Source organism: Oncorhynchus mykiss, chromosome 6 (assembly GCF_013265735.2).
Source record: "Oncorhynchus mykiss isolate Arlee chromosome 6, USDA_OmykA_1.1, whole genome shotgun sequence".
Taxonomy (NCBI): Eukaryota; Metazoa; Chordata; class Actinopteri; order Salmoniformes; family Salmonidae; genus Oncorhynchus; species Oncorhynchus mykiss.
The window spans coordinates 52,330,142-52,402,165 of record NC_048570.1 but is presented as its reverse complement, the minus strand read 5'-3'; the positions used below and the strand labels follow the sequence as shown (position 1 = coordinate 52,402,165).

Genomic DNA, 72,024 nt, shown 5'->3' with positions numbered 1-72,024 from the left:
GACAACAGCCCAGCCTACGTTTCCGTGGAGTGTGCCTGCCCTTAGCCTACAGAGTTGTCACACACTGACACACACTATTGCTGACACACACTGACACACAACTATTGTGACACATTAAATCCCAATAGGAAGAATTTCCCGGAGATCATTATGGAGGGCAAGTGCCACAGAGGTCAGAGTCTAAAATGGTCTGCGGATAATGTTATGGCGTGCCACTTGAGGGACAAACGAGATGCGTACATTCTATGTTCTAACAGATCAGGGAATGACACCCTAAAACCAGTATCAAAATACAGGCAGAACGAACTCATATATGTTCCAGAGCTGGTCCTGGATTACAACAAGAAAATGGCCATCTTGGCCAATTTAGGGGCTACTGTAATGTTGGATGCACAGGAAGGAAATATTGGAAGTATGTGTTTTGGGGGATAATCAACATTGCATTTATCAATGCTTACATTGTGTGGGGGACCCTGCAAAGGCCCCTTCCCAGAAACCGCAAGTGTGTCCCTGAAGGCATTCAAAATGCAACTTGTGCATTCGCTTTGTGATGGATACAGTGGCAGGAAGTGGGAGCCAAGAGTGTGACACCAGGGGGTGTGGATCGAGTTGTAACTCATGATGAAAGCAGGCCACTCCCTGGTGAAGTTTGAAGGTGTGCCTCCGGAGTGAACGCAGAGCAAAGAGTGGGAGATGTGTAGAATCCTTTGGGTTCTCTGTGTTCTATCCCACTTTGCAAGATGGGGCCATGCTTCCAGAAGCTCCAAAACATGTTGTAGGCTAAATTCAAACACTAAAGTGACAATGTGAAATATGAACAATGAAAATCTGAACTAAAAAAAAAAAAACATTTTGTGTTTTTTACCTTCTCTCTTTATCTGTCTCTAATACTTGTTGCATTTACTGAATTGTTGTTGGTATTACTTAAAAATGTTGTGCCACTTTGTAGAATGGGGCCATGCTTCAACAAGTTCCATGACATGTTGTAGGCTAATTGCAAACACTCGTGTGACTGTGTGACATTCCTTTTTACTACAAATCTTTTAGGGAAATTGTGTGCTTTTTATCTGAATCTTTCTCTATGTAATACTAGTTGCATTCACAAAATTGTTGTCTAAGTACTATTTCTACATTTTGTGTCAGGCCTGGTTTCTAATAAATGGTATTGGGAGAGGTTGCCTACATTTTGAAATGTTGTTTCCATTTTAACATTGTAACAATAATCTCTGACAATTCAATAGAGTACTTTGTGTGGGTTTTGAAAACATTTCTAAATATTGTCCCCTGGTCAACTTTTTGATATATATTATTTGAATATGTACAGTATATGTAAATAATATTTATAAGTATAATATATTGTAGTTGGTACATTTTGATTGAGTAATTTGGTGAAATGTACTACAATTTAAATACTTAAATACTAAAGTTGTTTGTTGTGTATGGAAATTCTTACATAGGACACTCAAAGTCAATATTAAATGAATCACTCTTTATTGTCAGCAAGCTGGAGAGGTCACAGTCAAACTTATATGCATAAGTACCGGTCTGAAGTGCGCTCTAAAAGGGTGTTCCTTACATAGAGCTTTATATACTGCTATCTAAACCTACATCAACATGATTCATTGGACCGGTTCACACATGTGACTGGCTCCGTCTATCTTGACTTAAAGAACATATTCTGGGCATTCTGCCAGATGTTCCTCCGGAGGGGGCCCTCCCTCTCCTCTCTCGATCAGATAGACAGGAACCAAAGATTGTTTATGACACCAAAGAGAAGATGCACAAAGTAAATGTAATCCATTACAGATTGTTAATCTTTTTTTTTATATTGAGTGTCTTTACCCAATGGGAAACAAATAGGGTTATTCCTATTGAAATGAATGTGGTATCATATTAAAGAAGAGTTTGTGCTTTTTAAAACTGAGTTAACTTGTAATTGTAATTTGTTCTTTGTTTTGAGTCTGTTTGTTTGAAATGTGTGAGGAAATCACTGAGAATTTGTCAAGATAAAACTAATCTACAGCAGCATTCTAGAATTCTACTGGGGTCTAAAAGGTTAAAACAATTCATTTACATTTGAATTTGAACTAGTTTAGACTAAATCAAATTTAGCACACTGGATTTAAGAGCAGTAAAACAAATCATTGAATGACACAAGTGACGTCAGAGTGTAACTGAACACTGTATGCTGGAAACACTTGGTTTATTATTTTTTACTAAAACATAACCAGTATTTGTAAAATATAAATACCAAACTTGTTTTTGCATGGATTCCACGACGCAGTTAGCTTTTAACAGCTAGGACCGCTATTTCTTGTCCCGGAATCCCGCTTAACAGACAGGTTGAAGCCTGCTTGACTGAGCCGCTAAGCTGCTAGCCATCAAGCTAGTGAAGTTAGTCCCAGATGAGGTTTGCAATGGAGCCCTCATTGTCTGGAGAAATAAATCAATGGTTCCAGCGCTGTAGGAGCTGTATCTACTATGCTTTGTTTTGGGACAAACCGGATCACTCAGAGTTCCAATGTGGCAATTGTTTGCTTGCCGAGGATTAAAGCCTTCAGTTGGCTTCCTTGATCACGCAGGTCGCCAGCCTACATAAGAAACTGGGGAAAACACAGAGTGGAATGTTTACCTTTTCTACACCAGTGGCTGGATGGCGTTCACGCTTGTTGGATGCATCTCCGCCATGTGGTTTGTCGTTATCCAACTGGCCAGTGTTACATGGAGCTCCCCCATCTGATAGAGTAGTTGATGGAGCACAGCAAGAGGAGCATGGCAGTCATCGATGGCCGCATATCACGAGCCTTGGAAGCCGAAGACAGTGGTCGCCCACAAAGCTGTCTACACTCCCAAAAAGAGGCCCAGAGTGGATAGAAACAACTAATAGTTTTGCCATCCTTGAGAGTGATCTTCCTGCACCTTTGTCACTGGGGGTACCTGTGTCTGCGGCCGCAGTGCCTACTCCTACAATTACAAAGTCGACATCGGCAACCTTCCATCCCTGCTCTGGCTTGAGGGGGGTTTCTCCATCTGTCGGAGGCCTGCACCAGGCATTGGGAGCAACGGGCTCGCGCCCATCCATAAAGGGTTCTCTGAATCTTGTGAAGCGTGTGAGTGGGCGGATTTCCTCATCCTTCTCACCAGCTGTGATTTTAGGAAGCTCCATGGTAAGAAATGTGACCGTTCTTGGTGCAAAAACAATGTCCTATCCCAGAGCTCGAGTAAATGACATTACTAAGCTGCACCCGGATGTACTATGTCAGGACATTGAAATCGATTCTATCGTAGTCCATGTGGGTTTTAATGACATTATGAAGGGCAGCTCTGAACAGTTGAAACTGGGTTTTAAAGAGCTGATTGACTCTCTGCTAGACACTAACAAAAGACGCATCATATCTGGCCCTGTGCCCTCTCTGAATCATGGCATTGAACACTTTAGAATGATTCTTTCTCTTCACAACTTGCTACGCGATTATTGCAGCTCAATGTATTAACTTTTGTTGACAATTTTGATACCTTTGAGAACAAAACACGTTTTATAAGGAGGATGGGATCCACCCAAATCATTTGGGTTCCTGGATCCTTTCACAGCATTATAAGGCAGCGTTGAGACAATGACTTATCAATGACCCAAGCCCAGCTCAGTTAATCCCTACCATTGTGACGCTGTTTTCAAAATGCTTCAGCAAATGTACATTATCCCAGGGGTGTTGGTAGACACAATGTAAGTAACCTAATTTATGTCACTCTCACTGACCTGAATGTCTCTGCTGATCCTACTACTATTGTATGCAGTAATCATGTGCCTATGAACCGGATTTATATTGTTAGCACTGAGGTGGTGTACCCTAGTAGGAAGTCTACTGTGTGCAGCTCACCCTGCACTAACAAAAATGACATGAAAACATCTACTTCTGCTAGCTTCCCAGTAAAGCAATGAAAACAAATACTCATATCAGAAAAGTGCTACAAGTAGACCACATTAACATTTGTAGTTTAAGAAACAAGGTTCATGAAATCAATAATTTGCTAGTAACAGATGACATTCATATTCTGACTATCTCTGAAACTCACTTAGATAAAATCTTTGATACAGTGGTAGCAATACAAGGTTATAACCTTTACAGAAAATACCATTAGGTGTTGCTGTTCATATTCAGAACCACATTCCTGTAAAGATTAGAGAGGATCTCATCTTAATTGAAATAGTGTTTAAGTAATATGGCTACAGGCTCATCTGCCTCACCTAAAGCCCATTCTTGTGGAAAGCTGCTATAGACCACCCAAGTGCTAACAGTCAGTATCTGGGTAACATTTGTGAAATGCTTGATAATGTATGTGATATTAACAGAGAGGTATATTTTCTGGGTGATTTATATATTGAATGGCTTTCATCAAGCTGTCTACTCAAGAAAAAGTGTCAAAGTGTGACCTGTGCCTGCTACCTTGTTTAAGTTCTCAGTCAACCTACCAGGGTAGTTACAAACAGCACAGGAATGAAATCATCAACATGTATTGATTACATCTTTACAAATGCTCCAGAAATTTGCTTGAAAGCAGTGTCCAGATCCATCGGATGTAGTGATCACAATATAGGAGCCATGCCTAGGAAAACCCGTTCCAAAGGCTGGGCCTAATATATTGTACGATAAGTTTTGTAGTGATTCCTATGTTGTTGATGTAAATAATATTTGTTGGTCCGTGGTGTGTAATGAGAAGTAAACAGACGCTGCACTTGACACATTTATGAAATTGATAATTCCAGTTACTAATAAGCATGAACCTATTAAGAAAATGACTGTAAAAACGGTTAAATCCCCATAGACTGATGAGGAATTGAAACATGTAATAGTTGAGAGGGATGAGGAAAAAGGAATTGCAAATAAGTCTGGCCGATTGACAAACGTATTGCAAATTGAGAAATAATGTGACTAAACTGAATACAAAGAAGAAGAATCTACACTATGAAACAAAGATAAATGACATAAAGAATAACAGTAAAAAGCTTTGGAGCACATAAAATGAAATTTTGAGAAAAAAGGCAAACTCATCTCCATTATTCATTGAATCAGATTGCTCATTCATCACAAAACCAACTGACCTTGCCAACTACTTTAATGATTTTTTCATTGGCAAGATTAGCAAATTTAGGCATGACATGCCAGCAACAAACGCTGACACTACACATCCAAGTATATCTGACCAAATAATGAAAGACAAGTATTTTGATTTTGGAAGAGGTGAAAAAAGTATTGTTGTTTATCAACAATAACAAGCGACCCCGTTCTGACAACTTGAATGGAAAATTACTGAGGATAATAGCGGACGATATTGCCACTCCAATTTGCCATATTATTTCATTTAAGCCTACTAGGAAGTGTGTGCCCCCAGGCCTGGAGGGAAGCAAAAGTAATTTTGGCTATCTAAGAATAGTAAAGCTCCCCTATACTGGCTCAAATAGCCGACCAATCAGCCTGTTACCAACCCTTAGTAAGCTTCTGGAAAAAATTGTGTTTGACCAGGTACAATGCCATTTTACAGTAAACAAATTGACAACAGAATTTCAGCACGCTTATAAGGAAGGACATTCAACAAGCACAGCACTTACACAAATTACTGATGATTGGCTGAGAGAAACTGCTAATAAAAAGATTGTGTGCTGTTTTGTTCAAATTCAGTGCGGCTTTTGACACTATCAATCATAGTCTGCTGTAGTTTAAGAAACAAGGTTCATGAAATCAATAATTTGCTAGTAACAGATGACATTCATGTGTTATGGTTTACACCCCCTGCTATATTGTGGATAAAGAGTTACCTGTCTAACAGAACCCAGAGGGGGTTCTTTAACCTCGCAAGCATCCCACCTGGCCAACATCCAGTGAGATTGCAGAGCACCAAATTCAAATACAGAAATACTCATTATAAAAATTCAGAAAAGTTACAACTATTTTACATAGGTTTAAAGATTAACTTCTTGTAAATCCAACCACGGTATCATATTTTAAAAATGCTTTACGGCGAAAGTATACCTTATGATTATTTGAGAACATCCCCCAGCAGACAAATCATTACAAGCCGAGTAGAAGAGTTACAAAAGTCAGAAATAGATATAAAATTAATCACTTACCTTTGATGATCTTCATATGGTTGCACTCAGAATACATTCATTTATTCAATACATGTTTGTTTTGTTCGATAAAGTCTCTCTTTATATCCAGAAACCTCCGTTTTGTTCCTGCGTTTTCTTCAGTAATCCACAGGCTCAAACGCAGTCACGACAGGCAGACAAATAAAATCCAAATTGTATCCGTAAAGTTCATAGAAACGTCAAACTATGTTTATTTTCAATCCTTAGGTTGTTTTTAGCCTAACTAATAGATCATATTTCAACCGGACAACAACGTGGTCAATATAAAAGGTAAAGGAGAAAGGCAGTCTCTCGGTCGCGTGCATGAAAAAGCTCTGTGACACGGCAGGGTCCACTCATTCCGACTGCTCTTACTCCCTAATATTTCAGAATACAAGCCTGAAACAATTTCTAAAGACGGTTGACATCTAGTGGAAGGCATAGGAACTGTAAATTGAGTCCTAAGTCAATGGATACTATAATGGCATTGAATAGAAAACTACAAAAACGAAACAAATCCTACTTCCTGAATGGATTTTTCTCAGGTTTCCGCCTGCCAAATCAGTTGTGTTATACTCACAGACACTATTCTAACAGTTTTGGAAACTTTAGAGTGTTTTCTATTCAAATCGACCAATTATATGCATATCATATCTTCTGGGCCCGAGAAGCAGACAGTTTAATTTGGGCACGCTTTTCATCCAAAATTCCGAATGCTGCCACCTACCCTAGAGAAGTTAAATGCCTGCAATATCAGTTCTGTTATACTCACAGACAATATTTTTACAGTTTTGGAAACTTTAGAGTGTTGTCTATCCTAAGCTGTCAATTATATACATATTCTAGCATCTTGTCCTGACAAAATATCCCTTTTTCTTACGGGAACGTTATTTTTCCAAAAATGAAAATACTGCCCCCTAGTCACAAAAGGTTAATGGAAGCCTATCCAACATAATCCAGGTAGAATCAGGAATTCCAAAGGGCAGCTGTCTAGACCCTTTACTTGTTTCAATCTTTACTAACGACATGCCACTGGCTTTGAGTAAAGTATGCGGATGACTCAACACGATACACCTCAGCTACTACAGCGACTGAAATTACTGCAACACTTAAGAGCCGCAGTTAGTTTCAGAGTGGATGGTAATAAGTAATTTAGTTCTATATATTTAAACAACTAAAAGCATTGTATGTGGGACAAATCATTCACTAAACCTCATATAAATCTTGTAATAAATCGTGTGGAAATTGAGCAAGTTTTGGTGACTAAACTGCTTGGAGTAACCCTGGATTGTAAACTGTCATGGTCAAAACATATTGAAGTCTGTCCATAATAAAGCGCTGCTCTACCTTCTTAACAGCACTATCAACAAAGCAGGTCCTACAGGCCTTCATTTTGCCGCACCTGGACTACTGTTCAGTCGTGTGGTCAGGTGCCACAAACAGAGAAAATTGGAATTGGCTCAGAACAGGGCAGCACGGCTGGCCCTTGGTTGTACATAGAGAGCTAACATTAATAATATGCATGTCAATCTCTCTTGGCTCAAAGTGGATTGATAGATTGACTTCATCACTACTTGTATTTATTAGAGGTATTGACATGTTGAAACCTCGAGCTGTCTGTTTGATATACTGGCGGAGAGCTCGGACATCCATGCATACCCCACAAGACATGCCACAAGAGGCCTCTTCACAGTACACAAGTCCAGAACAGACTATGGGAGGTGCACAGTACTACATATCGCCTTGACTACATGGAACTCTGTTCCACATCAAGTCACTGATGCAAGAAGTAAAGTTTGAGTTAAAAAACAGATAAAAATACACCTTATGAAACAGCGGGGACTGTAAAGCAACACATACATAGGCACAGTGTCACGTCCTGACCTTAGTTCCTTTTATATGTCTCTGTTTTAGTTTGGTCAGGGCGTGAGTTGGTGTGGGCATTCTATGTTGTGTATTCTATGTTTTGTATTTCTGTGTTTGGCCTGGTATGGTTCCCAATCAGAGGCAGCTGTCGATCGTTGTCTCTGATTGAGAACCACTTAGGCAGCCTGTTTTCCCACTATGGGTTGTGGGTAGTTGTTTTCTGTGTCTGTGTTTTACCATACAGAACTGTTTCGGTTTTCATTTATTTCTCTTGTACTTTTATATTCTGTGTTCGGTTATATTTCATTAAAATATGGACACATACCACGCTGCGCATTGGTCCAATCCATCCTATTCCTCATCAGAAGAGGAAGACAATCGTTACACACAGACACATGCATACACACACATGATAACATACGTACTATACACACACTTACACACAGTGATGGAGTAGGGGCTGATGGCACACAGTGTGTTGTGAAATCTGTTACTGTATTGTAATGCTTAATTTTGCTGGACCCCAGGAAGAGTAGGGGATCCATAATAAATACAAATACAAATTATAAACAGAGTGACCGACTAACCGTCACAGCCAAAGCGACGATCGTCATGTGACCGTAGTGACAGCTTTACTACCGGTACCCGGTATGAGTGTGTGACCATCAACCGTTCACAGGTCGAGGTGGGCCTAATGACATTATGGTCACTGAATATGATTGCTGCTCCCACACCTTTTAATCTTAGTGGATGATATTTCAGTTTTCGGATGTACATAGAGACATGATTTTCTTGTTGAACCTCCTTCCAGATGCAATATATGATGTAAATATCCCAACCAGAAGCCATGGATTACAGGCAACATCTGCAGTGAGCTAGAACTACCACTTGCAAGGAGCAGGACACTAATACTTATAGGACATTTCGATATGCCCTCCGACAAACCATCAAACAGGCAAAGCGTAAATGCAGGACCAATATCGAATCCTACTACACAGGCTCTGACGCTCGTCGGATGGGTCAGTGCAACTGGATCCTGAGCTTCCTGATGGGCCGCCCCCAGGTGGTGAGGGTAGGCAACAACACATCCACCACACTGAACCTCAACACGGGTGCCCCTCAGTGGTGCGTGCTTAGTCCCCCTCCTGTGCTCCCTGTTGACCCACGGCTGAGTGGCTGCACATGACTCCAACACCATCATTAAGTTTGTTGACGACACAACGTTGGGTAGGCCTGATCACCAAAAACAATGAGACAGCCTAAAGGGAGGTCAGAGACCTGGTATTGTAGTGCCAGGACAGCAACCTCTCCCTCAATATCAGCAAAACAAAAGAGCTGATTGTGGAATACAGGAAATGGAGGGCCAGGAACGCCCCCATCCACATCAACAGGATTGTAGTGGAGCAGGTCGAGAGCTTCAAGTTCCTCTGTGTCTACATCACTAAGGAATTATCATGACCCAAACACACAAACACAGTCATGAAGAGGGCACGACAATGCCTCTACCCTCTCAGGATGCTGAAATTATTCGGCACGGGCCCTCAGATCCTAAAAACGCTCTGCAGCTGCTCCATTTAGAGCATCTTAACTGGCTGCATCTCCGCTTGGAATGGCAACTGCTTGGCATCCGACCTCAAGGTACTACAGAGGGCAATGTGTACGGCCCAGTACATCACTGGAGCGGAGCTCCCTGCCATTCAGGAGTTCTATACCAGGCGGTGTCAGAGGAAGGCCCCTAAAATCACCAAATATTCCAGCCACCCAAGTCATAGACTGTTCTCTCTGCTACAGCATGGCAAGCGGTACCAATGCACCAAATCTGGAACCAAAAGGACACTGAACAGTTTCTACCCCCAAACCATAAGACTGCTAAATAGTTAGTCTGAGTAGCTATTTGTTAACTATTTAACTACCTGCATTGATCCTTTTTGCACAGACTATTTTACTCATCACATATGCTGCTGTTCCTGTTGATTATCTATCCTGTTGCCTAGTCACTTCATCCTACCTATATGTACAGTTGAAGTCGGAAGTTAACATACAGTTTAGCCAGATATATTTAAACTCAGTTTTTCACAATTCCGGACATTTAATCCTAGCAAAAATTCCCTTTCTGAGGTCAGTTAAGATCACCACTTTATTTTAAGAATGTGAAATGTCAGAATAATAGTAGAGAGAATGATTTATTTCAGCTTTTATTTCTTTCATCACGTCTCAGAAGTTTTACATACACTCAATTAGAATTTGATAGCATTGCCTTTACATTTTTTACCATGGGTCAAACATTTCAGGTAGCCTTCCACAAGCTTCTGAAAATAAATTGGGTGAATTTTGGCACATTCCTCCTGACAGAGCTGGTGTAACTGAATCAGGCCTTCTTGCTCGCACATGCTTTTTCAGTTCTGACCACAAGTTTTCTATAGGGTTGAGGTCAGGGCTTTGTGATGGTCACTCCAATACCTTGACTTTGTTGTCCTTAAGCCATTTTGCCACAAATTTGGAAGTATTTTTGGGGTCATTGTCCATTTGGAAGACCCATTTGCGACCAAGCTTTAACTTCCTGACTGATGTCTTCAGATGTTGCTTCAAAATATCCACATCATTTTCCTGCCTGATGGTACCATCTATTTAGTGAAGTGCACCAGTCCCTCCTGCAGCAAAGCACCCCCACAACATGACGCTGCCACCCCTGTGCTTCATGGTTGGGATCGTGTTCTTCAGCATTTCTCCAAAAAGTACAATCTTTGTCCCCATGTGCAGTTGCAAACCATAGTCTGGCTTTTTTATGGGGCTTTTGGAGCAATGGCTTCTTCCTTGCTGAGCATCCTTTCAGGTTATGTCGATATAGGACTCGTTTTACTGATACTTTTGTACCTATTTCCTCCAGCATCTTCACAAGGTCCTTTGCTGCTGTTCTGGGATTGATTTGCACTTTTCGCACCAAGGTACCTTCAGACATTTGAAAATTGCTCCCAAGGATGAACCAGACTTCTTGAGGTCTACAATTTCTTTTCTGAGGTCTTGGCTGATTTCTTTTGATTTTCCCATGATGTCAAGCAAAGAGGCACTGAGTTTGAAGGTAGGCCTTGAAATACATCCACAGGTACACCTCCAATTGACTCAAATGGTGTCAATTAGTCTATCAGAAGCTTCAAAAGGGATGACATAATTTTCTGGATTTTTCCAAGCTGTTTAAAGGCACAGTCAACTTAGTGTATGTAAACTTCTGACCCACTGTAATAGTGATACAGTGATTAATAAGTGAAATAATCTGTCTGTAAACAATTGTTGGCAAAGTACTTGTGTCATGCACAAAGTATAGTATAGTACAAACTATAGTTTGTTAACAATAAATGTGTGGAGTGGTTGAAAAACAAGTTTTAAAGACTCCATCCTAAGTGCATGTAAACTTCCGACTTCAACTGTACATGTCTACCTCAATTACCTTGTACCCCTGCACATTGACTCTGTACTGGTGCCCAGTGTATGCAGCCAAGTTATCATTACTCCTTGTGTATATATTCCTTGTGTTGTTATTTTTCTATTATTTATATGTTATTCTTTCTGCATTGTTGGGAAGGGCCCATAAGTAAGCATTTCACTTTTAGTCTCCATCAGTTGTTTACGAAGCATGTGACAAAGGAGCCCACATTTTCTCTAACACTAGGCTAATGTTGAGACATAAACCAATCATAATTTGACTTATTGAAAATGATTTTATTTGTCCATTTACAATAAATTAATATAAGCCTTTCAAGGAAACATTGTGATGCAATTTGGTGTAAGATCAAACATTTAAGAAAAGCACAAACAATAAGTTAAAACATATCACAAACAGACCAGTGGGTACGAGAATGCTTTATCTACTCAAAACATCCTAGAACAGGTTACTTAAAGGTTCCTTTTCTTGTCTTATAAATGTTAATACCCCCATTTTTCACGTGGCCAACACATGCAGATGAGTCTGATTATGTAGAAATTGGTTTGTTTGTTTCTTTTTCACTCTTCTTTCTTAAAGTCCCAGTGCAGTCAAAAACGTGATCCTCTGTGTTTTAGATATATTCCCACACTATTAGGTTGCAATCATACTGCAAAATTATTAAAATAACCTATTATTGTTAGGGCTGTTTGAAAAGACTGCCTGAAGTTTCAGCCTGTTTTGTTAGAATGGAGTTTTTTTATCAGCAGGTGGTAAATTGAGTAATTGACAAATAAGAAAGAGAGTTCCAAGTCTCTCTGCCAATAACAGCAAACGTTCCGTTTTCTCCTCCCAATCATACCACTCCCTGACAATCTTATGCACTCTATGCACTTCCCAGCATAGATGTAAAACAAAAAAATTGCTAGGCCTATGTATACCACTTAGAATGCATGACCAGTACATTTCTTCATAGTAGCCTATGCTAGTGTGGATATTGGAAAAGAGTCAGAGTCTACATAACAGTCCTTACACCATTTCCATTCTCTTAAATCCATAAGAAGTGAACAAGTGGGCATTTCGGTAACGAGGCAGCAGAAGAAAAATAGGCTATTTCAGGGGTCAAATCCACTTCACTGCGCAAGCGTCAGACCCATTCAAACATGCAGTACATGTGGAATTTAGAAATTTGATTCCCAATTTAATTTAAAGCATTTAACAGCTTAGAAAACAAATAAATTCACTGACATGTTATCTTACTTTCCTATGGCGTGCAACAGCCACACCTAATGAAAAACAGAAAATGACAAGGATTTTGGGCCAAATAATTACAATATAATTATGAGTAGGTGATATAATCATTTTTGGGAAAATGGACATTAAGATAAACAGACATTCTGAAACGCAGGTAAATTAGCCTATTTCTCACGTCCACTTCACCAAATTTACAAGCCAACTTCATCTGGGTTTTTTATTATGACATCTGAACACAACTCAGACTCCAGTCTGGCCATTCTATTTCATTGTTATTCTCATGAAGTACTTTGAGTCCTGAGTAGTCTTCACACAGGTATTTCTTAAAATGGCGGGGTACAGCTAGAAGCTAAACAAAGGGGGTCATCTTCAAACGTCATTAAGTGAAACTCATGGACACTGTGTGCTCGAGCGCTTTGCGTCGCAGTGAGGCAATGCTTGTCCCTCTCCACATGTCACTGTCCGGAGAGCTACACAGCTGTGGCGAACCTGACACGTTCGTTGGACCGGAGAGGGAGGCGGGCATCCCGGGGAACGGGGGCTGGTAGAGGTGGGACTGCAGGCCTGGGCCATTGGAGGAGAGGCCGTTGGACAGGCCCATGGAGTTGTGCTGCGGGCCGGCCCCGAGGCTGCACTGGGAAAGGGACTGGGCCATCGCCTGCTGGCGGCCAAGGGCCGGGGGGAGCTGGAGCTGGGACACCCCGTGCATCCCTGTGGCCCAGTGGGAGTCGTTGGCGTGGAAGGAGCACAGGCTGTTCTCCATGGCAGCCGCAGCAGAGAACTGAGGCAGGCCGTGCGTTGGTAGCAGAGTGCCAGGGGCGCGGAACACGTTGGTGGTCTTCTTACGCTTCTTCCACTTGGCACGGCGGTTCTGGAACCACACCTGGAGAGAAAAAGAAAGAGGGCATGAGAAAGGTTAGGCTACATAACACATTTCAAACATATAGCATTTATTCTTATAGGCTAAACGTGGAAAGGGAATATAGAGGGATATCCAAATGTCTTACAAATTACCAGCTTTGTTTTTAACATTTTATTTAGTCAGAGACTAAACCTGGATAAATAAGGTACAATTTCAAAAATTAACATTAGAAATTGGTCCTCATATTCTTTAATAATAACTTGAATAATGTAATGAACCTTGCCTATGGGTTAACCCTTATTGGAGCAGTAGTTAGCAGTGGTTGTGGGTTCGAGACCTGCAAGGGGCGTTAAACTGAACCTTGTGTAGGTAGGCATCATATATCGGAGCAGTAATTGCACAGGATCTCTGTGGTTTATGGACCGTTCAGATTAAATCCATTTCTATAATACGGAATTCGAATCTAAAACAATGTTCTAAACCAACTTCGCACGGAAGCAGCGTCTGACGTTAAGAGTGGTTAAAACTGTATTTACGTAATAAAAATACTCAAATCAGTGGTTTAAATAATTGTTAAAACAATCATAAAACTCTGTATGAAAAACACACACACACGCAGTGCGTGGCAGGATACTTGTAGGGTCTTATGGATAGCGCTTTATGAAGATTTCATCGCTATTCCAGGCATGATTAATGTGTTCACGGGTCCGGGAGTCTGTGCCGCTGTATTAAATCTAAAATCTCGCTCTCATTCCCTTCAGCCAGCCGTGAAACGCCGAGCGAATCCATTACACTCGAGGGGAAAGAAAATGCAATTTCTCATTCCATTAACAAAGTACAATATAGTCTCGCACAGCGTCCTATTAAGACGTAGCTGATAGACCATTCCAGAGGACGGCAACAAATGGGCGAAGTTACACTGCAGATCTAATGCATTGTTTGCAGAAATATAGGTTTAGATATCAGATAGGCCTGGTTTCCTACTTCTTTAGTGTTTGTTTATAATATAAAAACGACTTAATTGTAGCCATGACTAATGATATACTTTATTACAATGAGGGTAATTTGCATGAATTTCACATCATTGGTTAATAATCCGTCAATTTATAAACAAGACAAATAGGTTGATAAAAATGTTTTTGGTTTTATTATAGTGTCTTAGAAATCCAGCATACATCCACGTAATTCAAATATTTTTATGTTATAGGTCTAGACTATGCCATTCTAAATAAAAAACAATATTAAAATAAATGTCAAAATATGTATGACGTTTTTGACGCACTAAAGGTATAGGTTAGAGACAAAAACCAATGAATATATTCAAATTGATAACATGCAGGCATCCTTGTAGGTTACCTGTATAAATGTTTCCTAAAGCATTATGGCACCGTGCATAAACTATGGAAAATATTATTATTTCTCTGTGACGTTCAATGTGCATTTCGAATTGTACTTTGCTAGGTCTTAATAGAAACAATGCTTTGCTGAATGAGAAGAAAGTTCCAAGGCATCGTTTTTATTTCAAGATGAACTTTCCTCCATTATTTGAGAAATGACCTACTATATATAGACTGCCACAAATTAGTTTTATTTTTACAACGACTACCCTAAAGAGAAATGGCTTTAGGGTAGCTTCTCCCGTGAGCGTCAACAACAAGTATTGTTTAGTAATGAATCAAGTAAATATTATAAATAATAAAATAGCATGTTTCTTATTCAATTAAACTCATTTAAACTGGATTATATACAAGGAATAGCGCTGCCATTGGTAGAACTGTGGTTTGGCATGATATTAGTCGTGCACACGTTGGGCAACAGCAAGCGTTGAGGAGGTGCACCAGCACCATGGACAACGCTTCTGACCCTGGTGTGTCTTTCTACTTTTCAATCACCTGCCCCTTAGCCTATAAAATAACGAAATCAATGTTATGCTATTGTGCATCAGTTCTTCTGTTCATATTGCTAAATATCAGAATACGTTTACTTGTTTTCTTATATGGGTGGAACATTTGCTTGGATACATGTTGATACATATTGGACACGTTGTTTTTATGCTCATTGGGTTATTGACACTTTGTATAGCCTAATTCTAACAATATAGATTAAATATACAGCAAGGCTAAATAATTGTTTAAAATGTTGATGGTCTATTATAATTTAATTTGAATGGCATTCTCTTGGCTACAGTATATCAAATAGTGAATTGCATAGTTAGGCTAATAAACACATTTTGTAAAACCAACACATTTGCATATCATTTAGGCTTATTCGTTTTAAGAAATATATAAAAAAAATATGTTTGTATGAGTAGCCTAATCATTATGTGTTTCCACATGTTTATGATATAAATGTAACAGGACATTTTGTGGGTAAATGTAATCTAAAGAAACATCAATACCCCAGGACACGGGATTACCTGCACACGGGATTCGGTGAGGCCGACCCTCAGCGCCAGCTCTTCACGCATAAAGATGTCTGGGTAGTGGGTCTTGGCGAAGCTCCGTTCCAGTTCGTTCAGCTGAGCTGGGGTGAAGCGCGTTCGATGCCGCTTCTGTTTCTGCTGGTTCGCAGTCTGACTAGAATTATGCTGCTGTTGCTGCTGCTGTTTCTCAGTGTCCTTACTGTTTACCGGCATGCCCGGCTGGTTGGCTCCACCTGTGGGGATTTCATCCCCGGGCAGCAAGGTGGCCCCCTCCACGGTGTCCGGGCCAGGGTCCATGTTTCCCTGGTCCGCCACCCCGCCGCTCATCCGGCACTTCATCGGGTCTCGGTTTCCCAGCAGCTCCGCAGCATCCTTCATCCCTGCCGGGGGGAGAGAGAGAGCGAGAGAGATGGCAACACAGTTAGCGCTGCAGAGAACAGCTCTGAGACCCTTGAGTGAGGGATAAAACACAATCAGCAATTGCTGAAGTTATGCATTTGAAGAACGAGCTATACATTTGTCTGTATAGGGTAAAATATTAATTCCCTGATGTGAAATGTAAAATGTTTGTCAAATTACAGGCAATTGTTATTCATCCGAGTCCTCTAAAAGTGTTACACATATAATCCATCCTCTGCTTGACTCACAAATTCAATTTAATCAACATCAACATTTCAGAATTTACACATAACATCATGGCAGGGTTGAAATTATTCGTTTTTGAAACAATTATTTTACTAAAATGCAACGGGCTGACATCAAAGACAAATGAGTCAATTTAATTTCATAATACTGTTAGATTAGAAATTGCTCCAGCTTACAGTATAGTTGAAGACCGGAGTTTTGCGATGATAACTCACCGAGCCGAGCATCCAGGAGATCGGTGTGAGAGAGCATGGCGCACCGCTCCAGTGCGAAATATGGTCCACCTTACAAATGTGGTCTACCTTACAACTTTAAATATATATTTTTTAAGTAAGCTATATATCCTCCAAATGAAAGAAAATTCTATTTGTGCTCAAAAAGGAGGACCCTTGCATTATAATGTCCTTTAGAGCGATGGGGAGGCACTTAATAGTTGAAAGAACCCATGAGCTTCTTCAAATAAGAGCCAATCAGAATAGAACTCTGGAAATGTCAACGCCACGACCCCCTATCGCCAGCCACTCACACACATCCACGCCCTAGCAGCAACTATTTCCCGTCATTCTCTGCACTGATTCATTAGCTTTTTATCCTTCTAGTTTACGTTTTAGAACGACTTTATCTATAAACTACCACAAAACACCCTTAATAGCTTTAACCCCAAATTACTGGGATATTTGTTTTGGAATTGCACATAATTGAAACGTGACCATAGGTCTATGATTGCAGTTCATCATAATAACAGAGTAACAACACAACATATAACACATAATTGTGTTGAAGAAAGGGGAATATGAACCCAATTGGATTGAAGTATTAACTATAGTAGCCTTTTATGTAAGATTTGATGTAAGATTTAGGTTATTCAAAAAGACACAACTACTCTTTAAATATTGCTATTATTAACCAATCAAGTCTCACATCCATGTAATTTCAAAGCTGTCACAATGTGGGTAATATGAGTAGATTCCTTCCCTGAATCAACCAACAACAATGTTTAGATTATAATACAATCGCAGTCATTAGGGATTAGGCATTTGTGTAATTAGGGATGAATCTACATGCTTTCATCACTGTTATTAGAGTAAAATCTGAATGAATTTGTACTAATTTATCTGTTTAGATGGCACTGTCAGAGAAAGGGGGGTTCATTGTAAATGATAGCTGAGGAGATCTGTTTCCGTCTGTGCTGGTTTAACATGAACTACAAAGCTCCTTCTCTTCCTCTATCCTAAATAAAAAAAAATGTATTTTCCCCCAAGGCATGTGGTTGGTGGAAACAAATCGTCGAAATAAATACATGTGAAGGGATGGATTTAAGTGCAGTTACTGATCGACTGCTTTATCTCGATCTACTTTTCATCAACACCGGAGCAATTTATGCTATTTATTTCGCTCAAACAAAACCTGACGCAAATCATTTAGCTCATTAAGCTTACCAAGAATTTGAAAGTAATTTACACGTAGCTCGGTGGCAAGTAAAATTATGTGTTTAATATTACAGTACTCCCACTGTAATATAAATGCGGTATCAAAGCAAATACTGTGTAATGACAGTAGGCTACAATACCGTAAAATGGATTATATTATACTGTAAAAAAATGTAATAAAAAAAAGAGTACATACTACCTTAATCGGAATTAATTAATAATGGATTAATTAATGAACATTTGGTGTTTTATATCACTTGCACTTCTAGAGGCCTTAACAAAGACTTCCAAACTGGGTGCAACTACTGGGCAAAACAGACCAAAAGAACAAGGCAACATGCTCAACCATTTAAGGTTAAGCCTTAAGTGGTTATATTACAGTAGGTGTACTGTAAAAAAAATACTTGCTGACACTCCAATGTGTACCTTATATATTTCAAATTGATAGAGCACTATAGCCAAATAGGAGTTAAATTGGTACAGAAACAAATATAGCCTCTTCCAAGGCACATCTCACAATATGTTAGTCAGAAACAACAATAACATGTGCCCACTAGTGGTCAGGTTTTTGGGCTCCAAAGATATGGTATGGTGCTGTATTCTGTTAAGTAGAATTACAGTACCATTCGAAATAAAGCAATTGTCCCACAATGCACCATCATTTACAGTATGCTGCAGTAAAACGTTTGAGTGTTTTATTGATGATAATACCTAAAATTACCGTATAAACAGTTTTCTGTTACAGTGTACAGCCTATACTGGAGAGAGGGGGCTTTAGCAGCTCAGCTGTCAGGGGTGGCTGTGTGAATAGACCACCGCCGCCAGGACTAAATGGTTCCTTTACAGACGCACAAAGGAGGCGTCCGAGCGAGAACCCTCACTGCTCGGCCCCTTTCTCCCCCTCTCCGGGATGACACCGGTTCAACTCATCTTTTATGCTGCTGCAATCTGTTAACAAGGCCGGCACTGGTGGCATCACCCAGATGTATACGGATGGGATCGGCAAAGCATGGAAACTCGGGGGAGAAGGTCAGGTGGTCCATTTAATGGTAAGATATAAAGATAGACTATAAGAAAAAAACTATCTGAGGATCAGAAACACAGAGAGGAGCTTCGATGCAACTGTCTGCAGGAGGATCCTCAGTGTGAGAGAGTGGAGGAGAGCTGGGAGGTCTGTAGCCTACAGTCAGAGTTTGCTCCTTATCATTATCAATTAATCTACAGTGAGTGAGGACTTTCTATAACACATGCCCTTGTTGGAAAACGGTGTTCATGGAATTAGTTGTAATTGTGTCTAGACCTAATGTAATTTGTAGTACTGTATTGAAAAATTAAGTAATATGATGCTGTTTACACCACAAATATATATATATATATATATATATATAAGGTGTTCTCTAACAACAAAATTTAGTCAGATGACAAAAACTGCTTTCCTCTCTGCAAAGGCATGCCTAGCTCTCTCCATGGCTGTAAACAAACCCGCCAAAAGGTTCAGTCTGCAAGTAAAATATGGGCCGATTTGCCTAATGGCTTGATAAATTATCCTTAATCCAATCCCTGCATACTATGCAATCCCTGTATACTTGCCTTTGTCTTTTAGCAATGAAATGCACAAATATTTAAGAAATGTTGATTTAATATATTGAACCGAACTTTTTTTCTATTGGCTAAACCCAATTTCACAAGCTTATTGAATTCTGCATTTGAAACTGATGACAAAGAAAAACGTGCATGCAATTGTTCATACCATGGTTGTTAAATGTATTTAAACAAAGTAGTAAACATCTAAGCCTTTGAAGACATGTCTATTGGGAGAATTGCTACAAGGAAATATTTGGCTACATCAGAAGAAATCATAAACCTTTCACACGCAAACATGTAGCAAACATTACAAATACAATTAAGAAACAATAATGTAATACTAATAATATGAAAATAATAATAATACGAAATAATAAACAAAAATATAGTTTAACTATGGAATTTGTGTTTATAAGCCTACAACACCATAACATTATTTTTATTATTATAAGTAGGTCTATTATTATTATTAGTCAACCCGGATTTAGTTTTTGTTAAATGATAAAAGCCAAAACATATGAATGGTTTAGTTTTATTCCAATATACCCTCTCCATAACTTGCCCAATGAGTTGTTATGGCTGTAATACATATAGGAACCTGATAAAAGGGGGTTTACATCTCACTCAGCCTTTGTAACTGGACCACATCAATCTTCCCCAGTGAAAACGCTCTCACACACACACAATCGTCCCTGTTTAATGCAGCGCATCTGAGGGTGGAATGGATGTTTACATGCGTCCTGCGGATGAGAAGACACTTTTTAATGGAAGCGCAACAAAAACAAATGCAATTCTGTTAAGCTATTTCAGATCAAGAATTCTGTGTCCTCCCTACTCAGAATTTTTTTTGTAATCGACTGTGTTAACGGGATACTGCGAGTTCTGCCATTTAAACCCTTGTTCTACTTACCCAGATTCAGATGAACTCATGGATACCATTTTTATGTCTCGGCTATGAAGGAAGGTAGTGGTAGTTTCGCAAGCCAATGCTAACTAATGTTAGAGCAATGACTGGAGGTCTACAGGTGTGGTAGCATGCAGTGAGATCCTAAAGTATTTGGACAGTGACACATGTGGATGTATCATTTCAAATCCAAAGTACTGGAGTACAGAGCCAAAACAACAAAACGTGTCACTGTCCCAATACTTTTGGAGCTCACTGTATGCTGACTAGCGTTAGCGAGATGACTGGAAGCATTGCTATCATACCTGTAGACATTAGTCACTGCGCTAATGCTAGTTATTGGCTCACGAAACTACCGCTAACGTTCTTCATGCTGCACTCAGAGACATAAAAATGATATTCAATTTGTCTGGGTTAGTAGAACAGGTGCCACACTATCGCAGAAAGCCTACCCATTTAAATCAGGGGATGGATATCCCTGGATAGAACTGCACACATGGAGTGGACTTTGAATACCACCTTTTATTATTAGGCCTATAATAGACGATATATTCTACAAGGATAGTTTTTGTTGACGTATTGTTAGTTTGTGAGTGAGTGAGTGTGTGTGTGTGTGTGTGTGTGTGTGTGTGTGTGTGTGTGTGTGTGTGTGTGAATCCGCCTGGCATCTGTATTCACTCAATTACAGACAACTAAAATAAAAATCGATCTTCCATCTGCAGAAATGGCAGCTTAACAAATTATATTATTGTTTTGAGCAGCTGACTTTGTAATACGTTTGTAGCGTTTGAGCCCTGGAGAGAGAGATAGACAGAGTGGGGAGCCGTGAAGAGGAAGGCCTGTCAGGAGTGCTCTACTCTGGGCCTCCTGCCCAGGCTGAATCGCCCGCTGCATCTGATGCCGCTATTAAGTTCACTGCCCTCCGCCTGGACTCCATTACAGCGTGATATAGCGCACAGAAATATAACCATGGTTTCAAATAAAATAATCAGAATTGAAGAGCGATTTCCGTAATGAGACAGATCTTGTGTGTGTCACGGAAAAACGGGACTGTATTAAAGCGGTAATGAGAGTTTGGAGGTGAGCGAAACAATTATCAAAATCTATAAGATCACTGTGTGAGTTGGATGTGGAATACTGACATGCACGATTTTTGATTGTGTGTTTTCCATTCAATAATTGATCTTCTGCCTTTGTATTTCCTATAGCTTACTTCATATTTATTTTCTTACTTTAAAAAAATTATCTATAAAAAATAAGAATAAAAGCAATTTTACCATAGAAGCTCTTATCTAACTGGTGTGGTAAACGTTTTAAATCCAGGAAGGAGAAAGTGTTAGTGTTAAGTGGACTTGACCATGGTTATTATGGTCTGACATATCAAGTCCAATACACCAATGCAAGGCCCGGTTAGTCAGTGCATTTGTGCAGTCCAATGTCTGACGTCGGCCTACTAGACTGTACACAACAAGGCATTCTAGTAAATTGAAATCGAATTCAATGAAAAGCAAGGGTTGGAAACGAAATGATATTCCAATTTGTTCGTTCTGAACAAAACCATACTTTTTCCGTTCCGTTCCATTGTTTCGACCAGCAACCAACAACCTGTTCGAAACAAAAAGGTACAGTTTATATCATTCATTTATGTTCCTTTTTAAACCTCTGAAATATTTTATATAAAAATATATTTACATTTATCTCGACATTAAATTACTTATCGAATCATGTATTGAGCATAGTGCAGCTTGATATGGAGCTGGCAAGCTATAGCTCAGCGTGTTGCTTACATGTGTCATGGAAAGACAAGTGTAAGGGCGCGAAATTCAAATGAAATGTTGCGGGTGATTAGGGAGCGAGAGAGGGTGGAGGAGGAGGCTGGCTTGAAGTGCTGGGCATCTTGTGATGACCTGCGTTATTTGAATTATGCCCACAGAATTATACCTATAGAGGAGCAACTTCTATGGAGGCACTGTGAATGTCTTTGGCTTAGAGTTGGCATGATGTTGGACCAGAGCTAGCTAGGCTAGCAAGCTTGAATTTTGATTGTGTGTTTTCTGTTTGTTTTTTAAATCGCCTACATTTCCATTAAATAACTTTTAACAAGGTTGTGTGTGCAGAGCAGCACCCGAATAAAAAAAATCCAATGTGAAATGTGATAACTATAGTATCCCTAACTGGCATTGAAAAAGTTAATCCATTCTTCTCTAATTAAAAATCTCTCCCACTATCTTCTGAATCACACTTGTAATGTCAGTAGTAGTGATGTGTGGGTTGAATAAAGAGAAAACAATACCTTAAAAAATCCATAAGTTCTTATGCAATTTACATCTAGGAAAAATAGGATATATTGAGGTTCTTTCATTATTTTAGGCTATACAGCATTAGTGCATAAGCCTAAACATTAGGGCCTAACTGTACTCGCGCCAAATAGCCTAGAAGCCAATCACCAAAATATTTTGGGAATGTGCAGAAAGTTCAATTGATCCAAGGAGCCAAAATGTTAATTTCGAAGTATAATTCAATACGAGAAAAGCTGTGAAATGGAGAGTTGAAAATAAAGAGAAGGAAGTGCCAGAAAAGTAATATTTGGGAAATATTTGGTGAAGTGGTAAAAGATGATGATAGTAATCCCAGCTATGTTATGTGTGATGATTGTGAGGGCTATACAAATTCGACAGTCACAAGACAGGGACTCCAAATAGCCCTATAGCACGTCAAGGGAACTGTAGCTTACACTGTAAAAACTTTTCCCTGTAAATTTACAGCATTATCCTGGCACCACAGTCGCCAGTTTAATACTGTAATTTTTCTCTACAGCAGTGATGTTTTAATATAGTTTACAGTACTATTTTCCTTACTGTAAAACATTACAGCATGACAGCTGTGAATTTACAGCAGGTATGCTGTAATATGTTTTACAGTAAGGAAAATAGTTGATGTACATTTACAGGTAAATAACTACAGTAATATACAATTATTTTACAGTACTAAGCAGCATTGCCAGTTGTCTTAAGAAAGCTCCCTGAAATGTAATACTGTAACAAAAACAGTATTAGCACTGTCACGGCCGTCCTCCTCTTCATCTGAAGAGGAGAGGCGAGATGGATCTGAGGACCAATACGCGGCGTGGTAAGTGTCCATGGTCAATCTTTAATAAAGCAAGTAGTGAACACTGAAAACTATACAAAACCAGTAAACAAAATAACAACCGTGAAGCTAATTATATGGACTGTGCTGAAACAAGCCATCAACATAGACAATCACACAGTGAAACCCAGGCTACCTAAGTATGACTCTCAGAGACAACTAATGACACCTGCCTCTGATTGAGAACCATACTAGGCCCAAAACATAGAAAAACAAACATAGACTGCCCACCCAACTCACGCCCTGACCATACTAAATAAATACAAAACAACGGAAATAAAGGTCAGAACGTGACAGTACCCCCCCCCCCCAAAGGTGCGGACTCCGGCCGCAAAACCTTGACCTATAGGGGAGGGTCTGGGTGGGCGTCTGTCCGCGGTGGCGGCTCTGGCGCGGGACGCGGACCCCACTTCACCATTGTCTTAGTCCGCCTTATTGTCTGCCTCCGTGGCTTTCTCACCATGGCTACCCTTCTCAATGACCTCACTGGACAGAGGGGCTGTTTGGGACAGAGGGGCAGCTGCTCGGGACAGAGGGGCAGCTGCTCGGGGCAGAGGGGCAGCTGCTCGGGGCAGAGGGGCAGCTGCTCGGGGCAGAGGGGCAGCTGCTCGGGGCAGAGGGGCCGGACAGGCGGGAGGCTCCGGGAGCGGCGCCGGACAGGCGGGAGGCTCCGGCAGCGGCGCCGGACAGGCGGGAGGCTCCGGCAGCGGCGCCGGACAGGCGGGTGGCTCCGGCAGCGGCGCCGGACAGGCGGGAGGCTCCGGCAGCGGCGCCGGACAGGCGGGAGGCTCCGGCAGCGGTGCCGGACAGGCGGGAGGCTCCGGCAGAGGCGCCGGACCACCTGCAGGGAGGAGACAGAGAGACAGCCTGGTGCGTGGGGCTGCCACAGGAACCACCAGGCTGGGGAGCCCTTCAGGAGGCTTGGGGTTAGGAGGAGGCACCTGAAGGACCGGGCTGTGGGGGAGCACTGGAGCTCTGGTGCGCAACCTTGGCACCACCTCCCCAGGCTGGATAACCACTCTAGCCCGGACCCTCCAGAGTGCAGGCACAGGTTGAACCGGGCTGTGGGTAAGCACGGGAGATCTAGTGCTTACTACACGCACCTCTCCCTTAGGCTCCACTCCCACATTCGCCGGCACGAGCGGAGCGCAGGCAGAGGACGCACTGCACCCTCCCAGCGCCCCGGAGACACAGCACGCAGAGCCGGCGCAGGATACCCTGGACCAAAACTGCGTACCGGCGACCAGACCCGCTGAGCAGGCACCATACGCCCTGGCTCGATGCCCGCACTCGCATGACACTCTCGGGGGGCTGTCCTATAGCGCACCGGGCTATGGCCACGTACTGGCGACACCGTGCGCTTAACCGCATAACACGGTGCCTGCCAAGTATCGCGCTGCTTATAATAAGCACGAGGAGTGAGCGCAGGTCTGCTACCTGGCTTAGCTCCACCCCTCGTGTGCCCCCCCCCAACATTTTTTGGGGGGCTGTCTCTCGTACCTGTCGCACTGCCGTGCTGCCTCCTCATATCGCCGCCGCTCAGCTTTCGCTGCCTCCAGCTCTGCTTTGGGGCGGCGATATTCCCCAGCCTGTGCCCAGGGTCCCTCTCCGTTCAGTATCTCCTCCCATATCCAGGAGTCCTGTGATACCGGCCGCTGTTGTTGCTGCTGCTGCTGCTGCTGCTGCCGTCGCGGTTTTCTACCACGCCGCTTGGTCCTTGGTTGGTGGGTGATTCTGTCACGGCCGTCCTCCTCTTCATCTGAAGAGGAGAGGCGAGATGGATCTGAGGACCAATACGCGGCGTGGTAAGTGTCCATGGTCAATCTTTAATAAAGAAAGTAGTGGACACTGAAAACTATACAAAACCAGTAAACAAAATAACCGTGAAGCTAATCATATGGACTGTGCTGAAACAAGCCATCAACATAGACAATCACCCACAAACACACAGTGAAACCCAGGCTACCTAAGTATGACTCTCAATCAGAGACAACTAATGACACCTGCCTCTGATTGAGAACCATACTAGGCCGAAAACATAGAAATGCCCCAAAACATAGAAAAACAAACATAGACTGCCCACCCAACTCACGCCCTGACCATATTAAATAAATACAAAACAACGGAAATAAAGGTCAGAACGTGACAAGCACAAATACACACTACCAGTTAAAAGTTTTAGAACACCTACTCAAAGGTTTTTTTTTATTTTTACTATTTTCTACATTGTAGAATAATAGTGAAGACGTCAAAACTATGAAATAACATATATGGAAGCAAAAAAGTGGTAAACAAATCAAAATACATTTTATATTTGATATTCTTAAATAGCCACTATTTGACTTGATGATAAGTCACCATTCAAGAATGAATGAGTTACCAACACATTATGTTTGTGCAAAGATGTTCCCCGCAGTGCACATGGCTACGCGATACCGCAGACACTATAGCCGCCTCTGTGATCATTGCGTCTCGAGCATCGAACACCCAAGGGGTGCCGTGAATTGCACCAAATTTCGCCATGCTGTCGGCATGGTTGTTGCCAAGTTTGTCATGAACAGGTGATTTGGTGTCCCTGTCGTGTTTGGTTATGAGTTCATATCAAGCTAGAATGAGCTCTTTGTTTTTCACTTCTTTGCCATTTGAAGTAGTCACGTGCTTTTGTTTCCAAATCGGCAAGTGGAAGAAGGTGAGTCTGGCGTAATTTGAGTCGGTGCAGATTGCCAGTTTTTATTTTTTTTTATTTTTTAACCTTTATTTAACTAGGCAAGTCAGTTAAGAACAAATTCTTATTTTCAATGACGGCCTAGGAACAGTGGGTTAACTGCCTGTTCAGGGGCAGAACGACAGATTTGTACCTTGTCAGCTCGGGGGTTAGAACTTGGGGGTTAGAACACTCTAACCACAAGGCTACGCTGCCGCCCCTCTGACAAGTCATGTTTCAATGCCGTTTGCAGTGTGATAAGCACTTCTGCGAACTGGCTGGTCTTGTTGCCTAGCTGAAATTGAAGCGATTTGCACAGAATGTCGTTGTGCCATACCAATCCCACACCAGCTTGCAAGTGGTCTAGATGACGGTAAGAACAGCCATCCACAAATGTCATCGGCATGCCATGACATACGTTGTCTTTGAAGTAGTGATGTTTTGAAGGCAATGGCGGAGCTATGTCACACGGTGCAAAGTCTGTTTCATTCTTGGCATTGACACAGCCAAAATCCCACAAAAAAGCATTTTTTTAAAGCTTTTGTAGATAACTACCACATCATGGCTCTGCGGCATCATTAGCCAAGCCACTATTCTGCTGTTGTGTACAGCACCCTCACGGATTCGTTTGCTTTTCAGAAAAGTCACAGGCTGGTGACGTGTTTCTATGATCACCTTTCATCTGCCGATATAACTGGTGAAGTGTTTGACTGCCCAGACTGTTGACAGCAGCACCTTTCGGAGTTTGAGTACTTGTGTTCAGCAGGATTGAGTGTTTTGCTCGCATCAACAACCACACTTTTGGCTTGGTTGTATTTTTGGTACAACCTAGCACTAAGGCAGTGCTCTGAAAAACGGACTTCCAAAAATAACGTCTTGTCTTTGTTTGGGTATACCAGGCAGGGTGCCTTGCAAAGCAAGTTTTTCAAGGAAGTCACAGCTTCATCGTGAGTGGCATCCCAAATGAACGGAGTGTCTTTCTGAAGTAGACAGGTCAAAGGCTTTGACAAGTTGGCATAGCTTTCGATCAATTGACGGGTGTAATTACATACTCCCAAGAAACTGCGCAACTCATGAAGGTTTGTAGGTGTTTTGATGTTGCGGACTGCTAGGATAATGTTAAGACTGTGGCAAGATGCCCTCAGCAATCACCAGAAGTCCAACATAGTTTACCTTGGTCCTGCGTCATTGTCCTTTCATGATGGCCAATTTCCCCCCGGCCACCCCAAGTTGGGTAAGAACGTGTTCCATCTCATTGAAGGTATGTGACCAAATCTCACTTCTCATGAGAACGTCGTCTACATAGATTATCGTCCCCCTGGAGGCTGCGTCTGGCATTGCCTTGTGCAGGAAGCTGTTGAACTCTGAGGGGGAGTTCACATACCCGAACAGACAACGATTGAACATGAAGAGCTTGTTTGAGAAAGAGAAAGCCAACTTGTGTTGGTCACGAGGGTCGACTGGCATAGTCCAGAAACCATTCGCCACGTCGACAGTGGAGAAGTATGGCGTTTGCCACCTTTGGCAACTCCTGGTTGAGCTGTGTCATTGGCCAATGAGACAACCAGCTTGTTGAGTTGTCTATAGTCCATGGTAAGATGCCATTTACCCATTGATTTCAAAACGGGCCACACGGGAGCGCTGTTGCATTCCCTGATTATCTGTTTAGCTAATAGGGAGTCGATAATGTCTTGTACCGTTGCGAATGCTGCAAGCAGAATTTTGTATTGTCTCACAAACGCAGGAGCTTCTCGGGGTGGCGTAGGAAAACGCACCACATGAATTATTTAAATTTTGTGGTATCCAATTGTCTCATCGCTGCAACTCCCATACGGACTCGGAGAGGCAAAGGTCAAGAGCTGTGCGTCCTCCGCCAACCAAGCCGCACTGCTTCTTGACACAATGCCTGCTTAACCCGGAAGCCAGCCACACCAATGTGTCTGAGGAATCACCATACACCTGGCGACCATGTCAGCATGCATGCGCCCACCCCGCCGCAGGAGTCCCTAGATCGCGATGGGACAAGGATATCCCTGCTGGCCAAACCGTCCCCTAACCCGGACAACGCTGGACCAATTGTGCGCCGCCCCGGGGTCACCTCTTCGCTGTTGATGTTGAGACGGGTGTTTTACGGGTACTATATAATGAAGCTGCCAGTTGAGGACTTATGAGGTCTCTGTTTCTCAAACCAGACACTCTGATGTACTTGTCCTCTTGCTCAGTTGTGCACCGGGGCCTCCCACGTCTCTTTCTATTCTGGTTGGAGCCAGTTTGCGCTTTTCTGTGAAGGGAGCAGTACACAGCGTTGTACGAGATCTTCAGTTTCTTGGCAATTTCTCGCATGGAATAGCCTTCATTTCTCAGAACAAGAATAGAGTGACACGTTTCAGAAGAAAGGTCTTTGTTTCTGGCCATTTTGAGCCTGTAATCGAACTCACAAATGCTGATGCTCCAGATACACAACTAGTCTAAAGAAGGCCAGTTTTATTGCTTCTTTAATCAGAACAATAGTTTTCAGCTGTGCTAACATAATTGCAAAAGGGTTTTCTAATGATCACATAGCCATTTAAAATTGTAAACTTGGATTAGGTAACACAACTTGCAATTGGAACACAGAAAACTGTATGTGGGAGGTTCGCGAAAACCAGTAGGTAGTGAGATACTTCCTTGGTTCCAATGCAGAGTGATAGCATACACACCCCTAAGGCAGTGATTGTCGTCTGGGGAGTCGTGCCCAGTCGGAATCTGAACATTTTCGTAACAAGGGGGTAGGAGTTAGCCCTTTTCTGAAATGTCATTGAACATTTCCAAACTGATTGCAGATTTTTCAAACCAAGTTGCCAGTATGGCATCCTCAACCATAGTGCTGTTTTAGGCACACTACTTAAAAGAGGAGGGCAGTATGTGTCGGCTGGTGAAACACCCAAGCCACACAGGAAAGAGTTTGGTTAATTTCCGAGTTGAACTTTTTACCCTGTCATTTGCCACCAATGGCGGACTCTTGACCAAGTTCACCAGGGGAACGTCAGTTGATGACGTCGAACCCTCATCGTTGCACAACGTATGGCATGTAGCCTTTCAAGAATGCGGTGAAGTCAACAGAGTTGGCATAGTTATTTGTGACCAGACTTGGTTGCTATTCCAAATAATTAAATCTGTCCCAATAAGCATCTGTTTGGTGTCAATGCTAGTCACGTACACAGGGTGGATAAGTGACCCACTTTTGAAATTCAATTTTAGTAGGATACACCTGGTTCGAGGCGAGGTAGCTTGAGTGAAACCTTGAAGTTTTGTGTCGCAATGTTCCGTTTTCAACCAACGTTTTGCTGGGTCCACTGCCCTTTTGAGTTCATTCAGCAAATTTTGAGATATGAGGGAGTCAAACCCGAATCTATCAGAGCATCATAGGTCAAACAGTCCTCTAAGACTGCTTTAAGGTATGGCATGTTTGAGTTGGTTTTTCCCATCATATGCCCAACAAAGAGGAGTGGGTTGGAAGAACAGAGTAGTTGGTTATCTGTGTCGATTTTCAAGACAGATAACCCACCTTCGTGGCCCAGTGGGTCCTCTATCGGAATGGGAGAGAAATCATCTGTGGCAACGCTGCATACCTTGTGTGTCTCGATATCTGTATCAGAGTCTCTAAACAAAACCTGTAGGCTTGTGTTTAGATTGAGCGGTCCCTGGACAGGGATTTGAGTGAGGGTCGGGGGTAATGGGAATGTTGACATCCTCGCAAATGGTGTGAATTTTGGCGGACTCGTTCTCCGGAATTTTACACCTAGTTATGGTGACTTATCCTTGTCCTCTTTCTCAAATTTCTCACGCTGCATTACATCTCTTATCCTCTTGGAACTCTAGGGGGAGTATTGTCATTTTTGGAAAAAAAAACGTTCCCGTTTCAAACGGGATATTTTGTCAGGAAAATATGCTATAATATGCATATAATTGACAGCTTTCGATAGAAAACACTCTAACGTTTCCAAAACTGTAAAGATATTGTCTGTGAGTATAACAGAACTGATGTTGCAAGCGAAAGCCTGAGAAAAAACCCAATCCGGAAGTGCCCCAGGTTTTGAAAGCGCTGCGTTCCAATGACTCCCTATATGGCTGTGAATGTACCATCAACGAGCTTACGCTTTCTACGTATTCCCCAAGGTGTCTACGGCATTGTGACGTAGTTTTACGCATTTCAGTTGAAGAATAGCCGTATGGGGGCACATTGCGTAAGTGGTCACATGGTGGCTCCGAGAGAGATTCTCGCATAAAATACAGAGGTAGCCATTACTCCAATCGGTCCTAAAGAAAAAGGAATTGTCCTGACGGATATATTATTAATTATTAGACATGTGTAAGCAGAATGAAAGCTGAGCCCATGTGATTGTGCAAAGCTGGATCTACACAGGCCTGGTCATTCTGGATATTGTGAAGGCCTTATAGTCACCATTAGACATGCACTTGCATTAGGAGTGTGCATGTCTGTTTATTTTTGTGTCATTGCTATCACGCCACCAATAGAATCTATGCCCTAATGTCTGAGCCAATTAGAGAATAGAAACTAAGCAAGGCAAAAAGATAAGGGTTGCCAAGGCTAAAGGGTATTAATAATTTACATAAAGTGGAGTGACTATGTTAAGTAAGTGTAACGGCCGTCGTCGGTGGAAGAAGGTGAGGACCAAGGTGCAGCGTGGTATGTGTCCATATTTATTAAATGTTCACGGAAATAACAAAATAACAAAGAGAAATGACCGAAAACAGTTATGGCTGGTGCAGACACACAACAGAAGATAGGAAACAATCACCCACAAAACACAATAGAAAACAGGCTACCTAAATATGGTTCTCAATCAGGGACAACGATTGACAGCTGCCTCTGATTGAGAACCATAGCAGGCCAAACACAGAAATAGAAAATCATAGAAAAACTAACATAGACATCCCACCCAACTCACGCCCTGACCATACTAAAACAAAGACATAATGAAAGAACTAAGGTCAGAACGTGACAGTAAGGGTAAAACTGTATAATAGGAGTGTTGAGTGTTGAGACTGGAAAGTTCAGTTGGTCAATGGGCATGCTCAGCTTTGTTGCTTTTTGGGATTGTGACTAATTGCAGAATGGCCCAAGCCCTTACCCTCCGATCCAACAGGTCCCAGACGTGCTCAACGGGATTGAGATCCGGGCTCTTCGTTGGCAATGGCAGAACACTGACATTCCTGTCTTACAGGAAATCACGCACAGAAAGAGCAGTATTGCTGGTGGCATTGTCATGCTGTGACACACCACCCCAGACCATGACAGACCCTCCACCTCTAAATTGATCCCACTCCAGAGTACAGGTCTCGGTGTAACGCTCATTCCTTCGACGATAAACGCGAATCCGACCATCACCCATGGTGAGACAAAACTGCGACTCGTCAGTGAAGAGCACTTTTCGCCAGTCTGGTCTGGTTCCAGTGACTGTGGGCTTGTGCCCATAGGCGACATTGTTGCCGGTGATGTCTGGTGAGGACCTGCCTTACAACAGCCCTACAAGCCCTCAGTCCAGCCTGTCTCAGCCTATTGTGGACAGTCTGAGCACTGATGGAAAGATTGCACGTACCTGGTGTAACTCGGGCAGTTGTTGTTGCCATCCTGTACCTGTCCTGCAGGTGTGGTGTTCAGATGCACCTATCCCGTGCAGGTGTTGTTACACAGGGTCTGCCACTGCGAGGACGATCAGCTGTCTGTCCTGTCTCCCTGTAGTCCTGTCTTGGGCGTCTCGCAGTACGGACATTGCAATTTATTACCCTGGCCACATCTGCAGTCCTCATGCCTCCTTGCAGCATGCCTAACGCAAATGAGCAGGGACCCTGGGCATCTTTCTTTTGGTGTTTTTCAGAGTCAGTAGTGTCCTAAGTTTTCATAACTGTGACCTTTATTGCCCACCGTTTGTAAGTTGTTACTGTCTTGACGACCGTTCCACAGGTGCATGTTCATTAATTGTTTACGGTTCATTGAACAGGCATGGGAAACCTTGTTTAAACCCTTTACAATGAAGATCTGTGAAGTTATTTGGATTTTTACGAATTATCTTTGAAAGACAGTGTCCTGAAAAAGGGACATTTCTTTTTTTGCTGAGTTTACATGGATAAAAGCTTCACGGCAGCCTGCAATCCCTTTCATTAAATAACATGTCCTGTGTGGTTTCTGTTTAGTTTGCACAGCTTGCTTGGCCCATTGTGTCAAGTCACTCTGGTTCACACTGACTGTGTGCAATGCCATAAGAATCATCAGATCTTACTCCCTCTATGTCATGGATGCCCTTAGTGTGAAGATGTAATCCGGAGACAGGTGTTTTATAGAACAGCCTTCTGTGTTCTCTTTTCGACTCCCTATGCATTTGCAATCAAATGCCAGAATTATATTAATCTCCTTATCATACTCTGCTTCTACCAGACATTCAACTGATTTCAAACGTTGGTCAACTTCTTCTGTGACAACAACATTGTTGATCGCTGTTTCTTCCCAAACACTGTCATCAGTAGACTCTACAATGTCTTCTTCAATTTAAAATGTCTTTACCTAAATCAGGGATTTCCTCATCGTCTGATTCATTTTCAGAGTCAGAGAGAGTCAGCATGGCACGATAGTCCTCCAGGAAGTATTCCACCAACTTTTTCCCACTGACCTTTGTTGATAGCGCCTGATAAATTCAGGGCAGCAATGTTATTGAGAGCAGTAGCAACATATTTCCAGTTCTCCATGGCTAACGTTACATCTTTCGGGAAAACTGCAGTAGAAAGGATTATCTACGCATAACGAGCAGCTCATTTTATGGACACCTATATGAAACTCATCTCTCGGCATGTTCAGACCACTCATTATCTCAGCCAAGCATGGCTAGCAGGAAGGTTCCTGACTTTTTCTTTGGCTAAACCAACTAGGCTTGTAATTTAACCTCTCTAGGGGGTGTGGGACGGTAGCGTCCCACCTGGTCAAAATCCAGTGAAATTGCAGAGCACCAAATTCAAACACAGAAATACTCATTATAAACATTCATAAAACATACAAGTGTTATACATCGCTTTAAAGATTAACCTCGTGACTAGGAGGCAGTATTTTCATTTTTGGAAAAATAACGTCCCAAAGTAAACTGGATATTTTGTCAGATGCTAGAATATGCATATAATTGACAGCTTAGGATAGAAAACACTCTAAAGTTTCCAAAACTGTAAAATATTGCCTGTGAGTATAACAGAACTGATATTGCAGGCGAAAGCCTGAGAAAAATCCAATCCGGAAGTGCCCCGTGTTTTGAAAGCTCTGCCTTCCAATACATCCCTATTGAGCAGTGAATGGGCTATCAACCAGATTACTTTTTCTACATATTCCCCAAGGTGTCTACAGCATTGTGACGTAGTTTTACACCTTTATGTTGAAGAATACCCGTAAGCGGCTACATTGTGTAAGTGGTCACCTGATGTCTCTCAGAGTGATTCTCGCGTAAAATACAGGAGGTAGCCATTTTTCCAATCGGTCCTACTAAAAAAAACAATTGTCCCGGTGGATATATTATCTAACAGATATTTGAAAAACACCTTGAGGATTGATTATAAACAACGTTTGCCATGTTTCTGTCGATATTATGGAGCTAATTTGGAATATTTTTCGGCGTTGTCGTGACCGCAATTTCCGGTCGATTTCTCAGCCAAACCTGAAGAACAAACGGAGCTATTTCGCCTACAAAAATAATATTTTTGGAAAAAAGGAACATTGGCTATCTAACTGGGAATCTCGTGAGTGAAAACATCCGAAGCTCATCAAAGGTAAACGATTTAATTTGATTGCTTTTCTGATTTTTGTGACCAAGTTACCTGCTGCTAGCTGGACATAATGCTATGCTAGGCTATCGATAAACTTACACAAATGCTTGTCTTGCTTTGGCTGTAAAGCATATTTTGAAAATCTGAGATGACAGGGTGACTAACAAAAGGCTAAGCTGTGTCTCAATATATTTCACTTGTGATTTTCATGAATAGGAATATTTTCTAGTAATATTTTATGTCCGTTGCGTTATGCTAATTAGTGTCAGTCGATGATTACGCTCCCGGATCCGGGATGGGGTGTCACTAGAGGTTAACTTGTTGTTAATCCAACCACGGTGTCAGTTACCAGCCAAGTAGAGGAGTTACACAAGTCAGAATATCAATTACATTAATAACTTACCTTTGATGATCTTCATATGGTTGCACTCACAAGACTCCCATTTACTCAATAAATGTTTGTTTTGTTCGATAAAGTCTCTCTTTATATCCAAAAACCTGCGTTTTGTTCACGTTTCTTGTTCAGTAATCCACAGGCTCAAAGACAGTCACAACAGGCAGACTTAAAACCCGAAAATTATCAATAAAGTTCGTAGAAACATGTCAAATTATGTTTACAATCAATCCTCAGGTTGTTTTTATTCATAATAATCAATAATATTTCAACCGAACAAAAGCTTTGTCAATATAAAAGGAAAACAAGAAAGGTGCGCTCTCGGTCGCGCCCAAGAAAAACCTCTGAGACACTGCAGTGTCCACTCATTCAGAGTGGGCTTACTCCCTCATTTTTCAGATTACAAGCCTGAAACAATTTCTAAAGACTGTTGACATCTAGTGGAAGCCATAGGACGTTCAATTTGAGTCCTAAGTCAATGGAATCTGTATAGGCAGTCAATGGAAAACTACAAACATAAAAAATCCCACTTCCTGGATGGATTCTTCAGGTTTTTGCCTGCCATTCAGTTCTGTTATACTCACAGACATTATTTTAACAGTTGTGGAAACTTTAGAGTGTTTCATATCCAAATCTACCAATGATATGCATATCCTAGCTTCTGGGCCTGAGTAGCAGGCAGTTTACTTTGGGCATGCTTTTCATCCAGAGTTGAAAATAGTGCCCCCTACCCTAGTGAGGTTAAAACGTGTTCAGGATAGGGGGCGGTATTTCCCCTTTGGATGAATTGCGTGCCCATAGTAAACTGCATAAAAATCTGTCCTAAATTGCTAATATATGCATATTATTATTATTATTGGATAGAAAACACTCTGAAGCTTCTAAAACCGTTTGAATTATGTCTGTGAGTATAACAGAACTCACAGGTTAGGCAATCTTCCAAACTAGTTTTGGAATCCTGAAAGTTGGGGCAACTTTGACGTCTTCGCCCCCTCCCTTCCCAACCAGTTATGGATCTGGAAACACTTCCTATGTCTTCCACTAGATGTCCTCATTCAGTAGAGCGTTTAATGGTGCATATGCTGTGAACTTTGACCCAATGGTGTCAAAAACTGTAGGTGTCGTGAGGATTTTTGTGTGCGTGAAGGCACGCTTTGGACAGAGAGCTTCCTTTGTTCCAGTCAGCCCCAGATGAACTAGGATTGTCCGGTTGGAATGCTATTCGTTTTGTACGTTTATAACATCCTGAAGCTTGATTCTGCACTTAGTTTGACCAGTTTTGTCGACCTGTAATATGTAATTTGGAACTTTTGATGCGCAATTATTCTGGACCAGAAGTCATTTTTTGGGCATTTGATCGGAAAGTGGTAGCATATGCTACTACATGGACACTAGAATTGAACTTTATGAAACAAAACAATGTATTGGGTAAGTATGACTCCTTCCACTACATTCTGATCGAAGACCATCAAAGGTAAGGGAATATTTATGTTGTAATTTTGTATTTCTGTTGACTCCAACATAGCGGAGAAATATTGTTACATCTGAGCGCCGTCTCAGATTATTGCATAGTAAACTAATTCCGTAACGTTAAAAAAACGTGACACAGCTGTTGCATTAAGAACAAGTGTATCTTTCTAACTATATGTAGAACATGTATCTTTAGTCAAAGTTTATGATGAATATTTCTGTTATCTGGCGTAGCTTTCTATAATTTCTCCGGACATTTTGGAGAATTTTCTGAACATGGCGTCAATGTAAACCGAGATTTATGGATATAAAATGCATATTATCGAACAAAACATAAATGTACTGTGTAACATGTCCTATTACTGTCATCTGATGAAGATTTTCAAAAGGTTAGTGAAGGATTTTTCTTTTAATTCTGCTTTTGTCATTTTATCTTTTGTTGGACAAAATGGCTACGTTTTTTCTTTGTTTTGGTGGTGGTCTAACATAAATAGATGCTGTGTTTTCGCCGTAAAACATTTAAAGAATCTGACACGCTGGGTAGATGAACAAGGTGTTTATCTTTCATTTGAGGTATTGGACTTGTTAATGTGTGGAGGTTAAATATTTCTAAGAATATTTTTGCATTCCCTGCGCCACCGTTTGAGTTGAACGGGGGGGGGGGGGGGGGGACGTCAACAGGTTTTAACAATTTAATTTGTATTTACAGATGGCATAAACGTTTGTTATTATGGCACATAAAAGATCACATGTTCGAGAAGGCATTTCTGCCAAAAAACGCATTTTGATAAAAACAGTTTTTTACATTCAAAAGCTCTCCTGTGAAGTCGTGACTTCCGACATACGCCTAGTTTCCTGAAATGGGTTACTTATTGTCTCGGCCTCTAAGCCTATATATCACAGTCGCAAGGCATATGAACTAACACCTTAAAGAGCAAACAACAGAATTATCACAACACATAGGTTGGAATATGGCATTTTCTTCTGGCTTCCCCAGTGATTTTACCTATGCACCACTACTGGTAATAATGACTTTCATTGACTTTGAGTACAACTTACTAGAAGTATTTGAGTTACAGTGTAGGAATGAAACAAACTATAGAGAAGGTAAAATAACAAAGATAATATATTCAGGTTAGGTTGAAGATAAAGACAGTTTTCTGTTATCTTATTTATCTTTAATCATCTTCATCTATTTTATTATCTTCTCCCCTCCCCCACCCCCTTGCTACTCTACTTCCTCCAATCTCCTCCCTGACACCTCTACTTTCCCTCCCAGTTCTGGTCTAGCTATTAAAATATGTTATTTCTTAAGTCTGGTTATTAGTCAGGTCTATTACGGCAGGGCGATCATTAGAAACCTGTAATGCCTCATTGAAGGTAATGAGTGTGTTACATTACAGGTGCCAGCGAGAGAAGGAGCCACACTACACTGCTGTCAGAGCAGGATACAAAAGCCTCTGCAAGGGATACAACTATAAGACTGGACTAATACAGGTAGGAGGCTATAAAGTTCAAATGTATATAAGTTCCTATTGTAAATACTGTTTTGATTATTGCACAATTTTAAACAGGCCTTCTGATGAAGTGCTACCAAGGAACTACCAAGGAGCCCGAGAGTCCAACTTCTGCCAAATAGGGGGTCAAGACCATCAGGGGAAGTTTGGATGTCTGAGGCCAACCCTCCTGAAGAGCAACTAGGTTGGCAGGCTTTTGCACCAGCCCTCCTCTAACATAGCCTGGTCCAAGATCTGTTTGTGCTCTTGCCAATGCCAGCTCCATTGCTGTCCTTGTCTGTGAGTTGGCATGATAGCACCAACAGACTGGAACTCAGGTTACCTCTAACACACTTGACACTAATGATCAGCTGAATTAGGTTTGTTACGACAGGAGCAAAAGCCTGCACACCCAGTTGCTTTCCAGTAGGAGGGTTGGTCCCCTTTGGTCTATCATCTGCCCAATACATCCATGACAAAATAACAAAATGTTTTAGAACATTTCTAAATTGTTTTGATATTCACAGCAATTTGTAGAATCACAAAGAAATGAAAAGATTATTTTCAAACCCACACTAATTTCTTGACTTAACTATATCTGTTGTAACAGATAGTATACTGTATCTCGGCACCCATCTGACTCCATACAGTTAGTGATACTGATAAATGCCACAGCATTGTGTAAGGAGAGGTTTAAGATATCCCTGACTTGAAATCTGGAAGACCAATATAGAATAATTAAACCAATCCCATCCTTTCCCTTTTCCTCTTAATAAGAACCACAATCTGTTAAGCATTAGTTACACAATGCAAGGACATTTGTTAGATATAACCACACTTTATATAACATTTTCACAATTTCACAAATGGTACCAAGAATATGCATATTATTGCTTCAGGGCCTGAGCTACAGGCAGTTAGATTTGGGTACGTCATTTTAGGTGAAAATTGAAAAAAGGGGACCATCCTTTTTAACTGATTCCATATGTGTTATTTCATAGTTGTGATGTCTTTGCTATTATTATGCAATGTAAAAATAAAGCAAATCATGGAATGAGTAGGTGTGTCCACACTTTTGACTGATACTTTCTTAATTAATTTGATTAATATTGTGGTGTTTCTATTCCAAGAAAAATGAAAAACCCTCTGGGTTTCGGTTAGTTTTGAACGGAAAATATGGTGTTGTAAAAGGTAACGGTCGGCAGTACAGTACTGGGCTATTAAGCTAAAGAATCCCTGTGCTGTACTTGCAGAGCATGCGGGAGACCAGGGTTCAATTTCCTGATGGGGAGGAAGTCTTATAAATAAGAAATTGTTCTGAACTGACTTGCCTAGTTAAATAAAGGTCACACTAAGAGCATAACATTTCTTCACCCTCATTTTCTAATTCTAGTCTAACCAATACCCAAACAGAGATCAAGTGAAAATAAAAATCCCATTGATTTATCAAGATTAGTCCCCGTGCTTGTCTCAGAGCAGCACAAAATTGTTCTAAAATAGTTGTAGGCTTTTGCTTCAAATTCTATTGCTTCTAACTTCAATATGCTCTTTAAATAAATAAGACCTAGACCACTTTTAACAGCACATTACTCAACACTAGTGAGACTCATGTCGCCTATGGTAGGCCTACAGTATATTGAAAAACATGACGTGACTCTCCGCCAATAATTACATATAGAGGATTAAATTAAAACCAAAAGCCACCTCATGGGTCTCCCGGTGGCGGCCAACACGGGAATTGAACCACCATCTGTAGCAACGCATTTTGCACTGTGGGAGCCCCCATCCACAAAGTTTCAAAATACAGAGAGGTGTTGGTAAAGGTATATTGTCCTGCTAATAGCCCATTATGGGCTATTATAATACTGTACATGGTATCCAGGTCAGGATAACCAAACTTTTATTTATTAAAGACTATCAGAAAGAATGGTGGAACTATTTAAAAAAATATCCAAAGCCATAAATGAGTGAGTCACTCAGCTTTATGTCCGTGCTGGCTATATGACTGTGTCATCAACTTGGTAATATAAAACAATATTTTGGAGGTTATTTCTTTAAAAAAAACGAAAGACAGCAATTGTAATCTGAATAAAGGCCAAAATAATATTTGTAAAGGACAAAACATTTATTTCTGTTTTTAGAGGAAGAGACACACTGGGCAAATTGTGCTCCGCCCATAATGGCCAAAATATAGCCCTGATAATAGCCATAATGGCACTGTACAATGTAGCCGTGTGTGTGAAAGAGTATTTTCCAGTAATCAACAATTTGTTTACCTTCATTAAACAACTTTGTTCCAATATTTCTGTAATTCACTGATATTTATTCCCATAGTAATTCGTTATGGATCCATATCTAAATAAACTTCAGCATTTTGAAATAATATTTTTATCATTATTTTATTAACGATAGCATAAAGATGTTGAAGAAATACTGTACTGCTGTTTTGAGTTAGAAATGTAACACTTCAGAATACTTAAGCATATAATACATTGCAGAGAGGGAGATGTTCACACCTACAGTAGCCGGGCCATAAAGAACCTATTGTCTTGCTAATCGGGCTACAAGTGTTTGAAAACGTATTTTCAAAATTCCACCAGCTGTCCTTCACTACTGTAAATAAACACACAGTTGTCCAGGTTAGGGGAGTGCTTGTCCGGCCGGGATGCCCTTGTCCAAAAAATAGGCACAGTGGGCTTTTGTTTTCTCTCCCTCTTTATAACAGAAATTAATATTTTGGCCTTTAAAAATATTATTTTATTTTCTTGCTCACTTTCGGCTATTTGAAAACAGACTCTCCAAAATATTGCTATTATTAAGCCTACATTATAATTATATAAAAGCCCCTTAGATTTTCTCACAGATCAGATTTGCCCTAACAAAAAATGGCCATTAGATATTAATTTAGAATCCTCCAATCCTCTAAATGTAATTATAGGCGGAGAGTCACGTCATTGAAAAAAATATTTGTGGATATACTGTAGGCCTACCGTAGGTGACATGAGTCTCACTAGTGTTGAGTAATGTACTGTTAAAAGTGTTGTAGGTCTTATTTATTTTTATTTAAATCTTTATTTTACTTCTCCTTCCCTCGGTGCAGGGTTCTGGGCCGGGAGGGTAGCTTCATCCCATGTTCTTATAAAAAAATATTGAAGACTGTCAAATGTTTCTCAAAGATGCCTTCTGGTGGTCAAACTAGCACTAACTAGCATCGCAACAATGGCTGACAATTAAATAACGTGCCATAGAATTCTGCGGCAGCCCACAAGGTGTGCTGCAGTATGACGCAACTTTTACAGGAAGAACCACTGTAGGATTAGCATTGCTGCTGAAGTCAATGATCAATCTTTCCGTTGGTGAGGGTTTACTCATTAGTGGGGGAATTGGTGGCAACCCATCTGACAGCTTGCTCATTATTACAATGATCAGTTATTTCAATTTATTTAAAATTTAGGGTTTAAGTTGGATGCTACACGATTTAAATCAGTTTATAAACGTCAATGAATCATCAATACTGGATCAGTAATGTAGGAGTTGGTTTATTAATGAAATTGCAAAAGCAAATTTAATTGATTAATCCATTTTTTATTTGATTTAACCAGGCAAGTCAGTTATGAACAAATATTTACAATGACGGCCTACCGGGGAACAGTGGGTTAACTGCCTTGTTCAGGGGCAGAACAACAGATTTTTACATTTGTCAGCTCGGGTTATTGGCCCAATGTGCTAACAACTAGGCTACCTCCCCCCCTCAAATTTGATTATAAATCAAACCTGTATAGGATATTTGGGGATTACATTTTAATTAACCTGAAAGTGTTGCTGTATCTAGGTTTAATGTGAAAAAGTTTAACAATGTCTCATTGTTTGGAACAAATCAGTTTGTGTATTATCCCAATAAACGACCCGAAAGGTAGTATGGCAATTTAACTTATTTATTAAATTGAACGAGACAATGATATTCAATCAGTTGAGATTGGTTGGATACTACACAGTGCCCCGTTGTAACAAACGTGGGCTTACGGTTGTTATTATAAGAATGTTTTTATTTTTTATTATTAAATTACTTGCAATTCATTCATTCAGCTAGCGAAAGCAAATTTTATTGATTAATCAAACCTGTAAAGAATATTTGGAATTAAACTTAACCTGAAAGCATGCTTTATCTAAGAAATGTATCAAAGTTTAAAATGAAATCATACAGTGCAACCTGAATTATTTAAAAACAATTACTGCTGATTCTTCACCACCAGAGGTCACTGATAGTACCAGCAGAAATCACACGGAATTCTCGCATGGCGTGGGATTTCACTTTGAACAAAGGGGAAAATAAAAATGTCTGTTCCCTCTAGTTAGCTTAGCATTTGGTGCAATGCTTAGCTTCACTTGTGCGGAATCTTACTTTCCAGCACAACTAATGTCCCCTCCAACAAGAGAACCGGTTTACTAAGTGACATCTCACGTTCAACCTTTCAACTGTATTTTTCACAATGGAAAACACAAAAATGTACCATTGGTCTACTCGCACTACCGAAAACACAAGAGACGGAGAGATAATTACTAGCTTGGTCAAGCCTATATATACCCACATTTTAATCATATGGTCCTATGTCCAGCTCAAGAAATGTATTCTGACCGAGTCTACTCGCTCCTGAAGGCGATAGACAGAAATACACTACGTTGGGCCCACTAGTGTTCATCTCAGAACGCCTGCATCGGCTGGTACATATGCCCTAGCTTGTAGCATTCAGTAAATCCCTTACACACTGATTTTCAACAGCATGAGGAAATCTCTCTCCACTAGTATCTGGGTGAAAAATAACCATCCACCACTCAACAATAATCCTGCCTATAGCTATTGGTGTATACGTATCTTGTTACACAATTCCTGTGGACTGAATTCAATAGTGAGGCCTAGTTTTATCTTAGATTCCTCGCATGGGGCATCAATATGTCGTGACGTACTATCATTAACCCTTTCACACGTACCATCACACGGGTGTGATCGTTCTACAGTGGTCCCTGAAGCGTACGATCACACCCCGTGTGATTAGAACACTAATTTAGAATGCTCGTTTAGAAAGGCCATTTTCGAATGCCCCAACAATCAGCGTTTGAGCTGGCCACACTTTATTCAGAAACTATTTACACAAACACAGACCTTACAAAGTTATGTCCAGAATGTGAGCAGTTTATTTCTGGATGCAATGTTCAGATATTCACAGAAGTGTATATATAGCATAACACAATCATCCTAACCAGAAAAATGTTAGATTCAGCGCGCAGCCATGCATTTTTTCCTCACAGAAACCGAAGATAATAAGAGAAGACGAGATGAGTTTGGTCTGTTTATAGTATGCATGTTGAAGGGGTGTGTCATCTCCCATCGTTCACATCCCACCATTAATTTCCAGAAGTCCTCAAAAAATGTGTGAACTCTTATTCATCTCATTTTGTTATAACATCTTTGGTCAAACAGACATGAAACCCAGAATGCATTGTATGTCAACAAACATGGCTACACAGCTAGAAATAGCTTAGCTCATCATAATCAGTACAACCTTCAAAAAAGTATTTTACACACATTATATGTGCCCATTACAATCTGTGCAAGAATCGGAATGCATGATTTGTCACCTAGAATTGAAAACATGTGAATAAAACCGTAAATACACAAATAATTGTCACATAAAAACATTTTCTGATGGTGATTTATTGATACAAGTTGCGCGTGCCAGCAGCCAACTACATAACCCACCTCTCTGCGCCATTCAGTGTTGTTGTTTATGCATGTAGCTAGTGAGCTAAGCTGTAGCATTAGCAATGTCTTTCAACAGGAGACAACTCACAAATGTGGAAATTCTGGAGATTTTTGAAAAATTCTGACAAAGAGTCTGAGTATGAAAGTCAGGAATCAGATTCTGACAGTGAAAGTGAGGAGCTGCCCCCCAACCTTGTAGCCATTGAGAACCCTGAATCTGAATTTCCCTTGTCCACTGACGAAGTACCAGGTCCCTTTGAAGATGCTGGTGGTGATGGAGGCAGACCGACAGTGGATGAAGTGCAGGAGTTCTGTGGTAGCTGGAAGGCTACCAGTCATTTCACCCCTCCTGGTCCTGCTGTTTGCTTTGACGATTCCCATTCTGGAGTGCAACGCCTCTTGCCATTTCCAACTGAGGCAGAGTGCTTTAAGTTGTTTCTGACAGAGGAGCTGTTGGGAAACATAGTAGAGGAGACCAATCGCTATGCCTTGGAGCTACAGGAGAAGAGAGAGCCAGGAGTGAGGGGGAAACTCGCTAAATGGGTGACAACCACAATTAGTGAAATGTATACCTTCCTGGTGACAGTCCTCCTCATGGGGATAGTAAAGAAGAACTCTCTAAGGCAATACTGGAGCACAGATCCTATGTTTGCAACTCCCTTCTTTGCCACCCTCTTTTCCCAAGACCGCTTCCTAGTTCTGCTGCCATGCCTGCATTTCGTCAACAATGCTACTGCCATCCTAAGTGACCCGTTATACAGAATAAGAAATGTTCTCATCAGCCTAACATCAGCATTTGGTCGGGTCTTTGTGCCATACAAGGACCTATGCATTTATGAATCCCTGATGTTATGGAAAGGTAGGCTGGCGTTCCGTCAATATATTCCCTCCAAAGGCACAGGTTTGGAGTCAAGTTCTTTGTCATGTGTGACGTGAAGACAGGATTTGTCCAGGATATTATAGTTTACACAGGGTCCACCACTGACATCAAACATTATGAGGGGCTTGGGGTGTCCAGGTCCATGGTGATGCCCATGCTAGCTCCTCATCTCGGCAAGGGACACACTTTGTACGTGGACAATTGGTACAGCAGTCCCACTCTCTTCCAGCATCTGCTCTCCAACAGCACAGGGGCATGTGGCACAGTCAGTTCGAACAGGAAGGGGATGCCGGCATTCGGATGCAGGAAGATGCAGAGAGGGGAGGTGGAATTCCAGGAGAATGGTCAACAGCTGGCAGTAAAGTGGCATGACAAACGAGACGTCCATGTCTTCTCCACTGTCCATACAGCAACCATGTCGGCCACATGGAAGGTGGACCACCTGACGGGAGAGAGAAAGATCAATCCAGATTGTGTGCTTGATTATAACCTCAAAATGGGGGCAGTGGATAAGGCGGACATGATAAACAGCTTTGTGGAATGCACTCGGGAAACAACCAAGTGGTATAAGAAGATATTTTTCCATCTGATCAACACTGCTGTCCTCAACGGCAGCATAGTTCACCGCCAACTAACAGGTGAGATGATTACTGAACAAGGTATTTTTGTAATTGGATGTACAGTTCACATACAAATCCATTATGCAATTATAGTGACAATATCTCACCCACCTACCCACTGCCTCATCATCCTCTAACATTCCTCATCCTCCCCACTCCCTCAGAGGTAAAGTAATTACCTACCAAAAATACAGAGAGAACCTCATGAGAGAGCTGCTGGAGGAGCACCACACCCCTCGGCGCCCATCCACTGGGGGTCATCCTGCTGTAGACAATCCCCTACACCTGCATGGCATTTTCCCTGCAAAGTCCCTCAAACTGCATTTTTATAGAAAAAGCTGTTGCGCAGCAACTCCCTGCCTTCCTGAAGACAAACAATGTATACGAAATGCTTCAGTCTGGTTTAAGACCCCATCATAGCACTGACACTGCACTTGTGAAGGTGGTAAATGACCTTTTAATGGCGCCAGACCGAGGCTCTGCATCTGTCCTCGTGCTCCTAGACCTTTATGCTGCTTTTGATACCTGGCATAGTTTAGATCTTATCTGTCAGAAAGATATCAGTTTGTCTCTGTCGATGGTTTGTCCTCTGACAAATCATCTATACATGTCGGTGTTCCTCAAGGTTCCGTTTTAGGACCACTATTGTTTTCACTATATATTTTACCTCTTGGAGATGTCATTCGAAAACATCATTTTAACTTTCAGTGCTATGTGGATGACACACAGCTGTACATTTCAATGAAACATGGTGAAGCCCCAAAATTGCCCTCCCTGGAAGCCTCTGTTTCAGACATAAGGAAGTGGATGGCTGCAAATGTTCTACTTTTAAACTCGGACAAAACAGAGATGCTTGTTCTAGGTCCCAAGAAACAAAGAGATCTTCTGTTGAATTTGACAATTAATCTTGATGGTTGTAAAGTCATCTCAAATAGAACTGTGAAGGACCTCGGCATTACTCTGGACCCTGATCTCTCTTTTGACGAATATATCAAGACTGTTTCAAGGACAGCTTTTTTCCATCTACGTAACATTGCAAAAATCAGAAACTTTCTGTCCAAAAATGATGGAAAATAATTAATCCTTTAATGCTTTAGTCACTTCTAGGTTAGACTACTGCAATGCTCTACTTTCCGGCTATCCGGATAAAGCACTAAATAAACTTCAGTTAGTGCTAAACACGGCTGCTAGAATCTTGAATAAAACCAAAAATGTTTATCATATTACTCCAGTGCTAGCCTCTCTACACTGGATTCCTGTTAAGTCAAGGGCTGATTTCAAGGTTTTACTGCTAACCTACAAAGCATTACATGGGCTTGCTCCTACCTATCTTTCCGATTTGGTCCTGCCGTACATACCTACACGTACGCTACGGTCACAACACAAATGCCTCCTTAATGTCCCTAGAATTTCTAAGCAAACAGCTGTAGGCAGTGCTTTTCATTTTTATGGAATGGGTTGCCTACTCCTGTGAGAGACGCAGACTCGGTCTCAACCTTTAAGTCTTTATTGAAGATTCATCTCTTCAGTAGGTCCTATGATTGAGTGTAGTCTGGCCCAGGAGTGTGAAGGTGAATGGAAAGGCACTGGAGCAACGAATCGCCCTTGCTGTCTCTGCCTGGGCGGTTCCCCTCTCTCCACTGGGATCCTCTGCCTCTAACCCTATTACAGGGGCTGAGTCACTGGCTTACTGGTGCTCTTCTATGCCGTCCCTTAGAGGGGTGCGTTACTTGAGTGGGTTGAGTCACTGATGTGATCTTCCTGTCCGGGTTTGCACCCTCGACAACCACTGTCATTATTATTATTTGACCCTGCTGGTCATCTATGAACATTTTAACATCTTGGCAATGTTATTTTATATTCTCCACCCGGCACAGCCAGAAGAGGACTTGCCACCCCCCATAGCCTGGTTCCTCTCTAGGTTTCTTTCTGGGTTCTTGCCTTTCTAAGGAGTTTTTCCTAGCCACTGTGCTTCTATACCTGCATTGCTTGCTGTTTGTGGTTTTAGGCTGGGTTTCTGTACAGCACTTTGTGACATCAGCTGATGTAAGAAGCGCTTCATAAATACATTTGATTGATTGATTGACTGTCACTTTTTGACAGTATTTCAATGTTGAAGATTAAAAAATAATTTGGTGCATTTTTCCCCACATTCCATCCAGTTTGCTTAATTTTTGTAATATATTACACTTGCTCTTCTTGAATAAGTTCCTCCATTTCTTTTTGTTTTTCCTCTAATTTATTCTGAGCCTCTGTAGTACAGTTCTTATTGATATCTATCTGTTCTGTTAGACCGTCTATTTCCTTTGTTAATATGGACTCTTTTTACCCAAATTGCTTTTGTTTTAGATCTGAGCACTGATTTGCATGGCCTCTAAAGGCACATTTAAAAGTGTCCATACAATAACGGGATCTGCTTTACCTATGTTATGTCATAAAAATTCAGTTATAAATTCCTCTCTTCTATTTAAAAAAAAGTTATCATCCAAAAGGCTTTTGATTACATTTCCAATATCCTCGCCCACGTGGAAATTCAGTAGAGTAATGTATATGCCAATTTTCTGATGGTCCAACCACCTTCGTTTCCCCTATAAAAACGTTCTAACTCTTGGTGCCAACGAGAAGGCATAAGAAAGTAGTCAAGACGACTAGCTTGATTGAGCCTACTGAGGCTATCTATATCTCACTAGGTCAGGATATTTAAGCCACCAAATATCCACTAGTTCCAATATATCCATGACATTTTTGATTCCTTAAAAGCATGAGGGTGATAGTTTGTAGTGTGATTTCCTTTACATTCCATTGCGGTATTTAAAACAGTATTGTAATCTCCAACCATAATAGTATTGTCTTGTATTGCTTGTAGGGTTGATAATTTACTATACAGTACCAGTCAAAAGTTTGGACACACTCATTCAAGTTTTTTTTTTGCAATTTTCTACATTGTAGAAGAATGGTGAAGACATCAACACTATGAAATAACACATATTGAATCATGTTGTAACCAAAAAAGTATTAAACAAATTAAAATAGATTTTAGATTCTTCAAAGTAGCCACCCTTTGCCTTGATGACAGCTTTGCACACTCTTGGCATTCTCTCTGGAATGCTTTTCCAACAGTCTTGAAGGAGTTTCCACATATGCTGAGCTCTTGTTGGCTGCTTTTCCTTCACTGTCCGGTCCAACTCATCCCAAACCATTTCAATTGGGTTGAAGTCGGGTGATTGTGGAGGCAAGGTCATCTGATGCAGCACTCCCATCACTCTCCTTATTGGTCAAATAGCCCTTACACAGCCTGGAGGTGTGTGGGGTAATTTACCTGTTGAAAAACAAATGATTGTCCCATTAAGCGCAAACCAGAAGGGATGGGATCGCTGGAGAATGCTTTGGTTGCCATGCTGGTTAAGTGTGCCTTGAATTCCAGATGAATCACAGTCAGTGTTACCAGCAAAGCACTCCAACTACCTCACACCTCCTCCTCTATGCTTCACGGTGGGAACCACATCTGTGGATATCATCCATTCACCTACTCTGCATCTCACAAAGACATGGTGTTTGGAACTCAAAATCTCAAATTTAGACTCATCAGACCAAAGGACAGATTTCCACCCATCTAATGTCTATTGCTCGTCTTTCTTGGTCCAAGCAAGTCTGTTCTTCTTAGAGATGTCCTTTTGTAATGGTTTGTTTGCAGCAATTTGACCATGAAGGTCTGATTCTCGCAGTCTACTCTGAACAGTTGATCTTGAGATCTGTCTCTTACTTGAACTCTGTGAAGCATTTATTTGGGCTGCAATCTGAGGTGCAGTTATTCCAATGAGCTTATCCTCTGCAGCAGAGGTAACTCTGGGTCTTCCTTTCATGCAGCGGTGAGAGACAGTTTCATCATAGCACTTGATGGTTTTGCGTCTGCGCTTGAAAAAACGTTTAAAAAGTTCTTGAATTTTTCCGGATTGACTGACCTTCATGTCTTAAAGTATTGATGGACTGTGTCATGACTGTCCTGTGAAGATCAAAATGGGTCAGATCAGACTGGGAGTGACAGTAACCAGGCCTTTCTCTCTCCTGCATCCAGAGCTGCTCGATGGTCGACCGTTCACATCCGATCGTAAATTACAGGAGAGGGAGACTCTCTCTCTTGCTCTTTAGGATCAACCAAAGGAATCATTTTGTGCTAACATGGGGAATGGGGGAAATGGTCTGTGGGAAGATGTAGAAAAATAATATCATATTGTTTTGCATTTTTTTATATTGTTAAAAACGATATTGACCAAATACTGTAACTTGGAAAAGATACCCCTTTTATCTGTCAAGTTTCCATCCAATATGTTGTGAATACAATATGAAAAGTGTGGATTTTTTTTTGTTAAAATAGGACTAGGATTTTAGGAGGGTTAAGAGTATTTATCACCCATTTCCTTTTCACATTAACCTCTTGAAACTAGGGGGCACTATTTTCATTTTTGGAAAAATAACATTCCCAAAGTAAACGGGCTCTTTCTCAGGACCAGATGCTAGAATATGCTTATAATTGACAGCTTAGGATAGAAAACACTCTAAAGTTTCCAAAACTGTAAAAATATTGTCTGTGAGTATAACATAACTGATATTGCAGGCGAAAGCCTGAGAAAAATCCAATCAGGAAGTGACTCTTATTTTGAATCCCCTGTGTTTCTATGCATCCCTATTGCCCATTGAAAGGGATATCAACCATATTCCTTTTTCTATGGCTTCCCTAATGTGTCTACAGCCACTAGACATAGTTTCAGGCTTTTATTTTGAAAAATGAGCGTGAACGACAACATTGCGTCAGTGTTCAGGCGGTGGCTCTCAGAGTGATTTGTGCGTAATAGACAAAGGCAGCCATTGTTCCTCTCGCTCCTACTGAAAAGCCAATTGTCCCGGATGATATATTATCGAATAGATATTTGAAAAACACCTTGAGGATTGATTATAAAAAACGTTTGCCATGTTTCTGTCGATATTATGGATTAATTTGGAGTTTTTTTCGGCGTTGTCTCAACAAAATGTGGACAAGAAACGGAGGTATTTCGGCTATAAAAAATAATCTTTATGGAACAAAAGGAACATTTGCTGTCTAACTGGAGTCTCGTGAGTGAAAACATCCGAAACTCATCAAAGGTAAACGATTTAATTTGATTGCTTTTCCGATTTTCGTGACCAAGCTTCCTGCTGCTAGCTGGACATAATGCTATGCTAGGCTATCGATAAACTTACGCAAACGCTTGTCTTGCTTTGGCTGTAAAGCTTAATTTCAAAATCTGAGATGACAGGGTGATTAACAAAAAGGCTAAGCTGTGTTTCAAAATATTTCACTTGTGATTTCATGAATATGAATATTTTCTAGTAATATTTTTTGACCGTTGTGCTATGCTAATTAGTGTAGTTGATGACAATTCTCCCGGATCCGGGATGGGTAGTTCTTAGAGGCCACGCCCTGATTGAGGTAAGAGAGCTTGTCAGCATGACGGAACACCTCTTTTGACCAAGAGTGCATAAAAAGCATTGCCGACGAAATTAACATTAGACCAGGAAACAAGAGGCGAGAGTCACATATTTTAAATGGATGAAACTATGAACCTCAACACGAGGTGAAGTAATAAACTGACCTCCCATTAGACTAGAGAGATGAAGAGCTGCAGCTCATGTCCATCGTGGTCCGAATTCTGAATATCAACATGAGATGGGAAGCTTACCTCAGACAATCACTTGTACAGCTGATTAGCAGTCTTAAGTCAGATATTGAGAAAAGCTAATCTAAGTATGACTATCCTACTACGCTCATCACCAATGGGAACTGTCCACATGGCTGTTTTTTTTCTTGTGTGAACAACAGTAGCAGACGGGAAAGGGGAGACTCCTTTCGGACAAATAGAGCCATACAGCTGGAAGGCCAACAACTTTCAGAGAAGGCTTGGTTCCGACTGAGGTAAACGATGAATGAAGTCATTTCACAAATAAGGGAATACCCCCCTGAAATGGACAAAAATTAATGGGAACTTATTGGCACCGTACAAAACATGTACACGATGTACAATACCACTCAAATGGACGCCATTTCATTCAAAACTTATTGCAAATGTCATATAAAATCAAATGAAATGTATTTATATTGCCCTTCTTACGTCAGCTGATATCTCAAAGTGCTGTACAGAAAACCAGCCTAAAACCCCAAACAGCAAGCAATGCAGGTGTAGAAGCACGGTGGCAAAGAAAAACGCACTAGAAAGGCCAAAACCAAGCAAGAAACCTAGAGAGGAACCAGGCTATGAGGGGTGGCCAGTCCTCTTTTGGCTGTGCCGGGTGGAGATTATAACAGAACATGGCCAAGATTTTCAAATGTCCATAAATGACCAGCATGGTCAAATAATAATAATCACAGTAGTTGTCAAGGGTGCTACAAGTCAGCACCTCAGGAATAAATCTCAGTTGGCTTTTCATAGCCGATCATTCATAAATCCTGTTGTGGCTAGCGTATCACACATTAACAAGTCCAATTCAGCAAATAAAAGATGAACATCTTGTTAATCTACCCATCATGTCCGATTTTTTTAATAATTTACAGCGAAAACACAACATATATTTATGGAAGACCACCACCAAATCCCCCCAAAAACAGAGCCATTTTTTCCCAGCCACAGATAGAGTCACAAAAGCAGAATTAGAGATACAATGAATAACTAACCTTTGATAGTCTTCATCAGATGACACTCATATGACATCATGTTAAACAATAAATGTATGTTTTGTTCGATAATATGCATATTTATATCCACAAATCTCGGTTTACATTGACACCATGTTCAGAAATGCCTCCAAAATATCGGGAGTAATTACAGAGAGCTACGCCAAATAACAGAAATACTCATCATAAACTTTGATGAAAGATACATGTTTTACATATAATTAAAGATACACTGGTTCTTGTGACTCTCAAACCTGGATCCGGGAGCGTAATCATCGCTTGACACTAATTAGCATAACGCAACGGATATAAATCTTCCTAGAAAATCTTCCTATTCATGAAAATCACAAATGAAATATTTTGAGACACAGCTTAGCCTTTGGTTAATCACACTGTCATCTCAGATTTTCAAAATATGCTATACAGCCAACGCTAGACAAGCATTTGTGTCAGTTTATCATAGCCTAGCATATCATTATGCCCTGCTAGCAGCAGGCAACATTTTCACGAAAATAAGAAAAGCAATCAAATTAAATAATTTACCTTTGAAGAACTTCGGATGTTTTCAAACACGAGATTCCCAGTTAGATAGCAAATGTTTATTTTTTCCAAAAATATTATTTTTGTAGGCGAAATAGCTCCGTTTGTTCTTCACGTTTGGCTGAGAAATCGACCGGAAATGCGGTCACTACAACGGCAAACCTTTTTCCAAATTAGCTCCATAATATCGACAGAAACATGGCAAACGTTGTTTAGAATCAATCCTCAAGGTGTTTTTCACATATCTATTCGATAATATATCCACCGGGACAATTGGTTTCTCATTAGAAGCGATTGGACTAATGGCTACCTCAGTACTTTACGCAAGATTTTCTGCGGGAGCCATCAGGTGACCACTTGCTCAATGTGGTCCCTTACGGCTATTCTGCAACATAAATGCGTAAAAAAAACGTCACAATGCTGTAGACACCTTGGGGAATACGTAGAAAGCGTAAGCTCGTTCGTAGCCCATTCACAGCCAGATAAGGAGTCATTGGCATTCAGCGCTTTCAAAACAGGGGGCACTTCCTGATTGGATTTTTATCTGGGTTTCGCCTGTAACATCAGTTCTGTTGCACTCACAGACAATATATTTGCAGTTTTGGAAACGTTAGAGTGTTTTCTATCTAAAGCTGTCAATTATATGCATAGTCGAGCAACTTGTCGTGACAAAATATCCTGTTTAAAACGTTTTTTATCCAAAAATGAAATACGCCCCCAGAGTTTCAAGAGGTTAATGCAACCGCTGTGTCAGATTTTTTTTAAACGTTACGAAAAATGCCTACCATGCAATAATCCGAGACGGCGCTAAGACGTAAATATATTTCTCCGCCATGTTGGAGTCAACAGAATTTCGAAATTACATCATAAATATTCCCTTACCTTTGATGATCTTTCATCAGAATGCAGTGCAAGGAGTCCTAGTTCCACAATAAATTGTTGTTTTGTTCCATAATGTCCATTACTAGTGTCCAATCAGCTCACGTGCCCAAAAGCTGACGCTGGTCCAGGCGAACTCGGACGAAAACTTCTAAAATATATATTCCAGGTAGAATAAACTGGTCAAACTAAGTAGAGAATCAATCTTCAGGATGTTATTTTCATATATATCCAATAACATTCCAACCGGAGCATATGTTTTCATCTGCAGCCAAATGGAATGATGGTGCTATCAACAGACAAATGCGCAACAGGGAAATTGCATTCTGCCAGGACAGTGACTCATTCCCCTCCCATTCGGTCAAAGTTCACACCAGAGGCTCCATTTCACGTTCTACTGAATGGGGACATCTAGTGGAAGGCGTAGGAAGTGCTAACAGATTGTTTGGAAGTGAAGAGGCGATGACTTAAAATTAGACCCGCATTCAGAATTTCACTTCCTGTTTGGAAGATTGCCTGCCCTATGAGTTCTGTTATACTCACAGACATAATTCAAACAGTTTAGAAACTTCAGAGTGTTTTCTATCCAATAGTAATAATAATATGCATACAGTCTTGGACAGAGTAGGATGCAGTTCACTATGGGCACGCAATTAATCCAAAGTTAAAATACTGCCCCCTATCCCCAACAAGTTTTAACACCCCATGGTTCCCCTTATACAACAGTCGGTAGAAAAACGAACTTAATAATGAATTAAGGTATGGCACTTTTTAATGGTACATTTACCAACATATATTATGATGAATAGATTTTAAACTTGTATCTCATCATGGTAATTGTTGAAATAAGTATAGCCAGTTAAAATTGTAATGGCTCAGCAGATAATAAGAAAAGACAAACAATATTTACCTGGCTTAAAGATATATATTTTTTTTAACAGGAAACCCATTCAACAATTTTAGAGAGTGTGAGTGAAATAGTTGTTTATTTCACCTTTATTTAACCTCAGAAAGCTGAATAAATTTGGTATTGCACCTAAAACCCTCAGAAACGTTTACAGATACACAATACTGTCGGGCTGTATCACCTCCTGGCACAGCAACTGCACCGCCCGCAACCGCAGGGCTCTCTACCTGCCCTCCAGGTATTACTTGTTAGATATTACTGCACTGCTGGAGCTAAAAACAGAAGCATTTTGCTACACCCACAATAAAATCTGCTAAACAGTGTATGTGGCCAATACAATTTGATTTGATTTGACCTCAGATTGGGGAAAAGGTTCACATTCCAACAGGACAATGACCCTAAGCACACAGCCAAGACAACACAAGAGTGGCTTCGAGAAAAGCAACGCTACCCATCCAATCTGACAGAGCTTGAAAGGATCTGCAGAGAAGAATGGTATAAACTCCTCAAATACAGGTGTGCCAAGCTTGTAGCGTCGTACCCAAGAAGACTCGATTTTGTAATCACCCACTGTTACATACACACTTCACACATACAATTTTCCTCTTCTTTTTACTACACTTAATACTTTAAATTTTTTTATTGATATTGTATATAGGTTTTGTGCACTGTTAGATCTGACTTTTTTGGCAGTGGGTTTGGGATCTATTATTTTACTTATGTCTTATGTTTATATATTGTTCAATAGAGACGTTTTATTTTATAATTTGTTTGACATTTTAACACTTGTTATTTTTGGGGGTGGGGGGCATTACAGTGCAATTATTTTATTTTGTAGGTATTTAATTACTTATTCTTGAGAAGGGGGCTTGGGAATATATTTTTAGACATTTCTTGGCCTATCTTGTACACTTGTAATATATATTTTTATGTCATTAGCGATGTATTATATAATTTGATTTTTTAAAACATTTTTTTCTTCAAATAAAAGCATGTTTATTTAGTAAACACTTAGCCTTTCCTTGATTTGGTGACATAATTATCTCCCATTAGTAAGGGGGGGGGGGGGGCTGTGACAAAGGGAGGGGGCTGTGATGGGGGAATATGAGTGTCAGGATAACTTAATGGCATGTCTAAGTCTGGCTGGACACATTGGCACTCAATGATCTCTAGTCCCCGAGTGTTTTTTTAAGGAGAAGTCTATCTTTAATTCTGTGAATAACAGTTGTATATTTTATCAATGTTTATTATGAGTATTTCTGCAAAATCACTGGATGTTTTGGAATCAAAACATTACTGCACGTAACGCACCAATGTAAACAGAGATTTTTGGATATACATATGCACATTATCAAACAAAACATACATGTATTGTGTAACATGATGTCCTATGAGTGTCATCTGATGAAGATCACCAAAGGTTAGTGATTCATTTTATCTATATTTCTTCTTTTTGTGACTCCTATCTTTGGCTGTAAAAATGACTGTGTTTTTTTGACTTGGCTATGACCTAACATAATCATATTTTGTGCTTTCGCTGTAAAGCATTTTTTTAAATCGGACATGATGGGTAGATTAACAAGATGTTTATCTTTCATGTGCTGTATTGGACTTGTTAATGTGTGAAAGTTACATATTTCTAAAAAATATTTTTGAATTTCTAGCGCTGCCTTTTCAGCGGAATGTTGTCGAGGGGTTCCGCTGCCCTAGAAAGGTTAATGTTCTGTTTTTTTTTTTTTTTTTAATGTTTAGTGTTCTGGGGCCGCATGCCTTGTTCTGCGCTTTATTCATAATGCCGTCTGCAGCAAATTACAACCCCCCCGGACATTCCTACTTCATAGACAACAACCCTAAGGGCAATAAAATAGGGTGGGTGTGGGGTCACCCTCTTTGAAATGTTCAAACACATCCCCCCCAGTTCAAACAGGTCAAACACATCAATCATCATGACAACTTCAAAGGAATAGATGCAATATAGATATAAAATAACACACCCTCTAACACGTGACACCAGCAACAGGATGTCATGGCGGCCGGATGCCCATATTTGGGCATGTACGTGTCATCCGGACATAGGGTCATAAATCAACATTTTGACCCGTGCTGTCTACTTTATTCTCTCTCACACGATCATGAAAGAGACGTTGCATTACTATAGAGACGGCTTCACTACAGTACAAATGTATTCCGTACAAAATATTATTCCCCAATGCCTCTATTCTGATCTTCCCCTTGCTTGTTGTAAACATATATAAACTTGTAGACAAATACATTAAAAATATGGACGAACAATAAACACATTCAATTCTAAAACAGTTCTCGACAATAGAGAGAGGAGAGAAGAGAAAAGAGAGAAAGAAATAGTGACAGTTAGAGAGCGAGATCAGGTGTGTGTATGTATAAGTCCGTATGTGTAAGCAAGCATGTATTTGAGTACATGTGTGTTCATATCTACTTCATAAAGTTCAGATATTTTTACAGTTCCCATACCTTCTCTTATTTGTAACCTGAGGTCACTGTGGAATTTAGTACAGCCACTGTGTTATGAAGCTGTCTCGGAATAGCTGTTCATCTATAAAGAGTTTGTCCACAATGAAAGATGCACACTTACCATTCTCCCTTTGCTGTCTATGTACCGGAAACAGTCTCTTACGACATTCGTTTATCTCCCTTGGAAATTGGTCATTGAGACTGAATCTGGTCTCTTTAGCTCCCTTCCCCTGCTTTTGATCAACTCTTTTTGTTGGTAGTGTTCAAATTTTGCGATGATCGGTCGGGGACCCTTGGTCTTGTCGCTCCGTGCTCCAAGTCTGAGTACTACGTGGAAAGCCACCTTGTTTACAGTCTCTATAGGAAGTTTCAAGGCAGATTGCATGAATTCTCTGATCGCATCCTCAGGATAATTGCATGCGTCCTCAGGAATCCCAGAAAAAAAATTATTTTCACGCATGCTACAAGTTTGTATGTTTAGTAGTGACTCCTTCATCACCCTGTTTTCCCTGAGTAGTCAATCCATGTTGAAATCGTGGATTTTTACCTTGGCTGTGAGTGTCTTGTTTTCTCTTTGGAGCATGAGAATTTCACTCTGGCTGAACTCCAAACTCCCACTCAGCCCTGCTACCTACTCACACAACGTTTCCAGGTTGCATGGATTCCAGCCATAGCACTAGCCTCTACTTTGATGATAAGTAAATCATCCGTGTCTGTAGATGAATCTGTTTTTCTTTTTTTTGGGGGGGTTAAAGTTATTTTGTGAGGTGGTCGGATCTTTCCATGATGGAGTATGTTGTTCCTCCATAGCGTAAAGCTGTTGGTACTCATCAATTTCCCTCGGTATCTCCTTAGTATCCAGATTGTCTCTTTACTGCAACCAGTTGTTTTACGAAAAGATAACAATGAGTCTTTCCCACGACGATGACAGGTGTTTGTAGTACAGCCAGCTAGCACTTGCGGAATCCACACAAAACAGGAACACAAACTTGCAGTCCCAGGCATAAAGGCTAAATGTATTGTGGAATCCTTAGCAACAAAACTTTAGTTCGGGATTAAAATTAATTTAATGATTTTAATATAAACAACAAACCGAGTCTAGACAGTACAATATTCTGTTTGGTCTTTTACCAAATAGGGTTATCTTCTGTATACCACCCCTACCTTGTCACATCACAACTGATTGTCTCAAATGTATTAAGAGGAAAAGGAATTCCACAAATGAACTTTTAACAAGGCACACCTGATGAAATGCATCCCCATGTTGTTATTATTATAAATTTTTTTGCTCCTTTGCACACCAGTATTTCTACTTGCACGTTCATCTTCTACACATCTATCACTCCAGTGTTTAATTGCTAAATTGTAATTACTTCGCCACTACGGCCTATTTTTTGCCTTTTCTCCCCAATCTTACCTCATTTGCACACACTGTATATAGACTTTTTCCTATTGTGTTATTGACTGTACCTTTGTTAATTCCATGTGTAACTCTATGTTGTTGTTTGTGTCGCATTGCTTTGCTTTGTCTTGGCCAGGTCGCAGTTGTAAATGAGAACTTGTTCTCAACGGGCCTACCTGTTAATCTCTCTGGGATATGTGGGACGGTAGCGTCCCACCTGGCCAACATCCAGTGAAAATGCAGAACGCCAAATTCAAATAAATTACAACAAAAATTTAACTTTGATGAAATCACACATTCAATATACCAAACTAAAGTTGCACTTGTTGTGAATCCAGCCAACTTGTCAGATTTCAAAAATGCTTTACGGCGAAAGCAAACGATGCTATTATCTGAGGATAGCACCCCAGTAAACAAAGAGAGAAAAGCATACTTCAACCCTGCAGGCGCGACACAAAATGCAGAAATAAAAATATAATTCATGCCTTACCTTTGACGAGCTTCTTCTGTTGGCACTCCAATATGTCCCATAAATATCACAAATGGTCCTGTTGTTCGATTAATTCCGTCAATATATATCCAAAATGTCCATTTATTTGGCGCGTTTCATCCAGAAAAACACCGGTTACAACTTGCCTACAAAATATCTCAAAAATTACCTGTAAGCATTGTCCAAACATTTCAAACTACTTTTGCAATGCAACTTTTGGTATTTTTTTAACGTAAATAATCAATCAAATTGAAGACGGGATAAACAGCATTCAATACAGCATGATACACAGTGTAGCAAGCATTTCTGGTCACGCGCTTCTATCTAACAGTACACTTCAAGTTACCCTCGTTCTGGATAGCGGTACTTCTTCATTACACAAAGGAAAAACCTCAACCAATTTCTAAAGACTGTTGACATCCAGTGGAAGCGATGGGAACTGCAAGCCCCTGCCTTAGAATTCCAGATTCCCAATGAAAACACATTGAAAAGAGAGGAACCTCAAAAAACAAAATCCTGGATGGTTTGTCCTCGGGGTTTCGCCTGCCAAATAAGTTCTGTTATACTCACAGACATCATTCAAACAGTTTTAGAAATTTCAGAGTTTCTAGAGTCTAGAATCTAGAGTATTTCCTATCCAATCTACTAATAATATGCATATCCTGGCTTCTGAGCCAGAGTAGCAGGCTGTTTACTATGGACACGCTTTTCATCCGTCCCTCGGTCCCCTCGGTCCCAAAGAAGTTAAAGAGGTGCTGTTGCGCCTTCTTCACACTGTCTGTGTGGGTGGGTGGACCATTTCAGTTTGTCAGTGATATGTACACCGAGGAACTTGAAGCTTTCCACGTTCTCCACTGTCGATGTGGATATGGCCGTGCGTGGCCACGCAGTCAAGGGTGAACATTGAGTACAGGAGGGGGCTGAGCACGTGTTGAGGATCAGTGAAGTGGAAGTGTTAATTCCTACCTTCACTACCTGGGGGTAGCCCGTCAGGAAGTCCAGGACCTAGTTGCACAAGGCAGGGTTCACACCCAGGGCCTAGAGCTTGATGATGAACTTGGAGGGTACTATTGTGTTGAATGCTGAGCTATAGTCAATGATCAGCATTCTTACATAGGTATTCATCTTGTCCAGATGGGATAAGGCAGGGTGCAGTGCAGTGGTGATTACATTGTCTGTGGATCTATTGGGCTGGTAAGCAAATTTAAGTGACTCTAAGGTGTCAGGTAAGTTAGAGGTGATATGATCCTTGACTAGTCTCTCAAAGCACTTGATGATGACAGAAGTGAGTGCTATGGGGCAATAGTCATTTAGCTCAGTTACCTTTGCTTTCTTGGGTACAGGAACAATGGTGGCCTTCTTGAAGCATGTGGGGATAGCAGACTGGGATAGGGAGAGATTTAATATGTCTGTAAACACACCAGCCAGCTGGTCTGTGCATGCTCTGAGGACGCGGCTAGGGATGCCGTCTAGGCTGGCAGCCTTGCAAGGGTTAACAAGCTTAAATGTCTCACTCACGTCAGCCACAGAGAAGGAGAGCCCACATTCCTTGATAGTGAACCGCGTCGGTAGCACTATGTTATCCTCAAAGTGGGAGAAGAAGGTGTTTAGCTTGTCTGCGGCATTGCTGGTTTTCCTTTTGTAGTACGTGAGAGTCTGTAGACCCTGCCACATACGTCTCGTGTCTGATCCGTTGATCAATTAGCCTATTAAAATTATAAACTTGGATTAGCTAACACAACGTGCCACTGGAACACAGGAGTGATTGTTGCTGATAATGGGCTTCTGTACGCCTATGTAGATATTTCATAAAAATCTGCCGTTTCCAGCTACAATAGTCATTTACAACATTGACAATGTCTACACTGTATTTCTGATCAATTTGATGTAATTTAATGGACAAAAATGTGCTTTTCTTTCAAAAACAAGGACTTTTCTAAGTGACCTCAAGCTTTTGAACAGTAGTGTTTATATATATTTTTTTTATATTTCAAAAAGAATCCTGGTTAAGGCTTCTGTTCTTAAGAAGTCACAATTTGGCTACAATATTATGGCCACAATATTATGGCCAGAAAAAGTAAAAGTATGATGTCAAGATCACTTTGGAGTCATGAGCTCATGTTATTGAACCACTGTAATTTCACTGTAACCCAATTGAATAATTTTGTGAAAAGGTAGAAATATACTCTGAACAAGACCAAAAAATGGGGTGCCTTTACAGTAAATTATATTTTGTATTTAACTTAATTGTTGGCTTTACAGGGACTTGATTAAATTGCTTGTAATCCAAATGAAGAAATTTGGATAGGTTATTCCCAAGCAAGAAATCTACCTAGAACAATATGAAAACATGGAGTGCATTTACATGAACCAATATTTAGTATTCAACTTAATTTTGGCCTTTAGAGGAATTTTTTTGTGTTGATCCAAATAGTCCTATTTTTACAGTGAAACCTAATATTTAAATGTTCTGTTACTTCAATCAATTAGATGTTACCAAATGAAGTAAAACAGTTAATTTAATATACTCCAATCCAATTATTTGCTTTTCTTTAAACGTAATTATGAGGTTGTAATTGCATTGTAATTGCATTTCGGGCTCCTGAGTGGCACAGCAGTCTAAGGCACTGCATCTCTGTGCTAGATGTGTCACAACAGACCCTGGTTCAATTCCAGGCTGTATCACAACCAGCCATAATTGGGAGTCCCATAGGGCGACGCACAATTGGCCCAGCGTTGTCCGGGTTAGGGTTTGGCCGGGGTAGGCCTTCATTGTCAATAAGAATTTGTTCTTAACTGGCTTGCCTAGTTAAATGAAAAAGAAATATAGTTGTATTTTAGATTTCGGTAAAGTAAATAATCAAGTTTGAAAAATATTAAAATGTAGGGTTAGTTGCAGTCAAATTAGATTTTACTGCTTTGAACTATTGATTTGATTGTAATAAAATTATACAAGTATCAATTCCCTAATAATTACATTTAATATAAAATATTTATTTGACCTGAAAAAATGTATGTTACCACTTGAAGTAATGTATTGAAGATATAGTTCATCCAACAAATCACTTTTTTCAGTTGTGTTATTGTTACAGGTCTCCTTTGGAAAACAGGCCTTGGTGTCAATGGTACTCCCTGCTAAAATAAAGGTTAAATAAGATCAGATAGAATATTTACTGTCATTAACTCAGACACACACACACACACACACACACACACACACACACACGATATATGGGAGGACTTGGGCCAGTAGTGTCTGTTAGAAGTTGTAAATGAGGAACATGTTCTGGTAATTATTATATTGTAACCACACCATGCAATTTAATGCCTCAGCACATTATGACTGAGTACTGTCACTCCCTTTCCTTTGACCTTACACATTATACCACTCTCACTTACTAAACCCTCCTTTATCTCGCTGTCTTTCTATTCACAACTTTTCTGCTGCTCCTCCGCTAAACACAGCAGTACCCTTCCTAAAAGATTAATTGATCATCAATTTAGCCTTAATTTGGACCAAGTCAGCTGGTAAATGGGGCACTTTTCCCTGAGTGTTAGTGAAATGTGTAAGTGTACATTGATACATTTTGATTATTTATCAATTATGACCAAATTAACTAAATATATTCAATAGAAATTGTAGCCTGATTGCTATAATAGAGTTTGAAAATATGATCATGATTCCGGCTAATAGTCTTTTCCGGATGCGGTTGCTGGCTTGTCTGAATGACAATACAAAATTAAATTTTCACAGAATCAGCTGAGAGCCAGGCCAATCTTTCATTAATCAGACACATTATGGGGCTGATTCGCCATAATACATGGTACTTTGTTCAGAAAGCCTAAAATGCTTTGTCATATTTTATGTCAATTTCCTGTAATTTCGCTGTTTTCCCCATCAAGGCATCTTGTAAGAGTTAGCATATGCTAAAGTAAGCTCATGCCCTTACAAAAAAGTGTGACATGTGCAATTTCACATGTTGATCATCAATGTTACGTACAGTTGAAGTCAGAAGTTTACATACACTTAGGTTGGAGTCATTAAAACTCGTTTTTCAAGCACTCTAAAAATGTATTGTTAACAAACTATAGCTTTGGCAAGTCGGTTAGGACATCTACAATATGCATGACACGAGTAATTTTTCCAACAATTGTTTTCTTTCAGATTATTTCACTTCTAATTCACTGAATCACAATTCCAGTGGGTCAGAAGTTAAAATACACTAAATTGACTGTGCCTTTAAACAGCTTAGAAAATTCCAGAAAATGATGTCATGGCTTTCGTACTTGGTGCGAAAAGTGCAAATCAATCCCAGAATAACAGCAAAGGACATTGTGAAGATGCTGGAGGAAACAGGCACAAAAGTATGGATATCCCCAGTAAAACAAGTCCTATATCGACATAACCTGAAAGGCCGCTCAGCAAGGAAGAAGCCACTGCTCCAAAACCGCCATAAAATAGCCAGAATACTGTTTGCAACTGCACATGGGGACAAAGATCGTACTTTTTGGAGAAATGTCCTCTGGTCTGATGAAACAAAAATAGAACTGTTTGGCAATAATGACTATCGTTATGTTTGGAGGAAAAAGGGGGTGGCTTCGAAGCCGAAGAACATCATCCCAGCCGTGAAGCACGGGGGTGGCAGCATCATATTGTGGGGGGTGCTTTGCTGCAGGAGGCACTGGTGCACTTCACAAAATAGATGGCATCATGAGGCAGAACAATTATGTGGATATATTGAACCAACAACTCAAGACATCAGTCAGGGATTTAAAGCTTGGTCGCAAATGGGTCTTCCAAATGGACAATGACCCCAAGCATTCTTCCAAAGTTGTGGTGTATGTGAACTTCCGACTTCAACTGTATACCATGTTTTCGCGTGTATTACATTTACATGAGTGTAGCCAAGCTAAGTAGCTAGCTAACTCACTTTTGTATGAGTGAATTTACATGTGTACATATTAAGTATGGTAATTATATTTATTTTAAAATGTACATTTTTAAGAATTTTTATCTAATCGTCACATGCTAATTGCTAACCGCTAGCTAGATAAGTGATAGGCGATAGCTAGCATTCCATTTCATCCTAGTTTGCTATTTTTAGCTACTGCTATTGTTAGCTGTCCATTGTTTGTTCTTACATTTAATACACAGGTATGAAAGGGATTTGAATTTATATGAAAATTCAGGTATTTTTTTTACAAAGAGTTGGGCTGAGGCTTTTTCAATTCCAAGATGGCGTAGCAGTCAAGACGTCTTTGTCCTGTCGTGTCCCTTGTATATATCGTTTTACATATTTTTCGTCGCATATCCTTTAAAATATTTTGCTAATAGCCTGTTAAGGATATGGCAGACATACGCCCCCTTTGGAGAGATTGGGTACCCCTAGTAAACTGGAAAAAAAATCTGTCAAAAATTGCTAATATATGCAAATAAAAATTATTGGATAGAAAACACTCTAAAGATTCTAAAACCGTTGGAATTATGTCTGTAAGTATAGCAGAACTCACAGGGCAGGCATTCTTCCAAACTAGTTTTTGTGGCCATGAAAGTTGGAGCAACTTTGACGTCATGGCCCCCACCCTTCCCAACCAGCTATGATTCTGGGGACACTTTCTATCTCTTCCGCTAGATGTCCTCTTTCATTAGAGCTTTGAATCGTTCAAATCCCGCGAGAATTGACCCTATGAGAGTGAAATTAGTGCGTGCCACGAGAGAATAGGCTGTGCGTATGGGCGCGAATTGGTCCCAGCCATTCCTTTGTTCCAGCACTGAAGAGAAGGGCAAACGATGGCCGATTGAATTGAAGTTTGTTTTGCGTGTCTAAAACATCATAAAGCTTGCTTCTGCACTTAGTTTGACCTGTTTAGTCGACATATAATGTGTAATTTTGAAGTTTTGATGCGCAACTTTTCCGGACCAGAGGACGTTTTGGGTGCATTTCAGCTGATGTTATTAGCAGTAGCTAATACAAAGACGCAAGACTTGAAACCAAACGATGTATTGGGTAAGTATGAAGCCTTCCAGAACATTCTGAACGAAGACCATCGAAGGTAAGGGAATATTTATGCTTAAATCTGTGTTTCTGTTGACTCCAACATTACGTGGAAATGTAGCTTGGAACTGAGCGCTGTCTCAGCATATGGAATAGTGTGCGATTTCTGTAACGTTAAAAATAAATCTAACACAGCGGTTGCATAAAGAAGCAGTGTATCTTTCTAACTATATGTAGAACATGTATATTTAGTCAAAGTTTATGATGTCTATTTACGTTATCTTGCCGCGCTACATAGATTTCCTGCGGGCATTTTTGAGTAATTTCTGAAGGTGAACTCACTGTAAATGGACATTTATGGATATAAATGGCATATTATTGAAAAAAAAAAATATGTACTGTGTAATATGTCATATTACTGTCATCTGATGAAGATTTTCAAAAGGTTAGTGAGCGATTTATTTTTTAATCCTGCGTTTGTTGATTGCATGTTTTGGCTATTGAAATGAGCTGTGTCTGGTGGTGGTTTTACATATATATGTGCTATGTTTTCGCCGTAAAACATTTTAGAAATCTGACTTGCTGGCTAGATGAACAAGGTGTTTATCTTTCATTTGAGCTATTGGACTTGTTAATGTGTGGAGGTTAAATATTTGTAAGAATATTTTTGCGTTCCATGCGCCACCGTTTCAGCTGAACGTGGGAGGGTTGATCCCCAATTGGGAACCAGTATCGTAGACAGGCTAAACCTCATCATCTAAATACTCTCCTGCAACCCGCCTCACCCAATGTGGCGTGGATCTGCTTTTTTTTCCATAAAGTATTTATATTTACTTCGGATCTGGAATCCCTCAACTGAAGCTAGCCAGCTAACTACCAGTCATTAGTCAGCAAACCATTGCCAGCGGTCATCAGCTAACCTTCAGCTCGGAAAGCTCTCACCAGTTCGAACAACGTGACTCTAACCAGAGCATAACGGACCTGTTATTTTTATCCCCGGATTCCTACCACAAACTGAAAATGTTTCATCTGGATCTTCACAACTAGCTATCCCGGATGACTACTCCTGGCTAGCGTTTCCATCCCAGAGCAAGCACCAATTTAGCTTGAAGCTAGCCCGGCCAGGGCTCCTGTGCTACCACCGAAGCATGCTCCTGGGCTACAATATCGGCCTGCAAACTACCTAGAGCTACTTGGAACCCTACTAATTCCACGACTGGTCTATCGACGTCACCGCACGAAGAGGCAAAAACCAACTTACCCCCATCGCGACGCCCCCCCCATTGACTTCTGTAAAAGTAAAAGCCTTGGTTTCATGCATGTTAACATTAGAAGCCTACTCCCCAAGTATGTTTTACTCACTGCTTTAGCACACTCTGCCAACCCAGATGTCTTAGCCCTGTCTGAATCCTGGCTTAGGAAAACCACCAAAAACCCTGAAATCTCCATTGCAAACTATAACGTTTTCTGGCAAGATAGAACTGCCAAAGGGGGCGGTGTTGCTATTTACTGCAAAGATATCCTGCAGAGTTCTGTATTACTTTCTAAGTCTGTACCCAAACAATTTGAGCTTCTACTTCTAAAAATGTACCTTTCCAGAAACAAGTCTCTCACTGTTGCCGCTTGCTATAGACCTCCCTCTGCCCCCAGCTGTGCCCTCGATACTATACGTGAACTGATTGCCCCCAATCTATCTTCTGAGCTTGTGCTACTAGGTGACCTAGACTGGGACGGGTTTGTGACTCCCAAACCCGCATGCGGGAGCGTAATCATCGCCTGAAACTAATTAGCATAACGCAAAGGACAGAAATATCCCTAGAAAATGTTCCTATTCATGAAAATCACAAATGAAATATATTGAGACACAGCTTATCCTTTTGTTAATCACCCTGTCATCTCAGATGTTCAAAATATGCTTTACAGCCAAAGCTAGACAAGCATTTGTGTAAGTATATCGATAGCCTAGCATAGCATTATGCCTTGCTAGCAGCAGGCAACCTTGTCCCGGAAATCAGAAAAGCTATCAAATTAAATCGTTTACCTTTGATGAACTTCGGATGTTTTCACTCATGAGACTCCCATGTAGATAGCCAAAGTTAATTTTTTCCCAAAATATTATTTTTGTAGGCGAAATAGCTCCGTTTGTTCTTCACGTTTGGCTGAAAAATCGCCCGGAAATTGCGATCACCACAACAACAAAAAATATTCAAAATTAGCTCCATAATATCGACAGAAACATGGCAAATAAATCATTATAAACATTATAAACATTATAATCAATCCTCAAGGTGTTTTTCTAATATCTATTCGATAATATATCTGTCGGGACAATTCGTTCTTCAGTAGGACCGATTGGAGTAATGGCTACTTCTGTATTTTAAGCCAGAATCTCTCTCGGAGCCACCATGTGACCAATTACGCAATGTGGCCGCCTACAGCTATTCTTCAACAGAAATGTGTAAAACTACGTCACAAGGTTGTAGACACCTTGGGGAAAACGTAGAAAGTGTAAGCTCGTTGATGGCACATTCACAGCTGAATAGGGACTCATTGGAACGCAGTGCTTTCAAAACCTGGGGCACTTCCGGATTGGATTTTTCTCAGGCTTTCGCCTGCAACATCAGTTCTGTTATACTCACAGACAATATCTTTACAGTTTTGGAAACGTTAGAGTGTTTTCTATCCAAAGCTGTCAATTATATGCATATTCTAGCATCTTGTCCTGACAAAATATCCCTTTTCCGTTTAAAACGAGAATGTTTTTTTTTACAAAAATGAAAATACTGCCCCCTAGTACCAACAGGTTTTAACACCCCGGCCATCCTACAAACTAAGCTTGATGCCCTCAATCTCACACAAATTATCAATGAACCTACCAGGTACAACCCCAAATCAGTAAACACGGGCACCCTCATAGATGTCATCCTAACTAATTCACCCTCCAAATACACCTCTGCTGTTTTCAATCAAGATCTCAGCGATCACTGCCTCATTGCCTGCATCCGTAATGGGTCTGCGACCAAACGACCACCCCTCATCACTGTCAAACGCTCCATGAAACACTTCTGCGAGCAGGCCTTTCTAATCGACCTGGCTGGGGTATCCTGGAATGACATTGACCTCATCCCGTCAGTAGATGATGCCTGGCTATTCTTTAAAAGTGCCTTCCTCACCATCTTAAATAAGCATGCCCCTCTCAAAAAATTCAGTTAGGAACAAATATACACAGGCAGTTAGAAAAGCTAAGGCAAGCTATTTCAAACAGAAATTTGCATCCTGTAGTACTAACTCAAAAAAGTTCTGGGACACTGTAAAGTCCATGGAGAATAAGAGCACCTCCTCCCAGCTGCCCACTGCTCTGAGGCTAGGAAACATTATCACCACCGATAAATCTGCTATAATTGAGAATTTCAATAAGCATTTCTCTATGGCTGGCCATGCTTTCCACATCGCTACCCCTACCCCGATCAACTGCCCGGCACCCTCCACAGCAACACGCCAAAGCCCCCACCATTTCTCCTTTACCCAAATCCAGATAGCCGATGTTCTGAAAGAGCTGCAAAATCTGGACCCCTACAAATCAGCCGGGCTAGACAATATGGACCCTCTCTTTCTAAAATGATCTGCCGAAATTGTTGCAACCCCTATTACTAGCCTGTTCAACCTCTCTTTCGTATCGTCTGAGATTCCTAAAGATTGGAAAGCTGCCGCGGTCATCCCCCTCTTCAAAGGGGGTGACACTCTAGACCCAAACTGCTACAGACATATATCTATCCTACCCTGTCTTTCTAAGGTCTTCGAAAGCCAAGTTAACAAACATATTACTGACCTTTTCGAATCCCACCATACCTTCTCCGCTATGCAATCTGGTTTCAGAGCTGGTCATGGGGGATCCTCAGCCACGCTCAAGGTCATAAACGATATCATAACCGCCATCGATAAGAGACAATACTGTGCAGCCGTATTCATCGACCTGGCCAAGGATTTCGACTCTGTCAATCACCACATTCTTATTGGCAGACTCAACAGCTTTGGTTTCTCAAATGACTGCCTCGCCTGGTTCACCAACTACTTCTCTGATAGAGTTCAGCATGTCAAATAGGAGGGCCTGTTGTCCGGACCTCTTGCAGACTCTATGGGGGTTCAATTCTCGGGCCGACTCTTTTCTATGTATACATCAATGATGTCGCTCTTGCTGCTGGTGATTCTCTGATCCACCTCTATGCAGACGACACCATTCTGTATACTTATGGCCCTTCTTTGGACACTGTGTAAACTAACCTGCAGACGAGCTTCAATGCCATACAACTCTCCTTCCGTGGCCTCCAACTGCTCTTAAATGCAAGTACAACTAAACGCATGCTCTTCAACCGATCGCTGCCTGCACCTGCCCGCATCACTACCCTGGACGGCTCCGACTTAAAATATGTGGACAACTACAAATACCTAGGTGTCTGGTTAGACTGTAAACTCTCCTTCCAGACTCACATTAAGCATCTCCAATCCAAAGATAAATCTAGAATCGGCTTCCTATTTCGCAAAAATGCATCCTTCACTCATGCTGCCAAACATACCCTCATAAAACTGACCATCCTGACGATCCTCGACTTCGGCGATGTCATTTACAAAATAGCCTCCAACACTCCACTCAATAAATTAGATGCAGTCTATCACAGTGCCATCCGTTTTGTCACCAAAGCCTCATATACTACCCACCACTACGACCTGTACGCTCTTGTTGGCTGGCCCTCGCTTCATACTCATCGCCAAACCCACTACAAGTCTTTGCTAGGTAAAGCCCCGTCTTATCTCAGCTCACTGGTCACCATAGCAGCAACCACCCATAGCACGCACTCCAGCAGGTATATCTCATGGGTCACCCCCAAATCCAATTCCTCCTCTGGCCGCCTTTTCTTCCAGTTCTCTACTGCCAATGACTGGAACGAATTGCAAAAATCTCTGAAGCTGGAGACTCACATCTCCCTCACTAGCTTTAAGCACCAGCTGTCAGAGCATTTTACAGATCACTGCACCTGTACTTAGCCTATCTGTAAACAGCCCATCTATCTACCTACCTCATCCCCATACTGGTTTTTATTTATTTATTTTGCTCCTTTGCACCCCAGGCACATTCATCTTCTGCCGATCTACCATTCCAGTGTTTAATTGCTATATTGTAATTACTTCGCCACCATGGCCTATTTATTTCCTTAACTCACCTCATTTGCACTCACTGACTTTTTGTTTTCTTTTGTTCTACTGTATTATTGACTGTATGTTTTGTTTATTCCATGTGTAACTCTGTGTTTTTGTATGTGTCAAATTGCTACGCTTTATCTTGGCCAGGTCGCAGTTGCAAATGAGAACTAGTTCTCAACTAGCCCACCTGGTTAAATAAAGGTGAAAAAAAAGGTAAATCAGTTAACTTTTTGTCATTTTAGAGCCCATTTTGTTGTATTGGAATGAATCAAATAGTATGAAAACATACAAAATTCACAGAAAAAATCCCAAATACATAATCTATGAAGCTAAAAACAACAATGTGAACAATATAATCCCGCCAGTTACAAAAGCACACGTGAAACTTAAAATATCACAAGTGAAATGTTGGGAAACCACGTGTCTGAGTCATGTGAAAAATAAACGTGAAGAATAACGTGAAAAATCCATGTGAAACTTCACACGTGTGCCAAAATCATATTTCCTATTTCTCAAGTGACATTTTTCACGTGAATTGTTAATATGTGATCAATAAACTTGAAAATCCATGTGAAACTTCACACGTGTCCGACAACCACGTGTCTGACTCATGTGAGAGGCAAAATAGATATATGTTTTGTTTCTCTACATGACATTTTCATGTGATTTTTCAAACGTTTTTTAAATGGTCGTGCAGTCCTCCAGGAGTTCCATGGAGGATGTTGTCTCGCTGTACACCAGAGCTAATCGGCCTGCCACTGTGTATTCCTTAAGTTCATGGAAAAGCAGCTCACTAGGAAATAGAAAAATAGATATTTAGGTTCTCACACACAAAATAACACATTGTGCTACAGAAGCCTGCAGCACTGTTTCGTTCCCTATAGCTAGGTTTCCATCCAATTATCAAAAGATTTTCTTGCGAATATTCCACAATTTGCATAAAACAATATGCAAATTTTCCCAGCAGAGCTCTTTCCATCAGACTGACTTATTGTAGATAAAAGACTGTACGTGAAGACATAGTGCACTTAAAAAATTACATTTGTGGTTAAATTCCCATGTACCGTGACTCACGAGTGGCGCAGCAGTCTAAGGCACTGCATCGCAGTGTTGCGGCGTCACTACAGAATGGGGTTTGATCCCAGGCTGTGTCACAACTGGCCTTGACTGGGAGTCCCATAGAGCGGGCCACAATTGGCCCAGCGTCTTCCGGGTTAAGGGAGGGTTTGGCCGGGGAGGCTTTACTTGGCTCATCACGCTCCAGCGACTCCTTGTGGCAGGCCGGGTGCGTAAGTGCTGACTTCAGTCGTCAGTTGAACAATGTTTCCTCTGTCACATTGGTGCAGCTTGCTTCCGGGTTAAGCGAGCGGGTGTTAAGAAGCATGGCTTGGCGGGTCATGTTTTGGAGGACGCATGACTCCCGAGCTCTTTGGGGAGTTACAGCGATGAGACAAGATCACGAAATTGGGGAGGGGGGGTAAAATTACAACAAAACATTTTTCCCATGTACCGAATAAAAATAAATACTAGTTAAATGTGTTTTCATCGCATTTTCAACTCTACGGGTGTGTTTCTCACAACAACTGTTGTGTTATATATACTGAACAATATAAACGCAACATGTAAAGTGTTGATCCCATGTTTCATGAGCTGAAATAAAAGATCCCAGAAATGTTCCATATGCACAAATTGCTTATTTCTCTCAAATGTGCACACATTTTTGTTTACATCCCTGTTAGTGAGTATTTCTCCTTTGCCAAGATAATCAATCCAACTGACAGGTGTGGCATATCAAGAAGCTGATTAAACATCATGGTCATTACACAGGTGCACATTGTCCTGGGGAAAATTAAATGCCACCCTGAAATATTCAGTTGTCACACAACACAATGCTGTGCGTGACATCCAACCATTGATGTCTCAAGTTGAGGGAGCGTGCAATTTGCATGCTGACTGCAGGAATGTCCACCAGAGCTGTTGACATTGAACTGAATGTTAATTTCTCTAACATAAGCCGCCTCCAACGTTGTTTTAGAGAATTTGGCAGTACGTCCAAATGGTCTCACAACCACAGACCACATGACACCACGCCAGCCTAGGACCTATACGAAGAAGATATGTCATGCTGCATGAGGCAAATCGTGGTCACACGAGGTAATGACTGGTCTTCTGATCCATGCACATACCTATTTTTCACGTAACTGTGGCGAACAGAAGCATATCTGTATTCCCAGTCATGTGAAATCCATAGATTAGGGCCTAATTAATTTATTTCAATTCCCTATACTGTATGAACTGTACAAGTAAAATCATTGAAATTGTTGTATGTTGCGTTTATATTTCTGTTCAGTGAAGCATTCTGGTCTTGGTACGTGCACTCTAGCCAGCAGCTCATAAATACATTGCAGGTAGGCTACCAACATGACGCAATTATTACGGATAAGAGCGAGATTATTTTTATTTGTCAAATGGCAGCCATGCATCGATCATGTCGTCGGAAACAGACCCTCAATATTTATTGGAAAGGAACATCAAACTAATCATCCTTGCACTTTCACCAACCTGTGAAGTTAAACATAATTTACTTCATCTGTAGCCTAATAAACTGCACGGTAATAAACTGCA

General features: G+C 40.8%; 1 protein-coding gene and 1 long non-coding RNA gene across 3 annotated transcripts; one reads left to right on the top strand and one right to left on the bottom strand.

Moving 5' to 3' along the window:
• Positions 1–11,697: 11,697 nt before the first annotated feature.
• Positions 11,698–17,024, bottom strand: otpb (orthopedia homeobox b). 2 transcript variants are annotated; one of them, XM_021606788.2, is made up of 3 exons: positions 16,771–17,024; positions 15,944–16,329; positions 11,698–13,548 (listed from the first exon to the last, which is right to left on the bottom strand). In XM_021606788.2, the coding sequence occupies exons 1-3, from the start codon at positions 16,844–16,846 to the stop codon at positions 13,045–13,047; spliced, it is 966 nt and encodes a 321-aa protein (XP_021462463.1). In that variant the 5' UTR covers positions 16,847–17,024; the 3' UTR covers positions 11,698–13,044. The 2 variants fall into 2 exon arrangements, with proteins under 2 accessions (XP_021462463.1, XP_021462465.1); XM_021606790.2 differs by having other exon boundaries at positions 16,810–17,024.
• Positions 17,025–18,835: 1,811 nt separating this feature from the next.
• Positions 18,836–38,498, top strand: LOC118965080. The gene is made up of 3 exons (XR_005052416.1): positions 18,836–19,073; positions 37,437–37,530; positions 37,608–38,498. It is a non-coding gene; the product is annotated as an uncharacterized LOC118965080 (long non-coding RNA).
• Positions 38,499–72,024: the final 33,526 nt, after the last annotated feature.

Bases quoted from the DNA above. Each gene is read 5' to 3' on its own strand.
- otpb (XM_021606788.2), bottom strand. From the start codon at position 16,846: ATGCTCTCTCACACCGATCTCCTGGATGCTCGGCTCGGTGAGTTATCA. The intron at 16,330-16,770 runs GTAAGCTGGAGC...TCCCCCCGGCAG, and splicing joins CTCCGGTCTTCAACTATACT to GGATGAAGGATGCTGCGGAG. The intron at 13,549-15,943 runs GTAATCCCGTGT...TTTTCTCTCCAG, and splicing joins TCACCGAATCCCGTGTGCAG to GTGTGGTTCCAGAACCGCCG.